This window comes from Castor canadensis, chromosome 8 (assembly GCF_047511655.1).
Source record: "Castor canadensis chromosome 8, mCasCan1.hap1v2, whole genome shotgun sequence".
NCBI lineage: Eukaryota > Metazoa > Chordata > Mammalia > Rodentia > Castoridae > Castor > Castor canadensis.
Genome location: NC_133393.1, coordinates 106,410,672 through 106,471,619, shown reverse-complemented (window position 1 = coordinate 106,471,619; position 60,948 = coordinate 106,410,672). Strand labels below are relative to the sequence as shown.

The 60,948-nt window shown below is 37.3% G+C and overlaps 2 protein-coding genes and 1 long non-coding RNA gene across 3 annotated transcripts; 2 read left to right on the top strand and 1 right to left on the bottom strand.

The window, feature by feature from the left end:
- The first annotated feature begins 252 nt into the window (after positions 1–252).
- Tmbim4 (transmembrane BAX inhibitor motif containing 4) lies at positions 253–17,481 on the top strand. Its single transcript, XM_020168718.2, has 7 exons — positions 253–431; positions 6,550–6,658; positions 7,341–7,446; positions 10,466–10,499; positions 11,928–12,045; positions 16,596–16,641; positions 17,215–17,481. Exons 1-7 carry the CDS (start codon positions 335–337, stop codon positions 17,419–17,421), a joined length of 717 nt encoding a protein of 238 aa, XP_020024307.1. The 5' UTR covers positions 253–334; the 3' UTR covers positions 17,422–17,481.
- On the bottom strand, positions 14,848–25,866 carry LOC141425792 (uncharacterized). Its single transcript, XR_012450895.1, has 2 exons — positions 25,728–25,866; positions 14,848–16,068 (listed from the first exon to the last, which is right to left on the bottom strand). It is a non-coding gene; the product is annotated as an uncharacterized lncRNA (long non-coding RNA).
- Positions 25,867–25,884: 18 nt separating this feature from the next.
- Llph (LLP homolog, long-term synaptic facilitation factor) lies at positions 25,885–34,994 on the top strand. Its single transcript, XM_020168721.2, has 3 exons — positions 25,885–26,027; positions 27,246–27,457; positions 31,214–34,994. The coding sequence occupies exons 2-3, from the start codon at positions 27,253–27,255 to the stop codon at positions 31,372–31,374; spliced, it is 366 nt and encodes a 121-aa protein (XP_020024310.1). The 5' UTR covers positions 25,885–26,027; positions 27,246–27,252; the 3' UTR covers positions 31,375–34,994.
- The last annotated feature ends 25,954 nt before the right edge of the window (positions 34,995–60,948 follow it).

Sequence of the window (60,948 nt, the reverse complement as noted above, 5' to 3'; positions counted from 1 at the left end):
GTCTATCAAAGAAGTGGATGCATTAATGAGAGAGGTATTTGTGGAATGGATGAATCCATCTCTTCTTTCACTTTAAGCAACTCTCCAGGGGAGAGACAGAATTTAAGAAACTTTCTGAGGAAAATCCAAGAAAAGTTTCCCTTCAATGTCGCGGAGAACGTGATCTGCCCTCTCAGGGGTCTTAGCCTTGCTGGAGTTTTTGATCGACTAGTTCTGGGCTCGCCCCGCCAGGCGGCTCGGCTAGTTCAGTCTGGACCGCTGCGTCCCGGAAGTGGGGCGAAGGCCGTTGTGGTCAGTTTGGTGTCCCTGGCTCGGCCGGGGTTCTGTGAGCGACATGGCCGAACCGGGCTCCCGCTACCCCTGCTCCTCCATCGAGGATGACTTCAACTATGGCAGTTGCGTGGCCTCTGCCAGCGTGCACATCCGGATGGGTAGGTGGACGCCGCCGGGGTCCCCGGAGTCCCTAGGGTCCCCGCCCCGGCCGCCCGAGGCCTGCGCTCCCCAGCGCTCAGCGTCGCAGCCCGGGCTGGTGTGGCTTCTTTAGACCCAAGCAATGCCAGGGCTCCTCTTTATACTGAGTTTGCCTCGGGACGTTGTGGCCGACGCCAGGTGTCCGCTTTCGGGGCGCAGTGCCCTCCGGGAGCTCAGGTGCTGGTGGGTCCCCCGCGGGCTGCGAGTTCCGCCCGGGCGACACCTCGCTTCCCCTAGGGAACCTCCACTCTGCTTTCTGGCTAGGATTTTTGTAACTGGCTTGTTTCAGTTAGCACAGTGGCTTTCAGGTGCATCCATATTGTCGCATGTGTCAGAATTTCCTTTTTAAGGCTAATTAACGTTACAATGTATGTACTCACCAAATTTTGCTTATCTACTCATTCGTTGGGGACCTTTGCTTTGCTTCTCTTGGCAGTTGCAAATAATGCTGTTAGAAATACGGCTGTTAGCACATCTTTTAATTCTTTTGAGTACATAGCCAAAAGTGGAATGGCTAGATTTTGAATGATAATTCTATTTTTAACATGTTTTTTCTTTTTTGGTAGGACTGGGGTTTGAACTCAGGGCTTCACATTTGCAAAGCAAGAGCTCTACCTCTGGAGCCACACCTCCAGTTCATCTTGCCCTGGTTATTTTGGAGATGGGGTTTTGGGAACTGTTTGCCCCACTTGGCCTCAAACCATAATCCTCTCTATCTCAGCCTCCCAAACAGCTAGGATTACAGGTGTGAGCCACTGGTGCCCAGCTATTTTTAACTTGTTATTGCTGGATTTTGAATGGGAATTCTGTTTTTAACTTTTTAAGGAACTGCCATACAGCTGCACCATTTTACATTCTCACCAGCAGCAAGCATACAAGGTTTCCAGTTTCTTCACATCTTTGCCATATTATTTTCCGTGTTGTATGTTTAAAATGAAAGTAGCCATCCAAAATGAGTGTGAAGTGATACCTCATTTTTGTTTTGATGTGTATTTCCCTAATGAATAGGGATGTTGAGCATTTAAAAAAAATGTTTTTGTGGGCCATTTGTATATAGTTTTGGAGAAATATTACTAATTCCTTTGCCTAGTTAAACAAAATAGGCATTCTTAAAAGCAATTTTAGACTCCATAGCAACATTGAGCAGAAAGTCCTCAGAGTTGTTTTATATCCCTTGCTGAATACAAAGCCTCTTTTGTTATCAACATCCTGGATCAGAGTGGCACCTTTATGATAACCAGTGAACCTAGATTGACACGTTGTAAAAGCCCAGCAGAGTCCATAGTTTCCATTCTAGTTTACCCTTTGTGCTGTGTATTTTATGGGTTCTGACAAATGTATAATTACATCCGTGTGCCATTATTGTGCCATAAAGTTCTTCTATGCTTGCCTCCCCCCGCAGCTAACCTGTAGCAAATATTGTTAACTGTCTCCATAGCTTTGCCTTTTCCAGAACGCTGAATCATTGTAATCATACAATAGGTAGGTCTTTTTTTTTTTTTTTCCCTCCAGGCTGTTGTCTTTCCTTAGTACTGTAGTGTGCATTAAGTTTTCCTCTTACGTCTTTTCAAGTCTTGATAGATCATTTCCTTTTGGTATTGGAGAAATGTTCATTTGTCAACCTGTATCAAAATGTATCCATTCACCTGCTAAAGGACATCTTGGCTGCTTCTGAGTTTTGGCAACTCTAGATAAAGCTGCTTTGTAAACATTCATGTATGGGTTTTTGTGTGGATGTGTTTTCAACTCATTTGGGTAAATACTATTGGCAGGTCATGTGGAAGAGTAGGTTTAATTTTGTAAGAAACCACCAGACTGTGTCCCCTATAATTTCTTCTAAGACTTCTATAGTTTTAGGTTGTAGATCCTTATTCAGTTGATCTTTATCTATAGTGTTAGGAAATGGACCAGCTTCATTCTTTTGCATGTAGAGATGTAAATTTCTTTATACTGCTTGTTGAAGAGACTGTCCTTTCCCCCCTGGCATGGTCAGTACCCTTGTCAAAAATCATTTGATTTTTTAATATGAACAAGTGATATAAAGAAAATTGGAACTCTGTTTCTGGGCTTCTATTCTATTCCATTGGTCTAATGTCAGTCTTTATGATGATACTGTTTTGATTAATGTAGCTTTGAAATCAGGAAGTATGAGACCCCCAACTTTGTTCTTTTTAAATGTTAATTTGTCTCCTTGGAGTCTCTTGAGATTCCATATGAATTTTAGGATGGATTTTCCATTTCTGAAAAAAATGCCAATGGAGTTTTGATAGGGATTGCATTAAATCTTTGCATCGCTTTGGGTAGTATATCTTCGTAAGATATACTTTGAGTATATCTTCATATACTTATAAAGTATACTTTAAATCTGCTAAGCTATGAACATGGATGTCTTTTCACTTAGATTTCTATGTTCTTTAATTTCTTTCAGCACTGTTTATAGTTTTCATGTTTGCCTTCTTGGTTAGGTTTATTCCTGAGTATGTTATTCTTTGTGATATAGTTGTAAATGGAGCTGTTTTTTCTGTTTCCTTTTCAGTTTTCTCATTGTTAGGGAATAAAAATGTAATTTGCTTTTGCAAGTTAATTTTGTATGTTGGAACTTTGCTAACCTCATTTATTAGTTCTAACAGGGTTTTATACATATAAGAATAAATCCCCCTTAGTCATGATGTTTAATCCATTTTATATGCTGCTGAATCCTGTTTGTTGAGAATTTTTGCATCAATATTCATCAGGCATATTGCTCTGTAGTTTTGTGGAATCTTTGGGTTTGTTATCAGGGTAATGCTGACTTCATAGAATGAGTTTGAAGTATTTTCTTCTCTTCAATCTTTTGGAAGAGTCTGAAGAGAATTGGTATTAAAGCTTAGCTTTTTAGTATGCCTTTTAAGTAAATAAGGCATTCTCAAATTATATCCAGCTATAAACAGGACATTGGTAATTTGATACATTAGAGTAATTAAGAGATGGTACTACAAGTATTAGGAGTAGATGAGAACTAGAGGGTCCCTGTTGGTCCCATAAATGATGAAAAGACAGAATGGATCACTTTAGGGAAGAACAGGGATAGAAAATGACTGACATTGGAAGAAATCAAATTTCTTTATAGAGGTGGTGGTTAGTGTGTGAATAGAAGTCATGCATTAGAGAGGCCTTGCTGAGCCAAGCTTCTGCCATTAAGAATCATTTAAATCATTGATATACATTTAATAATTTTATTAAGGTTCTTTTTTTTTTTTTTTTTTTTGCAGTACTAGGGTTTTGAACTCGGCTTCATACTTGCTAGGCAGGTGCTCTACCATTTGAGCAACACCCCCGGCCCTGGCTTACTCTTTGAGATAGGGTCTCGCTAACTTTTTGTCCAGACTGGCTGACCTCAAACTACAATCCTTCTATTTCCACCTCTCTCCTATCTCTTCCTATCCCAAGTACCTTAGATTCCAGGCGTGAGCCACTGTACCTAGTTAAACGTCTCCTTTTGATGGTTGTTACTTTTTATTCCTTCAAATTGTGCTTCAGGGAACATCCTACCATATCTTTGTAAATTTCCCAAGATTATTGTAGAATAATTTTTTAATAGTGGAGTTGTAGAGATAAAAGATTAAATTTTAAACTTCTCAGTTGCCCTACAAAGAAATTGTAACTGTTGACTCCAGAAAACAAAATTTGAGGGTATCTTTGCACTCTCACCAACCCTGAACTTAATCTTTGACAATCTGGTAGACTGGGGATGATGTACATTTTCTACAAAAGGCGAGTAATAAATATTTTCAACTTCGTGGGCCACACTGTCTCTGTTCCAAATCCTAAACTCTGCCAGTGTTAAAAAGCAGCTGTAGAGAATACATGAATGAGTGAGTGTGACTGAATCCTAGGAAAACTTTCCTGACAAAGCCAAGTGTTGGGCTGGACTGGACCAAAGGACCACAGTTTGCTAAGTCTTGTGGTAGATTTAAAAAAAAAAGTTATCTAGTTTTAATTTTAGTTTCTTTAGACATGGAGCATTTTCTTTCATTTTTGAACCTTGATTGGGCTCTGTATTGATTAGTGATATAGCAGCATACATTGTATTAGTTCTCAAGAGTTGTCATTTGTCATTGGAAGAGATAGACCCTAGAGAGATGAGCCAATAAATAAACCACTAGCTGTGATAAGTTCTCTGAAGAAAAGAAATGAAGAGGTATGACTAGAAACTGGGTTAGGGTGGCAGCTATTTTAGTTAAGGAATGGCCAGGGAAAGAACTCTTAAAAGAGATGCCACTTGCGTTATATGACAATGACCAGCCATGTGTATTAGCTATTTGTTGCTGCTTTGCAACAAATTACCCCAAAATTTAGTGGCTTAAAGCAACAAATATTTTTTATCTCACACAGTATCCAAGGGTTGGGAATTTGGCAGTGGCTTAGCTGTATTGTTCTGACTCAGGGTCTCTCAGAAGGTTCCAACCAAGGTGCTGGGCAGGGCTGCAGTCATCTGAAGGCTTGATTGGACTGGGGGATCTGCTTGCAGAAATTTTACTCACATGACTGCTGGCTGGAGCCCCTCAGGTTTTCTCTATAGGACTATTAGAATGGCTCATGGCATGCTTCCTCCAGCAAGCAATCCATGAGAAAGCATGAAGGAAGCCACACGCCTTTTATCACCTGGTTATGGAAATCACACACACCATGACCTCTTCCTTTGGGGCACATTTTCAGTGAATGCAGAAAGAGCTAATGTTTCTTTGTATATGTGTATATACACAAGTATGCATGTAATAAGAGTAGAATAATTAAGGTGTTAATAATGGTTTTCTGTGGGTCAAATTACTAAGGATAATTTTCATGTTCAGTTCTTTGCTTCTGTGTTTTTTAGATGCCACCAGTAAATAGTTTACTTATTTGTGTATTTGTTTCTTTGTTGAGACAGGGTCTTACTATATGGACAAGCTAGCCTGGAACTCATGATGCTTCTGCCTCAGCCACCTGAGTGCTGGGGTTACAAGTGTGCACCAGCATACCCAGGCATTTATTACTTTTATAACAGAAAAACATTTTAAAGAAACCCATGTAAATTCCTCTTAAAAGCCCTTATCACATATTCCTCACATTAGTGACTTTTGGTTAAAAGTCATTCTTCATGGTTTTTGTTGCCTACCTAAGCACAGTGCTTGAAGAAGCTATGGCTCCATTATTCTTTTCAGAATAATACCTTTCTTCCTAGAATCACAAAATCCTCCCTTCATTAATTCAATATAAAAATTTATTTAACAGTAAATATGAATGAATGACTTCTGTGTTACTTATGAGGCTGGGTGACATATGAATAAGGCTTGCTTCCTATTGTTAGGAAATTTTAGTCTTTGTAGTCTAATAGGGATGAAATGCAAGTAGACTTATTAAGTCTACTTGCAAAAGTATGTTTATATTTTGTTTGCCTTTTAAGGATAAGTTTCACTTTAGGGAAACATTTTTACTGCTTTGGAAATTAAGACTTAGAAAATTTATATGTAAATGTATGATTTCTTTTTCTTTTTGTGGTGCTGGGGTTTGAACTCAGGGCCTTGCTATTGCTAGGCAGGTGCTCTACCAATTGAGCCATACCCCTAGCCGTTTCTGCTTTAGTTATTCTTCAGATAGGGTATTGTGTTTTTTGCTTGGGCCAGCCTTGCACCAAGATCTACTTACACTTCCTGAGTAGCTAGGATTACAGGCATGAGTCACCATGCCTGGCCTACCTATATGCATTGTATTTCTGACTCAAGACAGAACCATTTTGTAAATAGTTATGTTTTTAATCATTTGCTTTGTTATTTGCCGTTGTGTACAAAGAGGTATTAGATACTTTTTTATGCTGATGAAACATTTACTTTTTTGCCTATTAGCTTAACTTTTTTAAGCTCATGTTATTTTGGAGGATTAATTATACCTGAAAAATTTTGAATTAATGTTTTCCTAGTTTCAGTTATAGAGTATGTTATTTAGATTAAGATTTAACAAAGAATGCATGTAGACCTAAACTTTTCTAAGAAGAAATGTGGTCTTACAGTTCTGTCATAAGTGGAGGAGGTGGTCATGTGTAATTTTTTTCCCTTTTAGCCTTTCTCAGAAAAGTCTACAGCATCCTGTCTCTGCAGGTTCTCTTAACTACAGTGACCTCTGCAGTGTTCCTGTACTTTGAATCTATACGGACATTTGTACATGCAAGGTATGGTAATAAAATGATTCTGAATCATTTTCAGTTAGCATAAATGTGTGCTCATTTGAGTTTTGTTTCTTGATGTGGACTTTACTGAGTTTTCAGAAAAGGTCACCTTGATCCATCCCTTGTTAAAGATTTTACATTCAACATAATTGTATGGCTAGAAATAATGATTTCTTTACATTAAAAGAAAGGAAAAATAAACAATGAATATTTTCTTAAAAATAAAGAATTTCTGTCTCCCCTTCCCCTAGTAAAGGGGTGTCTTAAACTATTAGTTTGCCATTTGGGTAAAATAATTTAAATTGTAGGCATATGGCAAATACTCCAAAAGAGTAGTTATGTATAAAATTTGTTTATTATCTAATATCTTTTTCTTTATTGTGTTTTAGTTATAAAAGTATGCTAATTATAAACATTACTGAAATGTTATAGAAGTTCATGAAGGAAGAAAGAAAATTCCTCTCTCTCACTATGGGTTCATTTCTTTATCTTCCAGCTCCTCCCCACCTCACACACCTCAACTTTTCCAGATATAAAAATAATTTCTTTTCATAGTTTGGTGTGGATCATTCCAGATTTTTTCTTGTACTTTTATGAACACATAAAATAGATTTTACTAAGTTGGGTAACCCTATTAATGCTATCTTTAAACTTGAAACTTTTTTTTAAAAATTATGTTTTTCAGTCCTGCCTTAATTTTGGTGTCTGCCCTTGGATCCCTGGGTTTGATTTTTGCACTGACTTTAAACAGACATAAGCATCCTCTTAACCTGTACCTGCTTTTTGGATTCGTGAGTATTTTGACAATGTCTATTCCTTTAACATTTAGCCTGAGCTTTCCAAAGTAGTGTTTTAATTGAGGGTTTAGAGGAAAAAATACTGAATTGGAATCACATGACCTAGTTTTATAGCTATCTGGTTATGTGACATTTAGCCTTTCTGTATCTAATTTTTCTCATATGTAAAATGAAAATATTAAGATATATGATCCCTGTGACACTTTCTACTCCTAATATTCTGTGGTTGGGGGCATTATATTGTGGCCTCCGTTTTGTAGAAGTTAAATTCTTTATGACTAACTCCTCAGTGTTTGTATGTCATTGCTGTCCTGCCCAGGAGCCATTTTGCTCAAATGACGTGCTTTACTCCCTTGTTTTAAATTTATAGATGGTAAAATCTAACTTTAAGTCATATTTGTTGAAATGTTTGTGAAAATTAAAACCTCAAATGTCACCTATGAACACTCAATCTTAGTTTGAATAAGATTGGTAAGATTCAATGTATTTTTACAATATTTTAGCTCTTGGCACGTTCATTATGATTTTTGTATTCTGACCTGAAAATTTCCTTCAAAATATTCCAAAGCAATAATATGAATATTTACAGTCAATGAAGAGTGGAAAAGCTACTGATCACACTAAAATGTTTTAAATTAAAGAAAGTTTGTGAATTCTGATAATGAGTTTGTGTTAATATGACAAAAAAGCTCATGACCTTGAAAATTATAGAAGAGATTATTCATTTTAAATCTTAAGCTCTTTCATTTGCAACTCTAATCCATGTTACCTCAAATAATGGAAGGGTTTTTTGTTTTTTTTTTTAATAAAAGAGCTTGGACATCCACCAGCTCAAATCCACCAGGTCTTAAGAAGAGTAACCAGAGGAAAGTTCTAGAAATTATACTATTGTAGGAAATTCAGTGACAAGAATTTGTGTTCTCTCTCTTGCACCATTGCATCTGTTCCCTCTCACAATTGTCCTCACACATTTTTTCCCTTTTTGTATCTTTTTTATGTGACACACTGTTGGCCCTCACATCATGTATTTACTTTTGGCTTCAACTCCTACTACCAGTGCTTCTTCGTTCTTTTGAGTTCAGATTCCTAAGTGAGAAAGAATCTGATTGGCACAGATGCTGGTAGCACAGGTCACACTTTAGATTGCTAGCCAGTGTACAGGTTGCCATTCCTGGGCCAGATTCCAACTCCTGGTCTAGTCAGCTGTGTACCAAGACAGAAGGAGAACACACACCCATACACATACACAAAAGATCATATAAACTTTCTCTTCAAATCTACATAAAGCTTCCTTTCAGAGTGATTTCTAAGTAGGAAGGGGGTATGGGCCAACTTTTGGCCGGCAGGGAGAACTCACTAGAAGAACATCAGCCAAATGCTTATAGGCAAGATGATCACTTACTGCTAAGTGACTTGTTCATCATGCTCACAGATGAAAGTGGTTTATCAAATAGGGAAATTTATAAAATAAATTTCCTCAGATTACTTAGTGACCTCTGACACTGGGTTTGTTTTGTTCTGATCTACCAAAATAATAAAGGAAATGAGTTTTACCTACCCTAGGAGGCTGTGTATGGGTGGGCATGAGCACGTGTGCACTTATTTTTTAAAGGGATCATTAGTCTATGTTTTCCTAGTGTTGTCTTTACTAATATTTACACTGTTCTTCAGATACTTGAATGTGGAATGGGATTTCTTGTCTTAGATCATGTTATGAATATCACCTGTTGCTACCACTTCCCTGGCCCTACAAACTGCACTGAGACATGGCAGTAGCTTCGTTGCCTCCACATCTATGCATAATTTCTAATACCATTTTTGCTATGGTTCTGATAATTTTTGATTTTAGGTAGGGTGGGGAACAGAGAATGTTTCTACCAGAAGTGTAATTACACAATTATTGCTGTTACTTCTGTTCTTGCCTTTGTGATGTGGTTTATGAGATGGTTGATAAAATATAACTAGAGTAAACATATAAGACAAAGTAAAGATAATGTAATTAAAGGGAAAGAGAGGCTAGAGTACAAATCTTATTTAGGATAAATAAATAGGGTTCAGCTACTTATGACATGGCTTAAATAATGACAAAATAACAATGGCTTAAACAAGATAGTTTTTTTTTCTTTCATATACAAATCTAAGGTGCCTGTTAGGATTCAGGCATTTATAAAGTATTGTATGGTATAATAAGATAGCTCACTGTTATAGCCATATAATATCCAGTTATATAAGAGAGAGAGAGAGAGAGAGAGAGAGAGAGAGAGAGAGAGAGAGAGAGAGAGGAGAGAGGAGAGAGCAAGCGAGCAAGCTTTGGGCTTTTAGAGCACAGCCCAGCCAGCTGAAGCTGTATACTTCTCTACTCACATTAAATTGGCTAGAAAATAGTGACATGCCAGATCGAGCTTGCAGAGGAGCCTGAAAATACAATGTTTAATATGAACATTCAGGTGTCCAGATTAAAATTCTGCTTCTGAGGAAGAAAGAGGTTTTAAGACTGCCACATCAAAGTACTACCTCAAATATTTTATTATTATTGTGCTTGTTTGTGGTTTTTTTATATATGCTTATTTTTATACATGCTTGTTTGTGGTTTTTATAAATGTATTCATGATTTGCAGTATTTTATTTTTTCGTTTATTCATATGTGCATACAATGTTTGGATCATTTTTCCCCCTACCCCCCTCATTTTATTTACATTATATAAAGTGAGAAAAACAGCATTTTCTATTATTTCTTCTGTGTAATCTTCCTATTACACATATGAAAAATCTGATTAGAGCTTAAAGAGTAATGGAACCACAATTAGATTTAAATATTCTCAATACATTGAGGTCTCATTTCCATTGTGTTTGGCTTCATAATTGCCCTGTCCTATATACTTCACAGGGATCCTTTGAGGCTGAAATGAGATTAGTCCCAGGGGATCACAGTGATCTGCTTAGAAACTGGAAAATGGATATGAGATAGTATACATTTGACATGTATTAATTAATTTCAATTTCCTTTTCTTAGACACTGTTGGAAGCTCTGACTGTGGCCACTGTTGGTAAGCCAGAATTGTGTTTCTATATGTTAATGTGGATAAATCATTCAGGTAAAAAAAAAGATATTTGGAGTTAAAGTTTAACATAATGGAATGTTCTATTTAAAAAATGTGGCATAGGATAAAGATTGCCTAAAAAGATAAGCAAAAGTCAAATATTTATACTTTATACAGTTCAGCTGAGCCTAGAGGAAATGGAAAAGTTTAAGGAAAACAAAAGGAATGGAGAGCAGTATTTTATTTATGTTTTCCTATTAATAAAAGATTAGCATAGCTAATCTTCCCCCTGATTTAAAGGGATCTTTGAAGAACTTGAGAACATGCCATTTTAAGCTTTGATAACATAACTATCTTCCCTAAGAATTGTATCCGTCAGCCTGTGCTTTATTTGCTCCACCTTCGTATTTTACTAAAAGGCTCTATGAGAAACAACTATAATCTGTCTGTTTCTGTAGTTAATGTTAAATATATGTTTGAAGGCCAAGTATCTGTCATAATTACTTGATGTACCCTATGGGATGATTGACAACAATATTTTACTCACTAATTATATTTTATAATAAAATTATTGGCAAGAAGCAAAATTAACTTTCTTTTCTTCTGTGTTTGCCTCTAATCCTGTCATGTCATAAAGAAATTTCAATAATTTATAAGTAGAAATATGGATAATTAAACCCTGAAAAATTTAAAATTACTTAAGTGGTTTTGAGTTCAAAGCACTTAACCTTCTTTAAAGAGCATATAATTTAGCATTCTGATAAAATGGTAAGCAGTTGTATTATTGTAGCCATAGAATAGTCAATCTGGATGATCATTCTAAAATTGCAGGGGGGGAATTTGATACATATTCAGAAACAATAATGTATTCAAAGATAATACTGATTTAAATATAAAGCAATTAGTGGTTGGTTTCTGTCTTCTGCGGGGTAGGTGAAGGCAGGCCAATCCAGACAGCTTCAGCATTTTTCTTGTTCAATTGCCTTGAATTGAGTGGGTCACCTGGTATGACTAATGACCAGATGGTGGCTAGAATTGCTGCTACTGTCCAGGAGCTCCTAGAAGACCCAAAGTCTTCCCTATTGATATTTAGCCATAGTGGACAGTCACCAAAGATGGTGATAACCTGCAGCTGGGACAGAGATTGATGAGAGTCACTCTACCATATCCCTAAAACTTCTAACTGGTTATCTGTGTGTTATCTCTATAGTCATTTCACTAACTTCATAATATGATCCCTTATGTTGTATGAATGAATTATTATAGCGTGTTTATTGCATTATGAGTGTGGTTTTACTGTACCAAGGTAGGATAAGGAATAATTGTTTTTATTGATGAATGGTATAGGAAATAATAAAACATTTATATTATGCCAGAAAAGCCTTTTTTATATTGAGTTTATGTACATTGTAAATTAATGTTTTAATTTTACAGTTACTTTCTATGATGTATATATTATTCTGCAAGCTTTTGTACTGTCTACTGCAGTATTTCTTGGTTTGACTGTATATACTCTACAATCTAAGAGAGATTTCAGCAAATTTGGAGCAGGGTAAGTTACATACTCTTGGATAATAATAGATGTCTTTAATATTAAAGGTGGTTTTAAAAGAGAAATGCTATACTGTTAGCTTTGGATGTCTTAAAATGGGGGTTAGTAAGAGATCATCTCTTTGCGTATTTATAGGACATGACCTTCAAATCTTTGCTTGACTATTACTGTATTGATAGAGAATATTGACATAAACTGAAAACTCTTTGAAGTGAGCTTTTTTTCACTCCCTTGTTACTACTGAACCTAACTGGGCTTACCTGGGGACAACAGGAGATGCAGAAAGGACACAGGATAGACAGACAGGCAAAAAGTTGGGGCTAGGAGTGTTGGGTGCTCGGATGGAGATGCACAACAGCCTCATTGGTTCTTTTCTCTATTATTCTCTTTGTTTACTCTGCTGCTTTTCTCTATCTTTACAATTCTTTAAAACGTTGCTTTTAAAGTTTTTCTTTTCTATTCTTCAAAACCTCACTTCTAAAGTCTTCTTTTTCTGTTCTTTAAAACCTCTTTCCTTAGACTCACTCTGTCCCATGTTTTCTCATAGCTTTTCTTTAGCATAATGTCTCTTAAAGTCTTTGTCTAAAAACTGCATTAACACAGCTGTTAAAGTCCCAGTCCTCAGACTTGCACTATTCTGTGTTCTCCCTTTAGCTTTCTTAAAGCCTTGGTGCTCAGACCTGCACTGTCCCATGTTCTCTTTAGCTTTTCTCTAACTTAGCTTTTCTAAAACCCATGTTCTCTCTTGAGTTTTCCCCTTTAGCAATTCCCCTTCAGCAATTCATTTTCCTCCTTCAGCAATCTCCCTCCAGCAATTTCCCTTCAGCCAAAAAACACCCCCATCAAAAAACCTGCCTTCATCCAAAAGCATTGTCTTTTATATCCAGTGGTAAACAAGGAGGTGGAGCAGTGGTTCTTGGGGAGGGATGTGACATTTTAACAGGAGAAACCTGTGTTAAACAACTTAGGAAAAGCTGAGCTGCATCTCACTTTCTTGCTCTCTTCTGTAGCTGGGGCTGTGCCAAATCTCAGTTTATAGATTATTTGACATAAACATTTTAGGAAAAGCATCTTATTCTCACCCTATTTTGCAGCTGGGGCTGTGCCAAACTCAGCCTGCAGAACATTGAGTACAACTGTGCTTATGTCCTCATAGGCTTCTTCTACTCTGTTCCTCACAACTCTTAACTCAAGATCTTACCACACACTCATAAATTGGAGCCTGTGAGCCTAAATAACCCTTTACTGTGCATGTACCTAGGTCCCTGGGTGAGGACCAGGGAGGACATGCTTAACCAACTGGGTTGGAGACCCAACTGGTAGTGGAGAAAAGATGTGTACTGCAGTATTTATTATCCACAGAGTCTGACTATGCTCAAATGTAGCACTTTATATGCCCAGCTGTAGTAAATAATGGAATAAATTAATATTCAAAGACCTTTGGCAGCCCTATCCTAATCTCTTGTCAGAGCCTTCGGAAACTATCTTAACATCTTTTGGGAGACAATTTCTCACGAATCCCTTGTGTTTCTGTCTTTTGTCCCAGATTATCTTTTCAAGGTTGTTTTTATAGTGAAAAGCCTTGGTAGATATAGTGCCTCCTCCTACAGCAAAGAGCAAGCATGATAACTCTCCATTATAATTTTTTTTAAAGATTGTTTAAGGTTCTTCTCTTATAACACAATCCACTGTGTGTGTGTTTGGTCCTCTTGGCATCACCCTGTATAGACTGAGTTTTCTGGTATAAAAATGATGATTCTCTGACTATGGCTATTGATGAAATAAAATGTTCCTTATCTCAGACCCAGGAAATCTTATGCTTTGTCCTGTGAAACTATACCAGGCTAACTTACTGGCCTGCAAATAGGGTAAAATCTGAGACACTTTACAATTTCAAATACCACCTTCTCCATGCCCTTGGTGCAGAAGCTTTGGAGTTTCCCTTGGGCTTACGAGTAAAAAGTAAGTCCTAAATCCTTTTCAATCCCGAAGGACCTATATTGGTAGGTGGCAGGTACTTCATTCTAGTTTAGGTTTGCCAGGCATATCTTGAGAAATTTTGTGGCTATTTCAGAGAGAGAACTGAGGGCTGGAATTTTACCACACCCTCTAGTCACCAAAAAAGATTTACGATACTAAGTATGTTTGATATTTCATTTATTCCTGTTATTTTTAGAGAAATTTTTTGTATGATTTCAGCCTTTTTGCATTAACTGAGTTTTTTTTGTGATATGATGGTAAATACACATTTTGCTGCTACTGGATGGAATATTTTATAAATGTCAGATCAGATTAGTTGATAGTGCTTACCAATTTTCTGCCATCTGTTCTATCAATATGATAGGGGTGTTGAGATTTCCAACTACATTTTGGATTGATCTGTTTCTCCTCTATGTTCTTTAAGTTTTACATCATTTATTTGAGGTTCTTTTTAGATATAAAAACATTTAGAATTGTTATGTCCTCTTGGTGAACTCATTCCTCACATCATTATGAAATAGCCTTTGTGTGTTAACAATTTCTGACTAGAAGTTTACTGTCTGTCTTATATTTGCTCCTAGTACATATCTTTTTTTCTCCTAATTATAACATTTATCTTTATCACTGGTTTTCAGTAATTTGGTTAGTACATTCTTTTTTTTTTTTTTCATTTTTCTGCTTGAATCTGTCAACTTAGTTTTCATCAAATATGGAAAATTTGGGGCATGTTTTACTCAAATTTTTCATCTCTCTTCTCTACTTTGGAACTCCATTTACATGTATGTTAGAATGCTGATGTCCCAGTTTGTTGATATTCTGCTCATTTTCTTTTCAGTCTTTTTTTTTTTTGTGTGTGGTCATTTAGTTTAGTTTCTGTTATGGTTTTCAAATTCATTAATCTTTCTTCTACTCTTCTGCTAATCTCAGTCAGAGGATTCTTATTTCATAGATTGTAGTTTTCATCTACAGACGTTACTTCAGTTTGAGTCTTCTGAAAATGAATTATATCTTCCTTTTTTTCTCCTTATGATCAGCTTTCCTCCAACTCCTTGAACATGGAGAATATATTTTTAAAGTCATTGTCTACTAATTCTATCATTGTGTCATACCTAGTTGTTTCTGTTGGCTTTTCTCCTTGTTATAGGTCATATTTCCTTCATTTCATATACCTTTATAATTTCTGACTGGAAGTTGGCCATTACAAATTGTTCATTGTTGAGCTCTGAAATTTTTTTATCATGTTAAATATTCTTAGCTTTGTTCTTCTAAGATGTTATTACGTTCCTTGGAAATTCTTTGACCCTTTTGAGGCTCTGTTATGTAGGACCACAACAGCTTTTGGTTTAGAGCTAATTTGGCCCATTACTGAGATAGAACCTCATGGATTTTGGAGGTCCTTCTGCTCTGGCTGCTGTGAATGCAAACTATCTCAACCCTGTGTGAGTTCTGAGGATTGTTCTGCCTACCTCTGTATGGTGGATCTTCCCTAACTTGGGTCATATCTTCATATGCATGCAATTATTGGTACTCAACTAAAGATTCTAGGGAATCCTATAAATATCACCAGAGCTCTTTTTCTCTGTATTGCTCTCTTCCGTGTGGTACTCTGTGCTGCAGAGTCTAGCTATCTTAGCCTCCCTGACCTCTGAACTTTTGTCTCCTCAGTTCAAGGAGACCACAAGTCTCTGTGTGGCTTCCTGTCCCTACATTGAAGCCTGGAAACTCTGTAGCTGGGGCAGTTGTAGATCTTTGTCTTCCTTATCTCTGAAATCATTGCCTTGTGTTTCCTGCTGTCCAACAGGTGAAAGCTGTTGTTTCATTTATTTTGCCTGATTTTACTTAGGGAGCGTAAATTCAGATTCCACAATTCCCTGTAGCCTGAAGCAGCAGATAAGTCCCATATTTGATAACAAAACACTGACTTCTTAGATGTTCTTTGTCATGTAATTATACTTTGTGTATGTAACAGTTGAATGGCAACTCAAAGAATAACAGTAGTGACTACAGGTGCGTCTCAAGTCCTGCTAAGTTCAAACTGCAGTACTGCAAAAAAAAAAAAAAGAAAGAAAGAAAATTATAGTAGGGGCAGATTTGTAAGTATAAGTTCTTAATACATAAGAATAAAATTACAAAGGATATTTTGAGGGTCTTTAATAGATGTGCATATTCACAGAATAGTTTGCTTTTGTTATATGGTGTAAAAATACAAATTCATGGAAATTCTATTTGTTCATGTGTATATTTTCTAGTACTTTTTAATGGGTTTCTGAATGGAAATGCCCCTAATGATTTGTTTATGTCAATATTTTCTTTCTGCACCATTGAAAACTTTAAAAATAATGCTCTTTATTAGTTTTTACACCATAAAACAGTTGAATAGCTGTTATTTCAATTTCTTTAAAAGAAAAACAAAATGTGTACGGTAAATATTCATTGTATATTTATGAATTCTTATATTCTATTCTTTGGCAAAAATCTGGATGGAACTGTTTCTTCAGAAAATGGTGAATGGGCTTACAGAGTTTTTGTGAGGAACAATAATCTAAATCATTAAAATTTTATTTTTATAGACTATTTGCTGTTTTGTGGATATTATGTTTGTCAGGATTCTTGAAGGTAAGTTGTCTTAGAATGGTTAACTTGAATATAAATCTGGCTATGTCAATATAAATAACCTCAAAAAGTTGGAGAGTTACTCTTAGAGGACACATAGGTATAATTATCTGAAATACTTCTATAGAGAATGATTATAGAATATTCTATAAATATAACATAAAGCCAAGGTCTTATGTTGGTCATTATTATTGATTGAAAGAAAGATGAATGGGCAAGTGAGTTAAATTACATAGAAAAAGACCCTCATTTGTAACTGTCAGCCTCTAAGTGGCATATTTAATTCTGAAAAAGAAATATATTTTAAAATAACTTATATGTAGAATGCTAATATTCAAAGTCAAGTAGGTAATTTGATTGAAGGGAGGATATGTGTTCTCTCATCCATTCATCCTACCATCTTTCAGGCGCAAACTTGGACCTACCTGTTCTGCCTCTTTCTGCTTTTCATTTAACATTTATAATTCAGTGTTATACACTTATTAAATATGTATATAGCAGATCATCAGTGAAGTAAATTAAGTACTCTTAATGGTGTTCTCAAGTATAAACATTTCTTTAATCTCTTGCCTATAGATTTTTTTTTATAGTGCGACAGTGGAATTGGTCCTCTCTGCAGTAGGAGCCCTTCTTTTCTGTGGATTCATCATCTATGATACACACTCATTGATGTATAAACTATCCCCTGAAGAGTATGTACTAGCTGCCATCAGCCTCTACTTGGATGTTATCAACTTATTCCTGCACCTGTTACGGGTTTTGGAAGCAGTTAATAAAAAATAAGTGAAAGCAGTATACAGAGATTGTTCCATTATGTAATAATAAAGTTGAGTTAAAATTAAATATTAAATACTTTCATGGTCTTTATTGGTATTTTTTATTCTTCTGAGCTTTAAAATCTTATTCTTTATCATATATCATTTCTAAATCATTGACTTAAATCTCAGGTAGGAGATAAACTTCTATTTTAATTTTTTTTTTCTGAGACAGGGACTCACTACATAGCTCAGGTTGGCCTCAAACTTAAAATTCACCTGCCTTCAGCCTCTTTGGATTACAGATATGTACCACTATGCCTGACTTAGTTTTATTTTTTCACCATACTCGGCTGTTAATTTACAATTCAAATATAATTTATGAGCTGGTGGAGTGGTGAGCTGGTGAGGCTATGCCTAGCAAGCATGAGGCTCTTGAGTTCAAACCTCAGTACTGTCTCTCTCTGTGTGTGTGCATGTGTGTGTGTGTGTTAAGAATAATTTTTAGATTAAACATATCAAGTAATTTTTGTCTAGTGATTTAATCTAAATTTTACCTAAATAGCAGATTTGATTTTGATCCTAAAGTACTAGTGTCTTTATCATACTTAAAGTATGAATCTCAAAACTAACTGGGAGATTTTACTCCCATTTAGAAAGGAAAAAATACAAAATATAAATTCTACAGAGAATTATTCAGTATTGTATTAAAACTATATTAAAATGCTAGCGGCATTTTATTAATAAATTTAAAGTTAAAGGTCTGCTTAAAAGTAAGATATGACATAAAATTTGACTAATTTTTTTAAGAACAGGTTTCATTTTTAAAATCATAGCATGGTCAAGACCCCAAAGATATGTGTCCATCTGATATTAAGTACATATATTTTAAATAAAATATTTGGAAAACAGTGTCTTATAGTTCCATTTGTGTTGATTTGAAAAGCATTTAGTGTACCAATGACAGTGAAACTTTGGCAAATTCCCCATCATAGTCTCCCCTTATTTACAGTTTCACATTGTGTGCTTTCAGTTACCTACAGTTACATTTTGTGGTACAAAAATATTAAGTAGAAAATTCCAGAAATATCGTGTTTTAAACTATGTGTTCTGAGCAGCATGATGAAATCTCATACTGTTCTGCTTCATCTTGCCTGAAGTAAATGATCTTCGAACACATGGTCAGAAGGTCAAAATAGTAGCCTACCTGTTCATCACAAAGTCTATATAACTCTTCTCACGTCATCTCATCACATAGGCATATAATCTCGCACCACAAGAATAAATACAGTACAATATACTTTGAGAGAAACAACACATTCACATAACTTTTATTATATTGTTAAATGTTTTCTACTTTATTATTGTTAATCTCTTACTGTGCCTAATTTATAAATTAAATTTAATCATGCATTTGCATGTATAGCAAAAACATAATATATATAGGGTTTGGTACTATTTGTGGTTTCAGGCACCCACCAGGAGTCTTTTAATATATCCCCTGCAGACAAGAGGGGACGAGTGTATTAGGGTGCTTGGGCTGCCATAACAAAAGTACCATACACTGAGTGGTTTAATAACATAAACTTATTTTCTCACAGTGCTGAAAGCAAGTCCAAGATCAAGCTGAGTGCTGGCAGGGTTGATTTTTTTCTGAGGCCTCTCTCCTTGGCTGTCTTTACCTGGTGTACCCTCTGTCTGTGTCCAGATTTTCTCTTCATATAGGGCATCAGTCATATTAGGGTACACCCTAACAATGTGACTTTTCCTTAAGAACTTCTTTCATTTCTAGATACATATGATCATCCAAAACTGAACCAAGAGGATATTAATCACCTGAATAGACCTATAACACAAAATGAAATTGAAGCAGCAATCAAGAGTCTCCCCAAAAAGAAAAGTCCAGGACCTGATGGATTCTCTGCTGAATTCTATCAGACCTTTAAAGAACTGATACCAACCCTCCTTAAACTGTTCCACGAAATAGAAAGGGAAGGAAAACTGCCAAACACATTTTATGAAGCCAGTATTACACTTATCCCAAAACCAGGCAAAGACACCTCCAAAAAGGAGAACTATAGGCCAATCTCCTTAATGAACATTGATGCAAAAATCCTCAACAAAATAATGGCAAACCGAATTCAGCAACACATCAAAAAGATTATTCACCATGACCAAGTAGGCTTCATCCCAGGGATGCAGGGGTGGTTCAACATACGAAAATCAATAAACGTAATAAACCACATTAACAGAAGCAAAGACAAAAACCACTTGATCATCTCAATAGATGCAGAAAAAGCCTTTGATAAGATCCAAAACCATTTCATGATAAAAGCTCTAAGAAAACTAGGAATAGAAGGAAAGTACCTCAACATTATAAAAGCTATATACGACAAGCCTACAGCCAGCATTATACTTAATGGAGAAAAACTGAAACCATTCCTTCTAAAGTCAGGAACTAGACAAGGATGCCCACTATCTCCACTCCTATTCAACATAGTACTGGAATTCCTAGCCAGAGCAATTAGGCAAGAAGAAGGAATAAAAGGAATACAAATAGGTAAAGAAACTGTCAAAATATCCCTATTTGCAGATGACATGATCCTATACCTTAAAGACCCAAAAAACTCTACTCAGAAGCTCCCAGACACCATCAATAGCTACAGCAAGGTAGCAGGATATAAAATCAACATAGAAAAATCTTTATCATTTCTATACACTAATAATGAACAAACTGAAAAAGAATATATGAAAACAATTCCATTTACAATAGCCTCAAAAAAACTCAAAATACCTAGGTGTAAATGTAACAAAGGATGTGAACAATCTCTACAAGGATAACTATAAAATTCTGAAGAAAGATTGAGGAAGACTATAGAAAGTGGAGAGATTTCCCATGCTCATGGATTGGTAGAATCAACATAGTAAAAATGTCTATACTCCCAAAAGTAATCTACATGTTTAATGCAATTCCTATCAAAATTCCAATGACATTCATTAAAGACATTGAAAAATCTACCGTTAAATTTATATGGAAACACATGAGGCCGCGAATAGCCAAGGCAATATTCAGTCAAAAGAACAATACTGGAGGTATCACGATACCTGACTTCAAACTGTATTACAAAGCAAAACAATAAAAACAGCATGGTACTGGCACAAAAACAGACATGAAGACCAGTGGAACAGAATAGAGGACCCAGATATGAAGCCACACAACTATAACCAACTTGTCTTTGACAAAGATGCTAAAAATATACAATGGAGAAAAACCAGCCTCTTCAACAATAACTGTTGGGAAAACTGGTTAGCAGTCTGCAAAAAACTGAAACTAGATCCATGTATATCACCCTACACCAAGATTAACTCAAAATGGATCAAGAATCTTAATATCAGACCACAAACTCTAAAGTTGATACAGGAAAGAGTAGGAAATACTCTGGAGTTAGTAGGTATAGGTAAGAACTTTCTCAACAAAACCCCAGCAGCACAGCAACTAAGAGACAGCATAGATAAATGGCACTTCATAAAACTAAAAGACTTCTGCTCAACAAAAGAAATGGTCTCTAAACTGAAGAGAACACCCACAGAGTAGGAGAAAATATTTGCCAGCTACACATCAGACAAAGGACTGATAACCAGAATATATAGGGAACTTAAAAAACTAAATTCTCCCAAAACTAATGAACCAACAAAGAAACGGGCAAGTGAACTAAACAGAACTTTCTCAAAAGAAGAAATTCAAATGGCCAAAATCATATGAAAAAATGCTTACCATCTCTAGCCATTAAGGAAATGCAAATTAAAACCACACTAAGATTCCACCTCACCCGTTACAATAGCCATCATTAGCAACACCACCACCAACAGGTGTTGGCGAGGATGCAGGGAAAAAGGAACCCTCTTACACTGTTGGTGGGAATGTAAACTAGTACAACCACTCTGGAAAAAAATTTGGAGGCTACTTAAAAAGCTAAACATTGATCTACCATTTGATCCAGCAATACCACTCTTGGGGATATACCCAAAAGACTGCGACACAGGTTACTCCAGAGGCACCTGCACACCCATGTTTATTGCGGCATTATTCACAATAGCCAAGTTATGGAAACAGCCAAGATGCCCCACTACTGACAAATGGTTCAAGAAAATGTGGAATCCATACACAATGGAATTTTATGCAGCCATGAAGAAGAACAAAATGTTATCATTCTCTGGTAAATGGATGGAATTGGAGAACATCATTCTGAGTGAGGTTAGCCTGGCCCAAAAGACCAAAAATCGGATGTTCTCCCTCATATGCGGACATTAGATCAAGGGCAAACACAACAAGGGGATTGGACTTTGATAACATGATAAAAGCGAGAGCACACAAGGGAGATATAAGGATAGGTAAGACACCTAAAAAAATTAGTTAGCATTTGTTGCCCTCAATGGAGAGAAACTAAAGCAGATACCTTAAAAGCAACTGAGGCCAATAGAAGGGGACCAGGAACTAGAGAAAGGGTTAGATCAAGAAGAATTAACCTAGAAGGTAACACACATACACAGGAAATTAATGTGAGTCAACTCCCTGTATAGCTATCCTTATCTCAACTAGCAAAAACCCTTGTTCCTTCCTACTATTGCTTATACTCTCTCTACAACAAAATTAGAGATAAGGGCAAAATAGTTTCTGCCGGGTATTAAGGGGGTGGGGGGGAGAGGGAGGGGGCAGGGTGGGTGGTAAGGGAGGGGGTGGGGGCAGGGGGGAGAAATGACCCAAGCATTGTATGCACATATGAATAATAAAAAAAGAAAAAAGAAAAAAGAAAGCCTTCTAGGATTTGGACTGAGGAGTGTTGCATTAATTTCATAAACCAATTTGGAAACATTTACCATCTTACCAATGTGAGTCTTCCAATCTGTGATATTTCTATTTTTTTAAGCCTTCTTTAATGTTTCTGAACACTATTTTATAATTTCCAGGGCATGGATTGTTAATATTTTTTGTCACACTTGTCAACTCTGTCATATTTTATGCTATTACAAATGGTATGTTATTTAATTTCAATTTACATTTATTCATTTCTAATATATAAAATACAATTAAAAAAAGAACTTCTTTCATGACCTATCTCCAAAAATATTCATATTCTGAGGTATTGGGGGTTAGGATTTCATCATATGAATTTTTAGGGGATACAATTCAGCTCATAACATTAAGCATCATTTTCTAGATAGTAAGTTGAAATAATAGCACAGATTTAGTTTTTAATGACTTTGAGAAGTAAATCTATCATCAATTAATTTTTTGAGTATCTACCCAGGTGCAAGATACAGTAAATCAAGTTTAACAGCACAGTGGGTAAGAACATCTAGGGTAGAATATTTGCTATGCAACCAGCTGTTTATATGATACTTGGCAAGTTACTTATCCTTCATTTTTAGGCTATTTGTCTCATCTTTATAATGAGAATACTAATATTACCTACCTTATTGTACTGTTAAAAGGATGAAATGAGATAGATGTATAAACTGCTTAATTAATGTCAGCTACTGTCAGCATTTTCACACCAAGCAGAACATACTGAATTATGACTAAAAACATAAGCAAAAGCAGATTTGGCATTTTAAAAATATAAAACAATTTATTCTTTTAGCTAAATTAGTTTTTATTTAGGAAATACATTTTTCAGAAACATATTGTCTAATTTATCCCTTTAAAATGACTTAAATCTTCAATAAATGATTTTAATTTATTTGATGTCACATTTTAAGAGTATAAAGGGATCCCAGGAGCAAAACATTTGAAAACCACTGGTATAGAGTATTACATTTTATAAATGAATGATAGTCGTACATTCTGTCAAGGAATTTCATGTGGTTGCTCCTTGTTTACTCTCACAATGAGTTTGACAAAGTAGGTAATACACCTAGAAGAGAACTGCTAAGTATACGGGCATGTGCAACTTCTTTTTTTACATCAAGTGAATGTGAAAATATGCACACTGAGGACATATTTAAGTGGAATTTGCAGGACTTGGACATACAACATGCAACTCATTGTGCAAGAGACAAGAGGAACAGCCAAGAAAGGTAGCAGGAAAAGGAGAAAGGAGTCCGGTTTGAGAACTTTTGTGTTACTGAATATCTTTTGGGGTAAGATGAGCAGTGGGCCTAATGTACCTGCCTTAATTTCTTCAGTGCAGACCCCAGACCTGGCTTCAATCTACTTGAAGTCAGCTGCAGCCTTTTTTTTTAAGCAGCTGAGAATTTCCTTTTGCTATTTACCTTTCATCCTAATAGAGCTTAGTACTGAAGTCTTTATTATCTAGGGAACTGGCAATGTAGGAGTCATCATCTGAATTCCAGAAATCTTCCTGTTCTTTATTAAGTCATGCAGATCAGGGATTCCATGGAAGCCTCACATGCTTGCTGGTACCAAGAAGCACAGCATACCTTTGCGATGGGAAATCTGTTTCCTGTCAGGTATTCAGCACTAACCACTGTGCTTCTAGTTCCACTGGTGCCCTCCAGCTCTGTGAGAAGTTAAAGCAATATTTTGTTTGAGCTTTAAGCCTTACTCCTCCTTAGTGCTTAGTTATTCTAACATTTATTTGGGCCCTTCATCTTTTATATCCAGCAAAGTGACTATCACAGAGTTCACACTTGAATGTATGAATGAGGGAGTAGATTAAGGATTTTAAAATAGTAATACTAAGGCCACTTGACTATTCTGTTAGAACTTTTTATGGGGCTGGTGGAGTGGCTCAAATAGTAGAACACCTGCCTAGAAAGCATGTAGGACCTGAGTTCAAACCCCAGTACTGCCTAAAAATAAAAAAGAACTACTTTTTATACAAACTGGTGAGGGACATAAGTAAAAACTTTTCTAACAAAGTAGCCCATAATTCACCTTTTTAAAATATTTGTAATGCTGAATTGTTACACCATGACATTTTCATAATAGGTAGCTTTTTCTGGTGCCAAATTTCTGTTCAAAAACCTTGGTCTTTTAGTATGTTAGGCAAAATGCAGTCAGTTTGGACTATCTGAATTTAATTATCTCTAACTTAAAATGCAATGTGCACTTATATTTTCAGGGAGATGTAGCTAAATTCTAATTTGAAATGTTAGGCTTATGAATAACTCGTAAAATAGAAACTCAGTTACTCTATAAGATCTTAATCTACCCTTTTTTTGTGGTACTGGAGTTTGAACTCAGAGCCTCACTCTCTCTAGGCAGGCACTCTACCACTTGAGCTACTCCTCCAGCCCTTTCTCTGTGTGGGTATTTTCAAGATAGGGTCTGGAGAACTATTTGCCCTGGCTGGTTTCTTACTGTGATCCTCCTGATCTGTTTCCTGAGTAGCTAGAATTACAGGAGTGAGCCACCAGTGCACAGTTTTAATCTACCTTTTAATGAAACTAGGTTTCCTAGGCATTCTTCCATTTTTATATCACATTGTTGTAGTTTTCAATCTATGTTTAAAAAAAAACCTTGCTATTCTGAATTCAATAATTTCCATACCCCTCTCTCCCTTCCTTTTTTCCTCTCTCTCTTTCCCTCCCCTCCTGCCAAGTGCTGGGATGGCAGGCATGTGCCACCTGGTGCATGGCTTCTAAAGGAAACAAATTTAAACAAACAAGAAAATGCACGAATATCTCACAAGGAACTGACAGGAATTAAATATAATTCCTTTCTTGTTTTTTGGTATATGTCGTAAATCTCTAGAAAACACTGCTTACAAATCATACAGGTAGTTATGTGTTTGAAAGTACAGAAGAGGAGCTACTATTTGTTGAGTGCTTATCACCTACCTAGGATCAACGAGGGTGTGTTATCTTCACCTTAGGAGCAAGGAAATCTAGGTTCTAAGACATATCATTCACAAGTGTTGAAGTCCCGGTGTGTTCTAAAGCCTATGCTATTAGAAACATGTAAAATAGTGTTGTTCGCGTAACTACAATCATTCTAGTCTTAGCATTGTATTTGGAATGTAAGTATCAGACAGGTAAATAGTGATTGAACTGAAATAGTTTCATCCTTTTACCCTTTAAACTTTTTGAGATAGGAAATAATTGTTTCATGGTTTTAGTGACCGCTCAGAGATATAATGACTTACAATACACTGGACATGTTCAAAGTCTACAATTTGTAAGTTTTGACGTCTGTGTACATCTATCCGTGAGAGCATGAGCCGGATGGGAAAATTTCAGGTTGCAAATAAAGCTCAGTACGACCTTAGGAAAAACACGTGATCTAGGCCGATGCGATCTAAGCAAATCCCTAATAACTGCGTCCCGGTGAGGCGGGACTTGAAATGTAAAACTCGATTCTGGGCTCCCTACTTGTGACCTGTGATAGTTTCCCGGCTACACCGCCCGTGTCGGGGAAGCCGGCTAACCTGGGGCCTGATCCTCGCCGGGAACTGTTTTGCCTTCTCCAAATCCGACTTCCACACCGGCATGGGACCCGCCAAGCTTCAAGACCTGCAGACAGCGAATCAGAACGGGTCCCAGAGACACCACCTCCCACGAGTTCCCGAACCTACGGCTCCCGGCATGCAGTGAGCCCGCCCCGGCCGGAAGGCGGAAGTGTGCGGGTTTCCGGTCGGCGCGTGGTGTGTGGCGTGTGTCCTTGTTTCTCAGGTGAGTTGCGTGCGTCCTTTATCTAGTGCGGCGTAAGACTCGGGGCTTCATTCTGCCTCCCGTAGAGGATTTCTTCTCGAGCTTGACCCTCTTTTGGCCAGGGTTGGCCTCCTGTCTGGAGATTCAGGACTCCATTGAGGGCGAGGTCCCGGAGGTCTTGATGGCAGCCTCCTGGCTTCCCTGTCAGCAGGATAAAATGGAGCTCTCCCTGGTGATTTAATTCCGCTAAAGTGAACTTCCGCCCACAGGGTTATTTACCGCAACCCTTCGCGCTGGGTTTCGGTCGTTTTAGACAAGGGAACAGAGTTTGTGATTGTGGCCTTTAAAAACTGAATTTCAACTAGGTACGCATTCACCTAATGTTTATGAATCCTTTACTGTATTAAAGCACTACGCGCTGAGTGATTCAGCGGTGAACAAGATCCATTTCACTTCTGCCGTGGTGGAGTCCACGGTCCCCCGCGGGTGACTAACTAGTATTAAGCAGGGAGGGGCTTACAAGGCTCAAGCAAGCTTTGGGAAGAGGAGTTTCCAGACATAGGAACAGCAAATGTGAAGGTGTTGAGATGGATCTAGTTTGGGTTTTTTACAGATACAATTAGCTTGCAAGTGTTTGGGGAACGAGGGAGGGTTAAATGAGATATATTTGATGGAGGGAGAAATCATTAAAGAATTCTAAGAAAGGCCGAGAATACGCTCTAAGCTTTTAAAAGTGCACACTAATACTTTGTGAAGGATTTACGGTTGGGACTCAGCGGTGGGAAGAAAGCAAGCATGGAAATACAGATAAGCTTAAGGTAGCTAGATCAGCCCGAAGGGGTTGAATAATGAGGAACGTTGCTGGGTGGTGATCATCAAAATCATGTTGCGTTTGTAAACTTTCACAAAGGTTAGATTATGATGCTCATTGCATTTCTGGAAAGAATTAAATTTATGCTTCTTGTAAGGAAACTAAAGAGCTTTCAGAAGCAGGTTGATGTATAGTTTGTCGTTGAGTACAGGGAGTTTGATTTGGAGTTCTCAATTGTTAATAGCTGTATATACCACATTGGTTTTCACATAAATTGGACATTAAGACAGTCTTAACAAAGTGCAATTTGCCTTCCATTTGTTCCTGTTTTGTAGAAATACCTGTTGGTCTGGTTTTCCAAGAATTTGCCTCTTTTTTTTAATAGTAAATAATTTGTTTTTTGAATATGTATTTTTGGTAACTGCCAGGTAAAAGATGGCTAAAAGTTTACGAAGTAAGTGGAAAAGGAAGATGCGTGCTGAAAAGAGAAAGAAGAATGCCCCAAAAGAGCTCAACAGACTTAAAAATATTCTCAAAGTAGACAGTGATGTTTTAATGAAAGATGTTCAAGAGATAGCAACTGTGGTGATACCCAGCCATCACCAAGAGAAAATTCAAAGTGTAAAGGAGAATGAAAAAGGTGAGTTTATGTGCTTCATTTAAAAAAAAAATCACTTTTCCTTTGTGATTTTTTTTGTTTGTTTTTTGACTGTCTTCTACCCACCTCTCCACCTGTTTCCTACACACTTACTATATCCACATGCCTATTTTTTAAAGGCTTATTGAGCTACTAGAGATTTTGTGCTAAACTGTTTTAAAGCCTGTGCATGTGAATAGTCACATTGATTGTGCGAGATGAGTCTTCAGTGATTATACAGCTTGAGTGTCTCAGGAATAGACCATACTACACCTGTAGACAAACCTAATGTGCCCTGATTGGAAGTGTGCACAATTCAGTCAGCATTTAGGCAGCATAAAAAGAGGTCATCATTTTACTGTTTGCAAGATCTAGTTCTCACTCTATGGGTCTTAATCCACTTACGCTATCACCCTGAAAATTAGTTTCTCTATTTTATTTTGGCAGATTCTAGGAATGGACCTCTGTATCTTATATATAGTCTAAAGTTGAAGACTGTATCCAGTGCTGCTTTCAGCAGAGGAAAAAGCTCGTTATTTTTCAGAGCTAATGGAACAGTTTGGCAGCAAGCTAAATTAAACACTCATAACAACAGATTCTTAAAATTACATTTATATATTATGGTTATATATTATACTTATAAAGCATTTTATCGCCAAGGAAGAGAGCAATATTCATGTTTCCAATCCTAGAAGCTTCCTTTCCCATCCTTAACAATAACACTTTTCAAATTTTTCTTCCTATTCCATTCCTTTCCCTCTTACAAATAACTTACAAAATGCTCTTTACTTCAATTCCTTAAAAAATTAGAGGCAGTCAATGAAGTATTTCCTTCTTTCCATCTCCCAGGTCTGTAAGAATTCAATTGTAGAGTCTATTGTCCCTCTTTCATAAATCAAAGGCCGGTTTCTCTATTTGTGAATCTGCTCCCCTTTTGCATTCTCAAGGGCTTTTCCCGTGCATCTTTCTTATCAGTGTCCTTTGCTGATTTCCAACAGTATCAATGTGATCTGAGATATTCCATTTCCAAAAGGAAAGTAAGAAATAATTCCTCTCTTGGTCTCAGATTTCTCTTAATCTACTGCTTTATTCCACTCTACTTGAAAGTTTGAAACACTTGGCCTTCACTTGCTGTCTTCCTTTCCTCACATACATGCCAACCCTGCCAGTTCTTGAGACAAAATTTACGTAACAAATTAACCATTTTAATGTGTACAATTCAGTAGAATTTTAGTACATTCACAGTGTTGCACCATATCACCTTTACTTCCAAAATATTTTCATCACCCTAAAAGGAAACCCTGTATCCATTAAGCAGTCTGTCTTCCTCTTCCTCCAACTTCTAGCCTGACAACCACTAATGAGCTTTCTGTCTCTATGGATTTATCTATTTTAGATATATCATATAAATGGAGTCATACAACATGATCTTTTATGCCTTGCTTTTTTCACTTAGCATAAAGTTTTTGAGGTTCACTCATATTGTGACATATATCAATATTTTCTTTTTAAGATTGAACAGTTGTCTGTAGTATATGCTGTATTTTGATTGTTCATTCTTTGGATAAAGGACATTTGGGTTCTTCCATCTTCTGACTATGTAGTGAATAGTGCTGTGAACATTTGCATGCAAGTTTTTGTTAGAATACTTGTTTGCAGTTCTTTGGGGTATGTGCTAGTGAATAGAATTGCTGTGGTAATTCTTAGTTTACTGTCTTCCATATCAGCAACACTATTTTACATTCCCACTAGCAATGTAGAAGGGTTCTAGTTTTTTCACACTATTGCTTGCTAATGCTTACTTTGTAGGTTTTATTTTTGTTTTTGTTTTGGTTTTGTTTTTTTTTTCACTATAGCCATCCTTGTGAGTATGAAGTAGTATCTCATTGTAATTTTATTTTCATTTTTGATAGCATTTCATTGTGTGGCCCAAATTGGCCTGGAACTGGCTGTCTTCCCGCCTCTGCCTCTGGAATGCTAACATTTTGACTTGCATTTTCCTAATGACTAATGATACTAAATGCCTTTTCAAATACTTACTGACCATTTGCTTATCTTTGGAGAAAGGTCTGTTCAAGTCCTATGCAGCTTTGTAAAATTAGGTTGTTAGTCCTTTTTTGTTGGGTTGTAAGTTCTTTATAGATGTTGGATATGATGTTTATGTACTCTTGAGTCTCTAATTTTCTTTTCTCTCTTGTTTCTTTTGTTATAATTTCTGATTTTCTGGACTTTATTTTGTAGGTCTTGTGTTACTTGGTTTTACTGTTATTTCTCATTTCTAAAAGTTTCCTTTTTTACTTTTACTGTTCCTTTCTTTATAGCTTTCTGTTCTTGCTCTGGATCTTCTCTAATCTCTCCAAGGGTATAATTAGTTTTTGAAATTTAAATCTACTATATGTATTATCTGTTTTCCCCCTTCCGCCCATTACCCCTACCCTCCTATTCCTTTCTGTTTGTGTTTATCTTTCATGTTAGAGACTTTTCTTAAATGTCTGGTGGTCAGTAGTTGTTGTTTGTATTTAAGTGAGACACTAAAATAATGACCAGAAATCAGAGAGGCCAAAGTGTGTGTGTGAACCATTAGCAAGTCTTATTTGTTATCCATACATTATAGCACAAATCTATTCATTTTTCTCCTGCTTTCATCTTAATCCACATGACCAACTTCTCTTGCCAGTGATGTGATAGTAGCCTTTTTGTTCTCTGTCCTTCACTTTTTGCTCCCTTTTTATCTTCAACATACCAACCAGTGTGATCAATTCACGATAGAAATCAGATTTTATCACTTGCATGCTTAGAACCTTTCATTTTCCTTCCATGAAAGAGTCTACCAAGTCTTACTTAGTCTGGTTCCAGTACCTCTCTAAAAAACCACACACACACTGCAGTTTTCTTCCGTGGTTATTGTCCCCTGAACCGAATACTAAACTCCATGAGGACAAGGAGCTTGTGTGGGCCACAACATCTCAGGATCTGGAATTCACCTAAAATAATCATTAAACAATTAGTTACCAGGTGGCTGTTATTGACCAGTACTGTTCTCAGTGGAGTGGAAACAATGATGACTATGTAATCTAATATTATTAGGTAGTAAAGATAAAATACAAGATCTTGTATACCACAGATCTCAGGATGGGACATTCTGGGTTTGTTCCTTCCTAGTAGAGAAGGTGGTGAAAGGCATATCATAGCACAATTGCATGGAGCTTCCTGTCAAGTTCCCTCTTACAGTGGAGAAGGGTACCTGATCTGGATAGAAGTATGGCAGCCCCAGTATATATGCAGGTCTTCCTTCTCTGTTGTTTGCCTATCTCTGCTATTACTCCATTGGGTTCATTAGAAATTCATTCTAAGTTTCTTAGAATTTAGTTCAGGTTCCCAAGAAATGGCCAGTCATGCCAGGTGCTTGTGGCTTGTGTTAATACTAAAGTTTGCTATTTAACTTCATTATTCCAAAGGACAGTTAGGACAACATTCTTTAGAAAGTTTCTCACTGAGCAAATAGATGATGTCCTTAGTTTACTTACACACATTTTTACATCTTTCATGGTTGTAAGAATTTACCAGCGTGTGTCTGATCTATTGAGTTTGCTTTAAGGAGTTTTCAGTAGTCGTCAAAGAGTATGCCCACAAAAAAGGTGTTTTTGTTTTTGTTTTTCTGTAATTTCAGACCACCTTCGGTTCTGATGGTCCTTGTATATGCTTTCACAGGGTTGGTTTTTGATACATGACTGGTAATAGTTTTTGCATTTTTTTCAGATGACATGAAAATGGAGACTGAGATTAAGAGGAACAAAAAGACCCTTCTAGACCAGAATGGACAGTATCCAGTATGGATGAACCAGAGACAGATAAAAAAGCTAAAGGCAAAGCGAGGGAAAGGAAGGGGAAAAAAGGCAGCAAAGGGTTTGGCCTGGTAGACCTTTAAAAACTTAAACAGATGTCTGATTAGAACGTGTACATTGATTTTTAGCTCCCACTGAAAGAATACAGTTTTCAACTTGTTCTTTTTTCTTCAATTCAGACCTTCAAAATAGGTCCTCAATTTTATTTTGGGAACTTGAACAAAATATTTTCTTTGATGAATGAAAGTTGTACTGATGTTTTAGTTGGATGCTCCTACCCAGACAACAAAATCCTGTTGAATATGGTTGTAATCGTTCTTCTAACTCGGTAATTAAAGTCAATAAGGACATGTGAGTGAACTCAAATTTCTTATGTAATCATTTAAAAATATGACATCAGTGGATCTTGTAAACAGTTCTTGTTTGGTGTTTTTACTTTGTATAATTCAGAATAAAGGATATTTTGTTTGTAGATACTGAAGTTTGTCCTTAAAGTTTCCCAGTAATGGGGAAGACCAGATTCTTCCATTAAATTTTTATGAAGTCTTAATTTTAGACTATTAGCATGTACAAATTGGTATACTTTTTAGGAAATTAGAACATATCAGGTTTTTCCTTGAAACTAATTTAGTATTCTTCAGTTTTAATATACTGTAGCCTAATACAATATAATGCAGCGTTTCCCAAAGTGTGTTCATAGTTTTTCTTGATACCTGCTTCATAAAAAGATTTTTCTTGTCACATCACTTTGGGAAATGGTACACGTTCAAATATTCATAGAAAGGGTAGTCTTACAGAAACTTAGCAATCAAGAAACTTGTTCAACTTAGATTCTGACACCAGTTTTTTGAAAAACAATGTACTATTAGAAATGTTGGTGCTGTAATGACGTTTGTTTTAGTTAAATCTGTCTTGCTATAATTTGCTAATTTTGCTTTTGCTTAAACTTACTTTCAATGAAGCGTCTAAATTTAGCATTTCCTCTAAATTTTGTACTTTCTAACTGGATTTCTTCTAAGTTGAAGTGAGAAATCAAAGCCTGAGATTTTCTGTATTTTCTCTGGCTTAAAACATCTAATTCCTGTGATAGAAGTGTAGAGCTTTGAACACTTGATAGTCTTAGGATATTCACTTAAGTTCCAGTCATCAAATGTCCAATCATCAAATCTGTCCGTTTAGGATTTAACTTAATAGTTAACAAAAAACACCACTACTAAAAAAAATAAATGAGGAATTCATGTTCTGGACTGTCATGGCCCCTGGAAAGCTGGCTACAGAAGAGAAATTACCTTGCATGGTATTGTAAGTGGATCTAAGGCACTGAGTTCCTGAACTGTACTGCCAGCAGCATTCTTCCCACCTGTCATTTTGGCAGGAAACTTACTCTGAAATTCCAAAGTTAGTGTAGCGGTATGATATCTTCCTTGCTACTTTATTCAAGGTTAATCCAGAAGTGTAGCATAATCCTTTAATCTTTTAAATAATTATCTTTTTGAAATTTGTCATTTTTTATTAGACCATTTTCCAGAGAATTGTTATAAAGCCACCAGGTGGAGCTCAAGCTAAGCACCAACTCATTTTTGGAATTAGAAATCGGGACATTTTGTTTTTTAAAGAAATTTAAAAATATATAAGAATAATCAAAAATTGCTTAAAGTATTTAATCCAGTCAGCAGTACTGAGTTGGGTGCAAATACTAGGTACACTTGAGGAAACAGGCACACAGCACACAGGTCATAATAACAAACCAGGAGAACTGGGATTCAAATTCAGCAGTTCACTTGAATGGCATTGTAAGAACAATGCCATTCTGCCTCAAGAATGTACAAAATTGTTGAGGAGTAAAAGGTAATTTTAGCGTACAGTACTTACTCTTTGTGTCTATCCATGATGGGATTAGACTGATGCAAGCTTGGGGTTAGATACAGAGCATGTTTTAGTAGAGAAACGATTTATAGGAGTATCCTCATATCTCTGGCCCAAACCAGACTGGATTTCCCTAGGTAACTCTTGATTAGGAATGGGCTGACCAATCCAAAACAGAAGGTGTAGGCAAGGTCATTAGTGTTCAAACACCAATAAGTGCTTCAATCAGAGAAGAAATGTGAACTGCAGTTGAAGCTCTAAGGTGAAGTCAACTAGGGACTTTAACCACATTGTTTTTTGCTGTCATATTGATGTAGATATATAGGTTTTCCCACTAGTTCACATACTAAGTAAAATACATTGCAGTGTGTATATGTTTATTAAGAAATTTGAATGTTTTCAAGGTTTAGATCCTTATATCTGTGATACGAGTTTTAGGAGTTGGAGAAGAAAAATTTACTGGCCATAAATGATGGTTAAAATATCTGAAATATGCTGGTGTTGATGGTGAGGGATAAAGATGTGTAGTTTAGACCACATCAAATAAAACTGGAAGTGACTAAAGAGACCTCAAGAAATTGCCAAGTTTGTAAATACTCTGACTGAAATTTGCAGAAACAGAGCTGTTGACTAATCTTACTGGTTAAGTAACTAACTGCTGATGACACCTGACAGAGTGATTTTTAAATGTAATTTTTTCCCATATTTTCCAGCATTGGAAAAACACTGTAGAAGACATCAATTTTACAGGAAAATGTTTAGGAGTGAGGGAGGACTGTTAAATGCTTACACAAAGTGAAAGGCCACTCTTGTCAGGCAGCCAGAAAAGTAAGGGCCAGATTACTAAATGCTTACTAAGTGAATCCTAAAATTTACCTAGTTGATTGCCAAAGGTCCTGTGCACCTATTTTAGAGCAGGGGAAAAATACAATGTGTCCAATATGACTCACTTGATAATAAAAACAACAGCCAACATTTAGAGAATGCCTATTCTGAAAATGCCTTACATAGATTATTGGAGCTGTAAAACAATGCTTTGGGATCAATTCTCTCCCCTAGTTTCAGTTGGGGAAGCAGTTTGAAGAGGTAGTACCCAAAGTCTGCAACTGAGAGGTGAGCAAGGCTGTCCCAAGAAGAGGGTGAATACCTATGAAGGGAAGTTATAGAGGCAGACTATGTAGATCTAAAGAGGAATCTCCTAACCACGATGCTGGGAGATGAAGTGGACATCACTGTAGAGATCAATCTGGATAGCCACTTGGTTGGAATGCAGCAGGATGGATTCAAACATTGTATTTGGAATTGAGGTTGAAAGCTGTGAAGGTCTTTTTCCAGCCAGGAAAAGTTCTGCTTGAAATGTGTTGTACTTATTTTGCTCTGTCCAGTCTTTTGGCACTACATGATTGTAAACTTAAGTATCTTTGTGGTGGAAATAACAAAATCTGAAATCTCCCTAATTTTGTTAATGTTGTTAAATCTGGTATTCATTCAACTAAGCTCCAAATTAAAGTATGGAGAAATGTTATAAACATCTGCTTTAAGCAATGAATAGGGCAAAGACTTTTGAATTTTAATTTAAAGAATGGCATAGCTTTATAATATTGTAAGTTCATAATAACGCAGAATGTATTTTATTTCCTAAAGCGATGAATTGTCTTGGCATTATGCTATCTTATGAAACACTTTCTCACTCTCACATTGTGTCTTTATAGTTTTCAATATCAGCAAAACCTTTAACTGGTCTTAGTTGGGTGTTGTGTATCATTGTACAGTAACTGCTAGTACATATGGAATTTCTGATCCGTGTAATAAAGTACATTTGTCATGGATCTTGTGATCTGCATACCTTTCAGCCGTTAGTTCATAAATCTGTTCCATCAGAGAACTGCTTTGTATGGCAATGGTTGAAGCTGCTTTTAATAAACTAATATTTGGTGTCTTTTATATGTAATCAACAGGGAGTATTATAGACTTGTGCCTCTGTGGAGAAACATTCCACTAAACTTCTCTTGACAATAATGGAAAAAAATAGCTTGGGAAAAGTACAGATGTTCAAGAACATATGTTGTTTGCTCCTAAAAGTCAGCTAAAAATCTTTTGTATTGCTCCAGATTTTTTTAAAAAATGCTTTGGAGAAGAAACAGTTTGAGATGTGTGATGGGGAGAAGACAGTTAGAAATTTCATTGAGAGACCATCATTGGGTGCTCTTTGTCAAAACTCTGTGATGCCTTGTCTTGCTCCCACAAACAGGTGATGTTCTTGAGCTAGGCTATAGGCAGTTGGCCAAAGGGTGGTCATTCCTGTGTGCTTTCATACTCAGACATAAGCACTTTGCTATAGTTTTAGTTTTTGTTCTGCCCCAAGCTTCAAATTAGCAGTGTCTTCACAAAAGCAGGTATTTAATAATTTAAGTAGAAATTGATTGCCCTTATGCACTCTTCCCCCCTTGAGTTACTGTCTTTCTTGAAAGAAATTGCACAATGAGATTTCCACATATCGGACCATTGGTTATTGACATATGGATAGGATAATGTTCTTGGGAATGCTTAAAAGAGCTATGTGCCTTAGGTGAGGTTGGTATGACTATCCTTTATATGCCTGTGAATCTTTAAGAAGAGTTGCCATAAAAAGAATGGGAACCAGCTGTTCCAAATCTCCACTGAGGAAATGGGTTTTAACTATAGCAGAAAGGATTTGGGTTAAATGCAAAGAAGAACTTCGTGAATGTGAATGTTATTTGAAGCCAGGTATGGATTGAAAAAAGGCTATTGAATTGTCTACAGAAATAGAAGCGGGCAAGGAGAGAGATCAGTCCCCACTTAGTTAAGATGGCTTGAATGTAATTACACCCAATGGTCCTGAGTCCTTTATTTTCCTTTCTCACACTCACATCTTAGGTCATTAGGTTTAAAAAGTCAGAACTGAAGAGTACTCTTTAGTCCTTAGAACCAAAGTGCTAGAATATCTCTAGATCTGGAGATCCTTCCCTATAATTCTTTTTTTTTTGACAGCACTGAGGTTTGAACTCGGCCTCAATGCTTGCTAGGCAGACACTCATCACTTTGAGCCACTCTGCCAGCCCCCTATAATTCTTAATTGAAAGGAAATTCTAAGGTGTGACCAATAGATGAAGACACTGATCCATGGTTAATTTTCCACCCTTTTCATTGAAGACTAGAGTATATACTGAGCTCACAGTGCCAGGTAGGAATTTGACATTGAGCAGTCTCTAGAAATGTGACTGATTATTAGGCTAAGACCATTTACTTGGGATGGGTGAAGGGCTGGGGAAAGGGCATGGGTACCGTGTCACTGCTTGGTGTGTTTCAGATGCCTGTTAAACCCAGAAATCTCCAGCAAAGACTAAAAGGTTGAAGATCTAATGTGATACTTGGAATTCCAGGAAGCAGATCCTGAAGAGACAAGAAAAATGGACCCTTCGTTTTTCTTGCCTCCTGGCTACCACTGCCTTGTTTCTGCCCCCATTTGGCACTGTGTTCTCTCCCTTTTCTTTGTATCTCTTTAATATTCCTCTTTCTCCTTCAGCCTGCTTTTTTTTTATTTCTTTTTAAAACATTTTTTAAGTTACCAAAATTAGTTATAAGTGGTTTTGTTTATAAATAACCCTTAGCATTTTAAATTTATGGCCTAGAGACTGGTAGAAATAGGTTTCCTCTTTCTGTGTTTTTATCTTCATCACTTTTTGTCTCTCCCTCTGCAATCCCTTCTTTTTCCTTTTGCATTGCCTCTTCTATGTATTACTTTAACTTCCTTATTCAGCTCAAATCACTACCTTCTTGAATTCTGTCTGTACTTCCCCACTCCCTCTTCCCCTTCCTTGTCAGTCTTTCCACTGATCAGGTTTTTCCTACTCTTTCCACCATCAACTCCTAACCTTAACTGGATGCAATGTGAGTAGAAAGTATATTTTCCAACAGCCGTAGGGGGACAGACTAGAGATTTTTATTTATAAATAAAGTTTTATTAGCACCTAGCTATGCTCAGCTCACTTTTTCATATATTGTCTATGACTACTTTTGTGCCACAAACACAGAGTTGCATAGTTGGGACGGAGACCTTCTGACCGTTGAATAAAAATTTTGCTGACTCCTGCTTTAAAATAATTTCTATGTTTATTAAAGGAAGATTGTGTTCCTTATTTGGAAATTTAGGGGAGTTGCATCAGTTTTATATCTCCATCCTTCTGCATTTCACATTTGGAAGCAACTTTCTTACCTGAAGGCAGTCCTACTAAGAGAAAAAAACAGTTAATCTCATTCTCACTGAGTATCAAAGGAAGGCAGGTGGCACCAAAGGTTCTCATTGTGGAGTGTTTATATTACATGTGTTCCCACCTGCTCCTTCACCTGGGTCTTTGAATAAAAAAAAAAAAAGATGGCTTCATTGTTAGGTTTTTCACAAGTCTCATAGCTAACTTTTCTGAGTTTACAAACCATTTTTGAAAATGTTAAATGCTGGAGAGAGGATTCTGTTTTAATTTAATATGGCACCTAGTATACTGGCACATGTAACAGCATTCCAATATAGTTGATTTGGTGGGTGGTCTAGCTGAAAATGTTTTACACAAATGCACTTACAGGTTGGTTTCATTAACATGAAATTAATATGGACTAAAATAGCCATAGGATTTAAGGCTTGGAAATGTTGTAGAGATCACCTATTTCAACTTTGTGCTTTTTACCAGATGAGCAAAATGATTTTCCCAAGATACTGGTAGTTCATAGGAGAGCCAGGGGCCCAGATCTCTGTATTCTCAGGCCAGTCATTTTCTAAACCAGAAATCATTGACAACTAACCACACAAATGCTAACATTCTGACTAATGTCAAAATTAATTTTGTTCTTTTCTATAAAAGGCAAGCCTGCTAAATGAAACTATGGTATGTGGCTAGTGATCTTTTTACAGGTTTATTTCTTCTAAAATTAATAATGAAACCTTTCCCAGTAGTGGCTGTGCCTGTTTATCCTATAGACAATAAAATATGCCTTAAAATTAAAACAAAAATAAAAATTTAAAAACCTCCCCACTTACCCTGGCCTCCCATAAAAGGTCAGATTATTTTCCTCCACTTTTCTTCCATTTAATTCATCTTGGTTGTCAATTTCTTTTTCTTTTATAATATTTACTATTTTCCTCATAAATGTAACATGTGTATATTGTAGAAAACTTAAAAGCTCAGAAAAGTAATACAATCATTCATAATCCAGCCACCCAGAGAAAGTGTAGTTGTGTGTATATTTTCATGATTGTTTTAAGACAGTATAATTTTATATTCTGCTTTCTTAGCTTTATAGCAGAAGAATTTCTCCATGCCACTGGGAATTCTTCAAGAGTGTTTTTTGGGAGGAGTTACCTCATAGCTTGTCTGGAGGAGAAACTATCCATTTTCTTATTCACCTACCTTTGATATTTACTTTTTCCCCAAAATTGTTTCTTTGGTTTTTGCTATTCTATTTCTCTGTACTATCAGTGACCCAGCATGTAAGCCTAATCTTTATCTGACTATGTTCTAGAAGAGTCTGAACTTTTCTTAAAAAGCTGCCTGATCCATGTTACCCAACTGATTTCCTGAAAGGCTGAAACAATTAATAATCCTTCCAGGAGTGTATGAGTGTCTATCTGGGGCACCCTTGAAAGCTATAAATTAAGCCTTTTAAGAGGAGAGGGGGGGAGAGGGGGAAATGGGGACAGGGGGGAGAAATGACCCAAACAATGTATGCACATGTGAATAAATGAATAAAAAAATTAAAAATAAAAAAAGTTTACCTAAACAAATTTTAAAAAAAGCACACTTTTTTTTCTTTCCCCCTTTAAAGTACATGTCACATTCTAACGTTATGGTTTGGATGCGGTTTGTCCTTGAAGGGTTCCTATAGTAGAGGCTTTGTCACCAATGTGGCAGCATTAAGATGTGGTGGAACCTTTAAGAGGTGGTAGATGATTAGGTCATTGGGGGCATCACCCTTGGAAGGGATTAATGTAGTTCTTGTGGGACCCCTGTTGGTTCCCACAAAAGTAGGTTGCTATAAAAAGAAAAAGACTGGCCCTTCACTGGTCTCTGGCTTACTGCCTCATCATTTCACACGCACTCCTGCCATGATGCCATCAGCCATGTGTGACACAGCCAAATGGACCCTCACCAGATGCTGAACAGATGGGACTCTCAACCTCCAAAACTGTGAGCTAATAGGCTTCTTTTCTTTATAAACTCCCTAGCTTCAGGTATTTTGTTAAAGCAACATTTTTATTCTCTCAAATTAATTTTATTGTTTGCTGATCTGTCCACTTGCAGCACAATAGTAATAAAACAGTAAAAAGAATAAATATATATGCAGGAAACTCGCATATTTTCTTTCTTTTATTTTAATCAAGCAATAAATAAATTCATCTTAAAAATATTCCTTTCAGTGTGCCACTCTTCTGCTAGGAACCTTCCCATGGCTACAAGTTCAGATCTAAGCTTCTTAGCATACTTGCTTCCACTTCTGCATTTCTCCATCCCTCAACTGTTGCAATCTGGTATCTGCCCCCATCTGCCTGCCTGAAAGGCATCAAGGAAGCAACTATGGACTGGATGAACTGTCAGGAAACTAGGGTTCAAATCCCAGCCCTACCACTTACTAGCATGTGACCCTACACAAGTAACTTAAACTTTTTTGACCCTGTTTCCTTAACTTTAAAATGGAAAGAATAAAACAGACCTTGATCTGTGAGGCTCTCATGAGATAATGTATTTAGGAAATGTTTTAAATCTGTGGAGCACTGTGCAAACATTAGGACACATTGTTATTGAGACTACTCTTGAGGGTAGCGTGTGTGGTAGTTACTAGTGCTGTTATTTCTGATTCCTTTGAGGCCCGTGGTAGAATTTCACTACACCACCCCCTTCACTTGGTTGTGGCCACATCACTGACTTTGGCCAATGTGCCCTAAGGGGAAGAGTCTTTTGAAAACTGGGCTTTCATCAGCCTCTCTTCTGTCCTGTCCCATGGTGAAGGGCGATACTGCAGATGTCGTCGTTGTTCTGAGCCTGTGTCCTGGAGAAAGAGCAGACAAACAGTCATGTGGAGAGGAGTTCCCAGTCAATCAGTGAGGGCAATACGTCTTGAGGAAGAATTAGACCTTGTTTCTTTTTAGCCAGAGATTCAGGGGCTGTTTCCTACTGCACTCTAACTTACTGGTAGTAGTCCTGCCTCAGCCTTTCATTTCTGTGTAGCACTTGATGTTACAGAAATTCCTTTGTTTTTTTCCTGGGGCAGTGTACAGTACTGGGGTTTGAACTCAGGGTTTCATGCTTGCTAGGCAGGCACCCTGCCCCTTGAGTCATACCTCCAGCCCTTTTTGCTCTGGAGGTAGTTCCACTTTTTGCCCAGTCTGGCCTAGAGTGCAATCCTCCTATTTTATGCTTCCCAAAATGACAGGTGGGTGCCACGACACTAACTGTTGGTTGAAATGGGATTTCAAAAGCTTTTTGCACTAACTGATCTTGAACTGTGATCCTCCCAATCTTGACCTCCTGAGTAGCTAGGATAACAAGTGTGAGCCACTGCACCTGGCCTAAAAGATACCATTGAATGATTTTTAAAAAATACTCTCTGGTAAATAGTAATAATTATGACATTGTTTCACCTTTTTAGGAGCTGATTTCAATTGCTACAAATAACTTTTATTGGAAGGTTGGTGACGGAGATGCATAGAGACCCTCAAGGCTGTACTTATGCTGACTTGTGACATCTATTATTTTGTCTGGTGATTTAATTTCTAAATTTTGAGAGGTGGTGTATTTTATATCTTTGACACTATATTTTAAGTTTCTTCAGGGAGGAGACCATTCTATTATTTGGTATATCCAACATTAAAATCAGATAAGGAACATACATTTCTTAAAGAACTTGATGCATACTTGGCTCCTCTTGAAACATTTCCTTTTACTTTCTGCTTCTTCCAGCATCAATCAACCAAACATGATAGTGGTCATGCTATAGTTTAGTGTTTAACAAATTGGTTAGTCTATTGAGTCCAGGTTTTTAAAGTGTCTGCTATTTTTTATATTTGATACTAAAATATTTGAAATAGTCATCTTCCTTTATAACCTCTGACATTGTAATTATGGCATTCAGTGCAGACCTAAGCTATAACACAAAGGTATCAATTTATATCAATTCTGCTGATAGGAAAAAAAATTCAGGAGCAAAGTATGAAGTTTCTTATGTTTCTCTATGGACCTGTGCTAGTTTGCATCCTTGGTTTATAGTATAAAATATGTTTTTTAGTGCGTCTTATTATAGCATCTAAACTCTCTGAGATTTACCAAGGACAAATGTAATATTAATATTACATTGTATTTCATTTCACAATTTTGTTTCATAACCTCAATAATTATTTCTAGTTGCAATTTTGTTTCCTTTCTAAATGTGTTAATAAAATGCTTGTATTAAGATTGGCTTGGCTCCAGAATCTGATATGGTCTCACTTCAAGTAAGTGATAAAAACTTGTGACAGTATAGCACTTGGAGATCTTTGGATGCATCCTAACTATACAAGTGGGGAAACTCATAGTTCCTTATAGAGTTAAATTAAGGTCAGCCCTGGTTTCCGACATGAAGTTCAGATGTATTGGCAGATCCCCATGCTTGCATTTATTATACTGTAATTTGGGGCTTAAAGAGTTATATCCAGTCCATCCCCAACATCTGGATAGTGTTTATAACGATCACATTTGATCCTAATGTAATTTTGTTGGGGAATTCACTAGAATTCCTCTGTTGGCTACATTACAACTGAACATGAGATCTGCTAAAATATTACCAAAAATGAGTGACTATCCACAGAGAATACAAAAATAGATAGATTTCACCCACCACCCCCACTTCCCCAGCCTATAGCCACTAACCCATCATATTCATCTATCTGGGCTTCCTTGTCTCCATTGATAAAATGGGGGAGATGCTTTAACAACAGCCAATATTTGTCAAGGGTTTTGAAACTTGAAAAGCAGAGCTGGCATAAAAAATCTTTCAAAGATGATTACTGTACTTGTGCAACCACAATGACAGTGTCTTAGACTCACCGGACAGGGATGGCATGAACTTAATGGTGACTTTTCCTTTCATTTTCATTTTGATTTAGATGCTATTCCTTAGGGTTAGAAAGACATTATTGGAAAGCAGAGCCAAAAGGATGGCTTTAACCACCTTCCCCCCATCAGTGGAAGCCCCAAATGAATCAAGCTGAACCTTTTAAGGGCTGTAAAGGGAGCCTTTAATTATGTGTGATTGACAAGGGGGACATTTGGGAAGTTTGGCAGTGCAGTTTGAGGACCTCCCAGCCCTGCCAGCAGGAAGATTATTAGCATATTTCATGTAATTTGTGCATAGCTATGTACCCTTCCCATGAAATAATTTTAACATTAAAAAAAAGACAGATGGGAAGAGAAAAAGACAGATAGGGAAGGACAGAGACTCTAACAGTCTTTAGAGAGGGAAAATTATTTCATTAAATTTAAAGAGCATATGCTTTTCTGATGTATAGCATATGCAAGTCTATGCAAATTATTTAATAGCAGTGCATTCAGAGTAATTTCCATTTCCTCCCTAGCCTGTGACGGGGAATATGCCTTTTAATCAGATTAGATGACATCCTCCTCAAACTTTTGGGGGTTTCAACTTAATTTACCATGCTAAGTAGTTAGGGTAATTTGAAATAAAGCAATCAGTGTGCTGAAAAGAATGAAGCCAAACCTCATTTCTGTCTTTGGGATGAGGGGCCGGCTGGCTGTGTGAGCCCCACAGGACTTCTTTCCCTTCCTCACCTCTCCTGCATCCCAGCACCCGAGACCTCAGGAGTTTCCAATGGCCAGTTGCATTGCTTTGATGGCACCTAGTCAGATCTGTTTCCCATCCACCAAGCTTGCTGCATTCCATTAGCCTCCCCTGACTGTCACAATTTACAGTGCTGCCTCAAGCAATAATGGAAAGATGAATTCACACTCCTTAAAAACTTTTTCACCTGGAGAAGTCATGGACTCCTGAAGGAATCTTTGAAATCATTTGCAGGGGTCCTGCAGATATTCCATCCTAGAAGTCATGGATAAAGGGAGCAACATTCCTTCTAGTACCATGGATGAGCAAAGGTTACCACGGAAAGCCATGGCAGGAAAGACTTCATGGAAGACACACGTCTGAAAGGGACACTCACTTATCAGTGGTGCCTGGGCTGCATGAGCAGTGTCGGCCCTTGGCAGAACTGCAAAGCTTGCTGGGGGCCATTGCTCACAGTTTTGCAGTCCCTGGGGAGTGCTGTTGTCTTGCAGTCACGAGGGTATCTGTGGAATAATATCTATAGGTTTTTCCCCAGCAGGTGGCAGTAAAGGGTTTTGAGGATGGAGTCACATGAAAAACTGCATCAAGTTACAGTTTGGACTGGTCTAGAGGCTGGCTAGCCTCTTCTTTCACAGCCCTTTGTTTTATGGGTGGCGGTATTTGGAGAAAGGGAAGATTTTAATTGCTTGAACTAATTCCCTGCAAAGTGTTAGCAGATGAGGTTTAAATATCATCCATATTCCATATTAAGACTGCCAGGGATTTACTAGCCACCAAGATATAAAAGAATGAAATTGCATGGTGAAATTTTATGTACCAAGACAAAGAGTTTGCTTTTTTTATTTCCTTTTCTTTTTAAACTCAGTCCCCCGTCCTCATCCCCCACGACAATGCCTCACCTACCATCCTGGTTTGAGATCTGCTTCTAAGTCCTGCTCTCTGTGGCATAGCGAGGTACTTCCTATCAAAGATTTGTCCATCACCACTGAGTGTGACAGACGTAGAAAAGAACAGGGCTGTCATCGATTCACTTTTTAATAATTGTTAAGACTGTATACAACCAACACAGGCTATGGTTTTCTGAAAGCCCGTGAGTCTTTCCATTCATTTTTTTCAGCCATCCTTAAGGCAATCCTTTACAGTAATTACCACTTCCCTTAGGGAGGTTAAGGGAGCCCCAGGACATTCCAATAGCATATGGATTCAAATCTTAACCTGTCTGACACCAAGGCCCGACTTCATGTTCGTAGTTAGGTACTACTACATACATGACTACTAAAAATGGGGCTAAAGTTGCCTTCTCTTTTTATTATTTCATTTTTTGGCTATTGTTTAATAGGTAAAATATATTCATGATAAGTTCAGATACACAATCACAAATAGGTTTCTCTCTTATGTCTAGTCTCTCGCCAACTTCCCACAGGCAATCAGCTATGATTTTTTTTTTCATTTTTGGTGGTACTGGGGCTTGAACTCAGGCTTTCAGACTTGTTAGGCAGGTGCTCTACCACTTGAGCCAGATACCCAGAACTTTTTTTTTTTAGTTACTTTTAGAATAGGGTTTCACATTTTGACAGGGTGGCCTAGACTGTGATCTTTTATTTATGCTTTCCACTGTAGCTGGGATGACAGGCATGTGCCACCCTGCTAAACTACTGGTTGATTTTTTTGCCTAGACTGGCCTTGAACCACAATCCTCTTGATATCTGACTCCCAAATAGCTAGGACTACAAGCTTGAGCTATGACCCTTGGCCTCCTTTGTATTTTTCCAGAGACACTTTGTACTGTTATAAGCATGTACACATACATTCTTTTTTTTTTTCCTCACATGAGTGGTAGTCCAGTAAGCATACTGTTGTGTCTTTTTCACTTACTGTTTCTTCAGATGAACTAAAGAATTGTTAAAAGCTTCAGAGTTGAGAATACTTTCTATTGTAGGTACAATAATTTTATTTAACTTAAATTGATTCACTTAAATTATATAGTTATTTAAGTGAGATTGATAAACCTAACATGCATTATACATATGTGTAATTGTAGTCAGTCTTTAAAAATTTCCTATATGGACAAATGCCCCCAAACTGGATCAACATATGACCTCCCAAGTAACTTAATTATCAAATACATTTTTGAAGAATTTATTACACACACACACACACACACACACACACACATACACACCATTAGAACTAGAACTCAAAGTTTCCAAAGAAAGATATTGGAATTGTAAGATGTTCAAGAAAAGTTAGCAGTGCTTGTGGGATCCTTAGGCCCCTTTTCAGTACTTACACAATGAAACAGTTTGTGGCCTCTCCAAGCCTCAATTTGACTTCTTTCGAGTAGGATGAGATGAATCAGTAAGAATAAAGTAGACAAAATCAACCTTCCAGAGGAGAAAGAGAAAGAAATAACAAAAGCAGGAATTCTATAATGTTTATAGCTAAAGAGGAAACTTCCTTTCAGATCCAGTAAACTTCAAGCTTTTAGGATAGAAAAAATCTTCTAGGGGCTTATGTGAATACTGCTCTGCTTTTTCTAACTTTATTAAGATGAATGACAATTGTAAAAAGGACAGGGGAATTCCCAAAAAGATGGAATTTATATTTCATTATTTTTGTATGCTCTCTAGAAATAACAGTAAGAAAGGGAGGAAGAGAGAGGGAGGGGAAAAAAGAATTACAGCAATTACTTTTCCAGTGTTCACCTGCATGAAATGCTAGCCCTGTCTAGGAATTCTCAAGAGGTCAGTGGGTCATCCATGAGATGAATCTTTCAAATATTCCACATAGTTTCAATTTTTCCTCTATTAAAGGCTCTTTATTCAAATGGCAAATCTGTTAACTCTATATGAAGTGTGAATATTTATTCAATTTTCCCAGTCTGGTACTTTGATCCCCCATTTGTGCCTTTCACTAAAGTTCACTGTATTTCAAAAGCCCCACCCAGTTTTTTACAAGCAGCCATTTGATCTGGAAGTCTGGGGATTTGAAGGCTGGCAACCTCCAGCATGAACTGTCTCTACTGCTCTTCCTTGTGCCGTGTAGTTCCTTCTTTCACATTCACACTTGTCTCCTCCCATAACTTAAGGGTGTGATATAAACCTTTGGAGAGGTAGAGGCCTCAGAACTTTAGAGACAATGACACTAAGGTATAGAGGCTGAGGAAGACCTCCACTTAACTTGAAGAAGAAGCTGCCAGAATGAAGGAGCTAATTACACAACAAATAGCATGGACTAGATTATACAGAATGATCAAGTTTTAGATTTGAAAGAAATCTTAGAAGTCTTCTAGTCTCGTGGTTCTAGAGTCTGACTATGAGCATCAACAAACAAACATTCACACACATACACACAAGCACACAACCCCTCCCCATGAATTTTCACGTCATGTGGGTGCAAGAAATGTTACAGCATATATTTAAATCAAATAAAGGTAGTCTATCCAAGGTAGGGAGATTCTCCACCTTGTTGGGTTGTGTGTGTTCCTAGGACCCTTGTGTGGTTTTAACAGTCAGCTAGTACTGCAATGATGTATGACAAGCTTAGATTCTTATAGCAATAAGATGTCAGCTTTATTATTGTTGTAGCAATAAGCCAAAACCCAGTAGTTTATAACAATAAGCATTTCCTTCTCATAGACAAAAGTCTGTGGTTAGATGGGGCAGATATGCTGTGCTGGACTCAGTGTGCTCCATGAATCTTTTCATTGTTCTTCAACCAGCAGCTACCCAGAAGGTCTGCTTCCCAGGGAAAATGCCAGAAATGTAAGAGCTGCAACAAAACTCTTCATCCTACTTCAGGGTTCTGCTTTTCATATATACCAAAGCAAGCCATGCCTAGTGGGAGTAAGTATAGAAGGGTATTGCCATCCACAGCTAGAGGGCTCTATAGAGTTATAAGGCAAATGATATGGATATATAGTCTTATTACAGTTGAGAGAATATATTCTTATTATGGTCTATTTGTGCTACTATAACAGAAACCCTGAGACTGGGTAATTTATAAAGAACAAAAATTTATTTCCCATATTTCTGGAGGCTGAAGTCCAAGATCATACAACATCTGGTGTTTGGTGAGGATTGCATCCTCTGAAGGGGAAGAACACTGTGTCCTCACATTGTGAAGGCTGAAAGACAAAAAAGAATAAAACCCGTGTGTGTGTGTGTGTGTGTGTGTGTGTGTGTGTGTGTATCTTGAATGTGTAATAGATGTCTCAAACTCTGTATATACCATCCAAAGCTTCTCTATCTACAGACTTCTCTTTCAGTGAAGATAGAAATCTAACAACCTTGGAGTCATTGATCTTCTTTTTCTGCCACATCCTTTTCTGATTCTCAGCAAAGACAGTTGATTCTACCTTCACAACAAAACCAGAATTACCACTTCCTAGCACCTTCATTGACTACCAGCTTTGTCCAATCCATCTGGCACCTGGACCACATAGCTTCCTAACAGACCTTCTTTCTTCTGCCCTCGCTACCAGCAGTCCATTCAGCTATGCTTCTGAGATGTATTTCCATTATGATATTCATCTTGAAACTTCATTTCACCCAAACATAAAGCTCAAACCCTTGCAATGCAATGTATTGGTCATACTCCTGCCTCAGTGATTTTTTTCTCTCAAATCCCTTTCTTCTCAATATCTGCTTCTCCCAGATATCAGTTCCAGACATCTCCCTCCCATCTATCTACTCTTTGCTCGAATGTTGCCTTCCTAGTGGGACAAACACTATGCAATATATTTAATATTATAACCTGATGCCCTGAGCCCTGATCTAGTCTTCCCTTAATCTGCTCTATGTGTTCTTTTTCCATAACACATATCATCTTAAAGCAATATGCAGTTTACCAGTTTATTATATTTATTGTTTATAACAGGATAACTTGTCTGAAAGAAGGAGGTAAGTTAGTACTTTTTTGTATTCATGCAAGGGTGCCATATTTGCTAGCAATAGCCTTCAGTTGGTGCAAATTCGTAAATCACTTATAGAGTTCCCTATTTTTTTTCATCATTATCCCATGATAATCAAAGTAAGACTGTTTGGTCTCTAGGCAATTGTAAACACATTTGTAAATATGGGCAATGGAATTTCAAAAACAATTACAAACAAGGACACTGAAATCCCTCAACTAAATACCATCATGTTATAAACATATTAATTTTATTATGATTTAAAAGCAAGCAAACAAAAATTACTCCAGGGAACTATCTAGACCTCTAGGAATGCATCTCTAACCCTGACATTAGGAAGCACTGCCCTATGCAATGAGAATTCCTATGCAGGTTACAAGGCTTCCCCAAGGTAAAGCACACAGCTTGAAGATTCTCTTTTATTCTTTTTGTTTTTCTTTTGTCTTTTTTCCTTTTGGTGGTACTGGGGTTTGAACTTAGGACCTCACACTTACTAGGCAGGTGCTCTACCACTTGAGTTATACCTCTAACCCTTTATGCTTTTAGTTATTTTTCAGATAAGGTCTTGCATTTTTGCCTGGGCCAGTCTCAAATAATGATCTGCCTACCTCTCCCACATGGTTGGGATAACAGGCATATCTCACCATGCCTAATTTGTTCTTTGAGTTAGGGTCTCTAACTTTTTTCTGGGCTGATCTCAAATTGTGATCCTCCTATTTCTACCTCCCCAGAAGCTGGGACACAGGCCACTGTGCAAGGCCTGAGCTTGACTTCAAGCTTCTGAAATATTTCTAACAGATACTACTTGCTCACTTTGTGAAACAAAATCCAAGTCATGCTATTTTCCCCAACCCCCAAAGATCAAGTTCGAACTATTAGATAATCAGGTTGAAAATAAAAAGAAAATCACCATGTATTGATCACCTAATAAATTCCAGATGTTTTCCTATATACCCCCCACCCCATTTTCTATCCCAACAAAATGATTGAATTAATTTCGCCGCCTTTGTAGAACTAAAAAAAACTGAGAGACATTCAATGATTTTCCCAAAGTCACAAAGAAAATGATTGAAGTGCTTTAAATATATCTTTTATTTGACAATTTTCAAAATCTAACAAGAAATGGCAAGAATGACACAAAGAAGTCCATATAGTTCACCAGATGCCCATTCACATTTTTCTAGTTTCCAAGCAATGATTCCAACTCAGGGACATAAGTTGCACTCAACTGTGTCTTTAGTCTCTCCTTTGTGGAACATATCCTGTCTTTTTGTGATCTTGACATTCTGTAACATTATACACTTGTTATTTTATAGACCGTCCCTTGACTTGTGTTTTTCTGATGTGTTCTCATGTGTTATATAACACATGCATTTTTTAGAGAAGGTATCATGGATGCTGAGTATTTTCATTGCATCTTTTCACAGGCATGTGGTGTCTGTTTGTCTTCTTACTGGTGGGATTAACTTTCACCTCTTGAAATAAAATTGTGGTATCTGCCTGGTCTCTCTACTGTGAAGTTATTTCCTCCCTTGTTATTAATAAATATTTTATAGGAAAGTATTTTGAGACTGTAAAAATCTCATTCCACTTTTACCCACCAGTTTAGGCTTTCATTGACATTTCTTGCTAGAGTTAATTATTATTACAGTCATTGCCAAATGGTGGCTTTCTAACTCTGTCATTCTTTCTGTATTTGTTGGCTGGCTTTCTATTTTAAGGAAGAATTTTCCTTTCTCCTCATTCATTCATTCATTTATTTACATCAGTGGAGACTTGTGAGTACCTATTTGCCCAGTTCCTTCTATAATCCAATGCTGTTATTATTTATTTGAATGCTCACTCTGTTCGTATCTGAACAGTTGTGAGCCCCTTCAAATTGGTTTTGAATCCAGGCCTTATAGATTTGGAGTTTCTTTCATTATGTTGTTCATATTACTGAATAGAGATAAAGGAATAAATAAATATAAAATTAGAAAAGCAATGACGTAGGTATAGAGTATGGCATAGGTACAGGGCTCAGGCTTTAAAATTAGCAAATTCTTGGTTAAATTTTGACTGTCTTGTCTTAACTGAATAACATTTGACAAGTTGTATGCCTTGCTCAGCTCTCATTTACTTACCCGAAAAGTATAGAGGTTATAACTTATCTTATTAGGTTGTAAGAACTACAAAAGATAATGTACCATATTTAAAAGATGTGATATAGTGCCTGGCACAAATGTGCTAGCTGTTACAAACTGTCCATAATCACAAGCTACGCTTTCCCCGCCTATAAAACCTGGGACAACAATCTCTTTCACAGAATTATTTAAAATGATTAAATGAAGTAGCATATGCAAAACCACTTAGTACAGGTAGTACCCCCAATATGTGGCCATTATGATTGACATTTTTGTTCCTTCAGTGTCTTTATCTTTAACGGGGCAACAATACTCACACCATAGATTTGTTGTGAAGATTAAATGAAATTACACATCGAATCTCCCAACCCATTGCCTGCCATTTAGAAAGTATACCATAAATAGGAATTATTGTTATTGCAAAGCAGACCCAAGGACATCTGGAGAAGTTTTACAGATGCAAAGAATCACTTCACCTGAGGAAAATCATACATGCACTGTGTGCCTCTCTCTCTCTCTCTTTCTCTGTGTGTGTGTGTGTGTGTGTGTGTGAAAAGCCAGGGTCTTTTGCTTCCTGCTCTTTGAGTGAGTCTCTTTTTCTGGAACTCTACCCACTGCTCTGCACTGAAGGAGAAGGTGTGCTTAAGTGTAATTGGTTTGGTAGAGTGCAGTGATTTAAAGATGTACTCACATTCCTTAATCTCATTTTTATCCACTTACCTCTAATGGGGATTCTAATCAGCCTCCCCACTGATTTACTTCACTTCCTGTAATAAAAGAGCACTCTGAAGTGACATGAAAGCCACCAGAACAGTCACAGAGGGCGCAGCACCTCAGCTGAAATGGATAGAAGGCTATTTTAATAGGAAAAGCAACAGATTAGCATTTGTGTTTGCAAGTTAAAAGTCCTGCCTTTGTTTAAATGTTCTGTTTTCATTTTAAAAAAATTTTTCATTCAGTAGGTCTGCAGTCAAGCAGGTTCAACTCCACATTTAGCTGATCCTTCCTGAGACTGTGACTTTTACTATTTAGGACTCAAATAGTAGGCAAATAGTGCTTGGCAAACCTCACTGAATGCCTGTCTCAGAGAGGTTTCAGTGGCTGATGCCAGCTTCCCACTATCCCTTCTCATTCATAATAAATGCCAACAGCATTTCATAATCAAGCATTTTATGAACCAGTCAGTTCAATGCTTTAAACAAGCTGGGGTGGCGCTAAAGCACAAACAATCCAACAAAGAATGCAGAAACCATTTGCTTTTGGTGTACCAGACATTGTACTTAACATACTACACAGATTATTTTAATTCTCACAACAATATTGGGTGTTAAATACTCTTATTATTTCAATTTATGGACTAGGAAACTGAAGTAAAGCAACTGCTTCTGCAAGGTCATCCAACCGGTGGTTCACGAGGTTCCCCACTGAGGTAGACTGACCCTAGAGTTCAAGCTCTTATTCTCTAAATACCAGAGGGATTAGAGTTTTGTTATTACTGCTCTTTTGTTTTTGATACTTCTATTTGATTATGAAGCTGTCAGTTGTACTGGGAATTTACTTCAAGCCAAGGAATGACATCAGATGATGCTGAATAGCAATTATTTCTGAATTCTTTCTGGACACCCACCACTTCTTGATACCCACGTCCAGCTCTCAGACTAAGACACAGGTTTGATCGTCAAGCATCTAATTTTGGAAAGCTGCCTAAGTGTGTATTTGTTTTATTAGTATGAATTTTTTTCCTCTGCAGTATCTAGCTATGTAACTTCCATGTAGTTATTTAACTTTCTTGGGTCTCTGTTTCTGAGTCTACACTCTGAAGGGTTAGATGAGATGTTCTATGATATCCCTTTCAGTTCAGACCTGCTGAATTTCTAAATGGCTGGACAACTATTCTGTTATCTCTGCTGCTTGACCTCTCCAGGAGTCTTCCTCATAATGTCTTCCTGTCTGTTGGCATGTCCATTTCCCCCACCTCTCTTTTAATTGCCTCAATTTCTCTCTTTTTCTGTCCTTTATTTCTTGATTTTTTTTTAAATCTGTCTTGCTTCCTTTAATTTCCACTTTGGCTCTCTTGCCCTCATCTCCTCTTGTCTCTCTCTCTCTATCTTTCTCTACTGTATCTCTCTTTTCTGTGGTTATCTCCTTTCTTTCCTCACCTTTTTCTTTATCTTTCTTTCATTGAGTACAACATGCTTTAAGTTTCCTTTGCTGCACTATTTAGACACAAATAGATACAAAGAGAATTCAGAATGGATGGTACATTTTTTCAAAAGAGAGCAATGAACATTTGGATGGTAAGAAGTCTGAGCCTGAAAATAAATTATCTAGGTTTTTCTGTGCCATACAGATAATTTCTTCATCACCATAGCAAATATGGTGAAGTTCTAACTTAAGTAAAGCATGTGCATGTGTGCGTGTGTATGTGTGTGTGTGTGTGTCTGTGTCTGTGTGTCTGTGTGTGTGTATACCCTATTCCTGGTGCCCTGTGGGATAGTCTGGGCTCCATCCTGGAGTAAAAACATCACTTAAAATTCTTAGCTTTATTTAGGAAATGTGATATGTTGAGATGACAATCCTCAAGACTCAGATTCAAACCCCACACCTCTGTCTTCGTGGTGTATCAGATTGAAAAGCCACAAGTCCTGTCCTTTGGATTGGGTCCCTCAATAGGCCCATTGAAGATGTTAATATTTTATTTTATATTCTTTCTCCATGATTCATAAATCTGTTTTGTATCCCTTCATTTTGGTTAGATTGTTGAGGACTTACCATTGTCTAACAGGCTTCCTTTATAGCCCAGATAGCTTAGGTAGAGAAACAGCTGTTTTGTTTTAGACAATGGATCTTCCATTTACCTGTTGGCCCATGAGGCATTAGTTGAGTTGTAACAGTCTTCAGTGTTATAAAATCTTTCTGGCCACAGCCATTTTCTCCCCTAGTTCAGTTCTGAACTGAAGTGAGACTGGCTTTTTAAAATAAAACAATGTTTGAAAGCACCTTTATTTTTAAAATCACTCATGCTTACAGGACCTGTTTAAAATTCTTGCCGGAATCTAGGACTTTATACTGTGTGCTCTTGAAAATATTTCCATCCTTCCCAAGTTTCTACTCTTATTCCTCCGGGAAAGAGTCTGATTGGTAAAACTGTCAGGATTTGATATAAAAGAATTAATGGATCAATGATTCCATGTTGCTTCCAAATATTTCACTTGATCTTTTTAGATACCTCAGATAATCCCAGCATTTCCAAGGGCTAAGTTGATATTTGGTTCAAGAAAGACCCTACCTTCTTCACAGAACCTTGTATTCTAGCTTCAACATATACATCAGGTTTGGAATTTAATTTAATTGTGGAAAATAGTTTCTTCATAGGTTTTATTTTTTAATAAAAAAGAGATTTCAGAAGTTCAATTGGGTGGTTTCCACACAGAGACCTAAAGGAAACCTTTTGATTTGTGGACAACCCTCTTGTGTAAAAGGACCAGGGCTGTTGAGGCCCTGGCTTAAACAACAGCTGGGGTGGCTCTGCAACCCGCCTGCTGTGGCTGAGGTGGGCTTACATTTGAAAGTGTCCAGGCCCGTGGGAACTCTGAACTCAGAGTAGCTCCACAGGGGTCGGGCAGGATGACTAATGGGCTTGCTAGTGAAGTGTGTGGAATGTCCCCAGGGACCTTTTGCACCTGAAACACAGAAAACATTAAACATTAAAGGCAGGGATAAGCTTTGCTTCTGAAAGACAAATGAAAGTAAAAAAAATGGCATGAAAAGAGCAGGCACTTGGTGGGGAGAGGATGAGGGGTTGATGACGATCTCAAGACAGAACTTACCAGTAAGTTTCCAGCAAAGTTGTGCCATCTCCTGCAGCCTGCAGTAATCCCACTGCTCCCGAAGGGAACAAAGATGGTCTCTTCACTGCAGTCTTTCCAGAGAGATGATATTTTGACACCAACACCCATTGCCTCTTTTCTCATTAGCTTTACTGTACTGAGTCTGGGGTGGTACTTTCATGGAGACACAGTTGGCCAGGCTTGTTTCAGCTTCCTCAATTCTGATGCTCAGACAAAGCAAGACATCTGGGTTCAGCTAACGGTCAGTGTGTTGTTACTAGTGCAGAAATGTCGCTGCTCAAAACCAAGATGTCTTATCATGCTTTGGATGCCCCTTTGTGAAAAAGGAAGTCAACACAACTGACATTGTCTAAAACCAGGGCCACTCTTGGCTCTGCTGAAAACAAAGCTTTCTAAACCCAAGGTCTCACAATCAAGAGTCATTTAACAAAAGACCAGTAGATGGCACCATGAGTATCTAAGATAAAATCCAAGGCTGTGAATATTTATCTTCACAAAGGTCTTCTCAAAATATTAAGCAAAACTTTGACTGAAACGCAACCGTATTTGGACAAGCAGGTTTATTTTACTTTAGTGCTTTGTTATTAGAAACATACATATGTGTGTGTATATATTTTACTATCAAACCCTAAAGTTATGGAAAATATCCTTGACGGTTAGGATAACCATCCAGTAAACTTTTATGTATTATTTGCAGGCAGATTGTTCAATTTCTTATTGAAGCTAACTTTTTCTTAATATGAGGCTTAGTGGTTATATGTCATGCCATTTTTCAGTAAAACTCAGGAGAATATTTTTGGTGATCTAAATTCCCCTATGAGAGAAACATACTCATATAGGGAGAAGCAGAAGTGTTGTGAATACATTGGGTGTACATTTTAAAGGAACAATGTAAAAAATGTTTTAATTCTGAATTTGCATTTATATGGAGAGATGCACACAAACACATGCAGCTCTTCATCAAGATTAGCAAGTATATGGGTATAGATTAGTGTAGGAATGCCACACTTAGTCAGATTCCACTCCATTCTCAAATCTAAAGGTTTTAGAGGAGAAAACGACTCTTAAAACTGTGGTAGAGACAGCATCTGTAGGGGAAACCACCCTTAACTAAACAAGCCATTGCCTTAGGTGGGATTTCTGAACACCACCTTCCACTCTCTTTGCAGATATTCTCTCACCCGGTAAGCAAATAGGACATGGTGGAGGACAAACAAAAACTAACAGACAGATTGAAGAATCTGAGACCCAGGCAAAGGCCCAAACTATATTTGGGACAGAAACAAATTTATGGGCCAGTGACCGGAAAGGTGTTAATGAGATGCACCAAAGTTCCAGAAATACGGTAAGAGGAGGAACTGTAGGAGCATTCAAGCTATAGGTACACACCATGCGATGACCAGAGCTCGTGAGAAGGGAGCAACATCAGCTTCCTGGGAGAAACAATGCTTGCTGGTAACTTTTTCCATTTGAAGACACAAGAGCTGTCTTCAAGGATGACCGTGACTTCCTAGAGGCCTTCCTTCCTTATTTCCTCTCTCCCTTGCTTCCTTCCTTCTGTCTTTCTGTATGTCTGTCTGCCTTTCTTTTTTTCTGCATCTGCCAGAATTGCTGGTGTCCTTTTGAATATAAGTATCAATTTCAGAGCTTATTTAATTACTAGCTTTGACACAGTTGCATCTTTCAGAAGATAAACTAGATCATTCTTTGAGGCAAAGTGATATCCAAGGGGAGGAAGTGTCTGTCCTGTGTCCTGCGAATGTCAGCGAAGGCGTCTGGGAATCTTAGTCACTTGGGTGGTAAGTTGGTTTGAGCATCTAAGGAAGTGCAGTGGGAGAGGAAGAGAGGCTGGAGCTGCAGAAGGAGAGAAATCCTAGCCAGTAGTACCCATGCCCAAGGCCCAGTGCTAGCAATTGTAGCAAAGTGTGGCTAGGAGTGCTAACCTGTTGGGGAAAATGCCTTTGTGGGTGACATTGGGAAGTAGTCAGCTTGATCCAAATGTAAAATAGTGATTGCTAGAGGTTGGGAAGGTTGAGGCTGGGGACGAAGGAGGTTGGGTAACAAGTACCAAAATGCAGTTAAACAGAAGGAGTAAGTACTACACGATGGAGAAACGGTAGCTGACAATAATACAGAATGTATTTTATGATGAACTGTAAGAGAGGAGCTCAAAGGCTCCCAACACAGAGAAATGATAAGAAAATAGAAATGTTAATTTCTCTGATTGAATCAGAACATGCTATATACATGCCTTGAAATATCGCACCGGACCCCATAATTACATATAATTCTTAGATGGTTCTCAAAAATCAAAATAAAATGTAGTCAGCTTTAGGAGCCTTTCCTGAAGCAGATGTATTTTCAACAGTTCATTGTCCTTCTTCCACAAGGATGAAAATATGAAAAAGGATACCAAAAACAAAGCCATGTGGCCTATAGTTGAGTTTAAAATATACAGAGAAAGAAGTATTAGATTTACAAGTCTGAGGGAAAAGCAGTTATCTTTTCTTTCAGTCTTTCAAATAGATATTCCCTATGGCATATCACAAAAAGTAAATGTGAACTATTAAGGAATTTCCTGAAATACACAAAAATAGACCTGGACATTGTCCCAGCAAAACAGCTAACCATGAGAGTAATAGATTGAACAGTGTCCCCGGGAATACCTAGGACTTTTAAGGAAACCCAGAGCTTCCCTTAAAATATATCTAATTAGCTGGGCACCAGCGGCTCATGCCTTTAATCCTAGTTACTCAGGAGGCAGAGATCAGGGTTGTGATTCAAAGTAAGCCCGGCAAATAGTTCTCGATTTCGAAAATACCCAACACAAAACAGGGCTTGTGGAGTAGTTCAGGTGTTAGAGTGCCTGTTTAGCAAGTGTAAATTCAAACCCCAGTACCACACACGTGCACACAGATTTATATCTAATTGCTTCTAAATGGCAAAAACAAGCAAAGCTGATTCTTTCACCTCATAGGGGTGAGGTTAAAGGTGTTGAAAAGTCTGGGAGTTTATTCACATCATTCAAAAATGACTGTGATACAGTGCTATCTCTGATATCAGATCTGGTTTTGAGCTGCTATTCCAATATACATTAACTGTGCGATCTTCAGCCTTAAACAATCATATTTACCTCAAAGAATAAATGAAAAGATGTTCGTAATGAACATAGAAATATTATTAATGTTAAATATTTATTGAATGCTTACTACAGTCTAAACACAGCTAATCAATTTTTTCAAATTCATAATTATTTATGTCCTAGATGTTGGTTCAGGACTTTGTATCATAGGGGATAAACTATTTTTCCCCAAAGACCAAGGCTATCAGTGTGTCAAAGCTAATTTGCAAGGTCCTTTGAATACAGAGCTTATTCCCTTAGTGAAAATGTGTGAGATTAAAGGGTGGCTATTATTTTAAAGAGAAAGAAAGAGAAAGATATGTAGTTGGGTTTCCCTGTGTGTTTTCATTGTTATTCTTGCTGAATTTTCTTCTGGATCTATTTGTGCTACCTTCTGAAATTGCCTTATAAGTGCAAGTAGGTAGCAGGGATTATGGCCCAGCAGCCCATATTGGAACTAATCTTTAGAAACTGTCCATTTGTCAGCTACAGGCTCAAATCACAGAAGAACTCAATGGTTTGGACTTGACTTTCCACTGTGGGGGTTGGGGGAGAGAAAACTAAAATTTAAATAGGTAAGATGCTGCTCCTCAACAGTGTACAGAACTCATGTCTGCACACAGGCGGTTTTTCTCCTTGTGGCTTGGATTGGTCACCAATTATTAGAAACAGAAGAGTTATAAAGAATTGTATGGGCTCGCTCTTGGATTCAAGAGTTATTCCTGCAGAAATTTAACTCTGCAAGGAGGGTAATACCACAGTCTGTCCTGCATCTGATACAGATAGTTCCTTATATTTGTCTAACATCTTGATTTTTATGTTTTTACTCTTATATTTTTGAATTTATAGAATTTCTATTTGGTTCTTATTCAAATACTGCTTGTCACTTTGTATAGCTTCTATTTCTCCAATGACATTTTCAGATTTATCCCTTGCAAAAAATAAGCATAGTTATTTTTGTGGTCTCATCTGATAATATTTTTATACCTTACGTGCTGGTGGCTCTGTTATCTGTTATCTTCTGGTTGTCATTTGCAATGTCTTGCTGGGTTATTATTTGTCTAAGTGCTGGATGCTACATTTAGATAAGTGTATTAGTAGGACTACTTTGAAACCTAAAAAAACCTACCTTCCTCTTGAGCACATTGTTTTGCTTTAACCAGAAGCCTGGAATACTCCCAACCTGGGACCCTCTTAATCCACATCCAAGGCTTGAAGTTTCCTGAACAATCCAGATGACGCTGATATAAATCCAGGTGAAGACTGTGTTACTTCCACTTCATCCTTACCCTGATCCTGAAATAAGAGACTTTACTTGATTAGAGTCTTTGCCTGTGTAGGCCTCAGGATTTTACTTTCATCCTCTCAATCTTTTGTACCTTACTAAAGCAGAATTTCATTTCCCCAAACTGATTTTTATGGATAAGCAAACATCCTCTGCGCAAAGCAGCATTGAATGCTGAGCTTAGGTCCCTGGGGTCTTGTCTTTTACCTGAACACTGGCCCAGTAATTCTTCACTAATTTGTTAGATTTTGATGCTTTTTCTAAGATCAGACGAGATTGAGTGTGTTTTTGGTGATATGACTGTAGACAATTTTTCCTTCCCTTTCCTCTCTTCTATCCCTTTCCTTCCTCCTTCCCTCCCTCCTTCCCTTCCCTCCTTCCTTCCTTCCTTCCTTCCCTCCCTCCCTCCCTCTCTCTCTCCCTCTGACACTATTGAGGTTTGAACTCAGGGCCTTGCACTAGCTAGGCAGGCATTCTAATACTTCAGCCATGCCGCCAGTCCTCGATGCTCCTAAGAAGATGCTTCTGCTCCTTTAGTGTGCTTCAGTGGGAAGCTTGGTCTAAATGACTTAATTCTCCTGTTTGGAAGACTGCTAATGCTCTTGTTTGCAAATAATGGTTTTGAAAATGGTTAATAACATGTATCAGTTCAGAAAATGGTATCTTTATGGATACCATTTAGTTTTTATTTTATAATAAAATATAAGTGTGACTGTAGAAGGAAGCATGAAGCCAGAACTTTCTCTTATATACAGCTTCCACACAGTGTGGAATTGCAGAGCCTGTTTCAAATGAAATTTGGAAGCACTCTTTTTAAAAATTGGCAAGTACGTTAGTTAGTAGTACTGTGTAATAACCAGCCACGACACACCAATTATTTACACAACAAGCATGTACTTTTTTCACATGGGCCTGTGGGTTGGCTGGGGTGTAGGAAGAATTCAGGTCTTCTCATCACATCTCATTCTAGTGGCCAAGCTGGAGGAACAGCAGTTAAGTTGATCATGTTTTTCTCATGGCAGGGGGCAGAAGCTCCCAGAAAGGCTACTGGAAAGAAGCGATGCCCTTTAAAATCCAAGCTAGGAACTGGTGCCCTGTTACTTCAGTCCATATTCCATTGACCCAAACAAATCAGAGGTCCTGGCCAAGCATCAGTGGAAAGTGACAATTAGTCTAATCTGTCGTAAGTAAGTATTCCAATAAATTGTTGGATACCATAAGTTAATGGTGACTGCAAATTATCAAGTCTTTGTTACAGACCAGGTGATATAAAATCATGCTTTTAAGCACTAAAATTTAATGAGCTTGTTCCCATAACTTTTCTTAAAGTCATTGGATCTTTCCCCTTATCAACTACCACTTGCTAATAAGTATCTCAGAGTCACTAAAACATTATCTAATAAACATGGTCAAGCTATTCCACATCCTAATAGACAGGACCAATATTAAATGTGTTCTTAATAACATTGACCTTTAAAAATACAATTAAATTTCTTCAATTCAGTGTTTATTTCCACTATTAACATATTTAAATATACAAGATCACAGGATGGGCACCTAATCCCAGCTACTAAGACACAGAGATAGGAGGATTCCAGTTTGATGTCAGCCTGGGCAACAATTTAGTAAGACCCTATCTCAACAAAAAGCTTGACATAATGGATCCAATTTCTAATCACACCTACATAGGAGGTAGAGGTAAGAGGTTTATGGTCCTAGGCCAGTCATAGGCACACAAGACCCTATCTGAAAAATAATTAAATAGCCAAAAAAACCTTGGATATGGCTCAAGGGATAGGGTGTCTGGAAAGTATAAGTCCCTGAGTTCAAGCCCCAGTACCACAAATAAATAAGCAATACAAAGACACAAGATCTGTTTTGCTCTTTGAATATTCTTTATTTCCTTTAAAAAAAATTCCTGTTCTTGTGCCACAAATACTATCTTTCTTAGGATATCAGTGACAGTCTTTGATACATTTTTGTGTTGCTTAGTTTTTACTACATCGTTTTCTTTTTTCTTGATTGAGTCCCCTGTCTTAATATTAGAGGATCTCTTCAAAGGCCTAGTGATTCTTATTTCTGCTCATATTTAATATTTAAGCTTCAAAGCATGAATTGGAAGCTCTGTGCTTGTAAGTGAGGGTTGTGGACAGTTAGTGGGTTGGGCCACTTTGTCTAGGATTTTTCTCTTAAGCTAATTACATGACTTAGAGGAGACTTCTCCAATCTCTCACCTGGATGTCAGAGGCCTGGAAGCTCAATCAGAGGAGAAGGCTGGGTGTGCTTAGCATAAGTCTTATATTTTCAACTTAACCTTCTATTTTTAGCATGACACCTTTGCTGTCAACAGAGCCTGGTGTCCTGTAGTCTAGGGAATCTCTATTGTACTCTCTGGAGGCTGAGCCTCCTGCTTTGCTAGAACAGAGGAAGGGCAGTTGACCAACCACTAGAAGAATCTGGCAGGGGTCTTAATTACTTCTCAAATAGATTGAACAGTCACATCTATGTTTAACTCCATCTTCATCTCTGCTACCGGAATTGCTGTATCACCAATACTTGTGCCTTTGGTGGTCCTCAGTACAATTCTGGTTTCTTGTCAGCATGCTTAGATGTTGGCTTAGGATTTAGTTCCCAAATCAGATAACTCA

Coding starts and splice junctions, on each gene's coding strand:
- Tmbim4 (XM_020168718.2), top strand. CDS start 335: ATGGCCGAACCGGGCTCCCGCTACCCCTGCTCCTCCATCGAGGATGAC. Junction 12,046..16,595: donor TTCAGCAAATTTGGAGCAGG/GTAAGTTACATA, acceptor TTATTTTTATAG/ACTATTTGCTGTTTTGTGGA. Junction 16,642..17,214: donor GTTTGTCAGGATTCTTGAAG/GTAAGTTGTCTT, acceptor TCTTGCCTATAG/ATTTTTTTTTATAGTGCGAC.
- Llph (XM_020168721.2), top strand. CDS start 27,253: ATGGCTAAAAGTTTACGAAGTAAGTGGAAAAGGAAGATGCGTGCTGAA. Junction 27,458..31,213: donor TGTAAAGGAGAATGAAAAAG/GTGAGTTTATGT, acceptor CATTTTTTTCAG/ATGACATGAAAATGGAGACT.